This window comes from Artibeus jamaicensis, unplaced genomic scaffold (assembly GCF_021234435.1).
Source record: "Artibeus jamaicensis isolate MK-2021 breed Jamaican fruit bat unplaced genomic scaffold, CSHL_Jam_final contig_384, whole genome shotgun sequence".
Taxonomy (NCBI): domain Eukaryota; kingdom Metazoa; phylum Chordata; class Mammalia; order Chiroptera; family Phyllostomidae; genus Artibeus; species Artibeus jamaicensis.
The window spans coordinates 15,916,829-15,988,917 of NW_026521810.1; the positions used below are offsets into that span (position 1 = coordinate 15,916,829).

At 37.1% G+C, this 72,089-nt stretch overlaps 1 non-coding gene across 1 annotated transcript; it reads right to left on the minus strand.

Moving 5' to 3' along the window:
* Positions 1 to 15,850: 15,850 nt before the first annotated feature.
* On the minus strand, positions 15,851 to 15,973 carry LOC119043426 (small nucleolar RNA SNORA64/SNORA10 family). The gene has a single exon (XR_005081405.2). It is a non-coding gene; the product is annotated as a small nucleolar RNA SNORA64/SNORA10 family (small nucleolar RNA).
* Positions 15,974 to 72,089: the final 56,116 nt, after the last annotated feature.

Sequence of the window (72,089 nt, forward strand, 5' to 3'; positions counted from 1 at the left end):
TAGATGTAGAGTTGAAGAAGCCTTGAGCAAAAGGCTTCTGCCGTTCTACAGTCTCTGGAGCTGGGTGGAAGGCAAGGGGAAAGAGTTAGATACAGAAAAGTATTTAGCTCTAAAGATTTAGGGAAAGTGTCTTTGAGTTTCCCTCCCCATCTTTGCCTCATTAAGGAGCCTTAGCTGGGCACCTGAAGAAGGTATTTGCTTAATGCCTCAGATAAAGATTCTTCGGAGGGAGGCTCCCAGTCTAGGAGTGCAGGTGTGTTTAAGAGCATGGCCAGCCTTAGAGACTACAGTGCTTGGCTGTGCACCAAGTCTGGTGTGGGGAGGCCAGCTTTCTTCTGTGAAGCCTTCTATGTAAAATATTTGTAATTGCCTGTGGAGGGCCTGAAAAACCACATGTAGGTTTTCACTTTGGGCTGGACCCCTCGGTAAGCAAACCAATATGGAGAGGAGACCAACTACATACATACTCTTCCTAACCCCCTGGTGATTCTGATATGACCTTGTCTTCATTCTGTTTTGAAAATCTCTTCATAAGTGTGCAACTGTGATTGAGAGAATTATGTTCCCCAGTGTGCTGGGTTAGAAAGAAGATTAAATTACTAACTAGATTTCTGACTAAGCATAGAAAAGCACAGTAAATTTAAAGTTCATAAATTCACAAGTTTAAAAAGAATGAAAAGGAAGAATACTAATAAAAAGAAGACATCAACACAGTATTGCAAGGTGGAAAAAGATGGGGCTTAGGAAAAGACAGGGAACCAAGGCAGAGGACAAAATAAAAAGTGAGTTAATTGCATTCTGGGATCCAGTAAAGACTTAGAAATGGAAGGCTCCAAGTACCACAAAAGGTAACACTGATTGAAAAAGGAAAACAGAGGAGCTGCTTGACAGGTCAGCCCAAAGCACAGTTCAGTGACTATCCATCTCCCATGGGAGGCCAAGGGTATATTCTGTGGAGAAGTCAAACCCCCAAGGCTAAAATTCATGGCTTACCAGGCACAGCAGAAGCTGAGGATGAGATGTGGGAAGAAGAAGAAGAAGATGGGAAGTCACGTGCAAACCTGGATGCTGAGTGTTGAAGTCCAGCCACCTTTTTCATCTTGCTCTCACGATTCTGGTGGACAGGAGAAAATGCTCAAGGCAGGAGACTGGAAGGTTTTTCTGGAGAAACTGGTGATTATGGGTTCAATAACCAACTTTCAGTCCTTGTGTGATACCCCAACAGTGAAGCCCCCCAAATCATAAGGTTTTGCAAACCCACACAACTTCCAGGCAGCCTACTAAATATGACTGGAGAGTTAAGGATAACTGACATTTGAAGAAATATCCCAACATGAAAGACAGACACACAGAAACAAACATAAAGCAAAGAGAAAATTTAAATATTTTGTAGTCAATATCCTTAGAGAGATAAAAGAAAGTATTAGATCTATTTATATTTTTAAAAAAGGATGCTAGAGAACTGGAATCAGAAATAATTCATAGGTTTTCAAAAGGACCTCAATGTTAGCTAAAATTATATGTACACATATAAAAAAACATTCCATGATGATGAAAGACAGATCACCCAATGCCAGTTATTTAGCTGTATATTTTCAGGTAACTTACAGAAAACATTTGAAATATTTACTATTTAAAATTTTTTCTTGTAAAGAGATTAAAATTCAGAGGCTTTAAAAAACTTGTTCCTCATAATGAAGTATGCTGGTAACTAGAGGAAGAAGTAGAATAGAATACAGTTCAATTGGATCTGATCATCTGTATTTATTTCTATTACTAGAAGTGTGGCAGAATAATCTACTAAAATAATTTTTTGCTTTATTTTACTGTACTCAAAGGAATGTGAGATATTTTTCTCTCTTAACAGTACTTGTACCCACCTTTCGAAGAAAGTACACAACCTTAGACTCAGAAGAACTATGGTTTCTCTGCCTCAAGACCTTGGCCACAGCTCTTTGTTTGTGAAATCCCCTAAATCCTTCCAAGAACAAACCTTGATGTTCCAAGTGCTTCTAATCCAATTAGTGGGGTATATGGGAGCAGTCCAACCCTAAAGGGAGAGAGAGGCTCAACTTCCTAAAAGCTAGAAAAGTACCTTAAAAGAGTTTCTGGAGTGGTCTGACCATGGCCACACCGGCACTCAGAGTCCCAGGTAAGAGGAGAGCTGGATGGTATGATCACTGAGGGGGTATGTGGCAGATGTTACTCATGTTCTCTGACATCTTGTTTTTTTTTCCGGGTATGCTGTAGGATTATAATTGTTTAGCCCTTGATGTTACGTATGCCCATGTTACTTTTCCTGGGCAATGAAAAAGGAAGAGAGTAATTGTCACTTTCTGCCTGAAGCATTTAATGGTCTGTCTGGCTTTCTTGTCTTGATCAGGAGCTATGTAGATAAATTCATCAACAGCGTGAAGAAAGAGGAACTGTCTCTTCCTGTCTTCCATCTACTATTTTAAATGTAGTTCTTAAAAAAGATGGCAAGGGAGAATCATACCTCGGAGTCACACATGGAAGAGAGGAACAAGGCTTCCACCCTTTTCCCTATTGTCCATTGGTCATTCCATTAGGGACTAACTCCCCCTCATATTTACTTTGACTTAGAATAAATATAGGTTTTATTGCTCTAAATTATAATTCACCAAACTATTACTGATAAATGTGTCTTCTCTAGTAAGAAAAACAAAAAAAATTGTGATGGGTACTACTTTTTTGCCTGGGCATGTTTATTAATCTAATTGCTAATTGTGTTGCACATGGTATTTTTAATCCAGTATAATAGAACAGGTGCATAAAAGTGACTTTAAAAAGTAAAGTTGCTACACTGCCATTCATCCCCCTTCTTGCTTACAGAAATAAGTGTCTACCCTCAGACTCTTTAGATGATTTCCACAGTAACAGCTTGGAAGCATGACCTCTGGAAGTAATTTATTTAAATCAAATCCTCTTTTCTGCTTTCTACTCAGCCACACGGCATCTGGAGGACAGGCGTTATTCCATGGCAAGTCCGCATGGAGGTACTAATTTCTCTGACTGTGACCACTTGTAAGCTTTCAGTCTTTCCAAGTTCCTTCCAACTCTGCTATGCAATCTGCCCATGAATCTTGCATGCTTCTTCAGATCATTAATCAGGTGAGATTTTTCAACAGTAGGAATGGGCTTTAGTTTTCAATCCCAGACCAGGTCAAAGCTTCCGATAATTTTAGTACTTCCTTTAAATTTCTGGATGTACCCAATGGCACAAAAGTACTAAGAATGATCAGAATGACCTATTTATAAACATTTTACCACCGAGTCAAGTGATACGCTTTCTTTACTATTTTGAAAACAGCATGTTTATGATATTTATTCACAAATGAACACATAATTTTAATTTCAACTTGAATTCACATGGAAATACAAATGATTCACACCCAGCAAAAATGCAACTATTGTGTATCATTACCAGCCTGAGAAACTTTGCCAAAATAACTTTTACTCTTGATTTCTTTCATCGTGGGATGTGTAAAAATGGACTGACAGTGCTTCTCATATTGAAAATACCTCTCTTATTCAAGTTGCATGCCATACTTTGTTGCTGAGAATGAAATATCCAAATAGATATTAAGAAAAGGAGTGAGCTTCAGAGAGTGAGTGTATGAGAGAGAGCAAATGGGATTCCAAAGTGGACCATTGTCATTAAGAAGTAGGGAGGTGAAGTTGAAACTATGGTAGTAATGTTAACTAAACTTACTGTGGCAATCATTCCATAATATACATCAAATCAAATCATTGTGTTATACACCCAAAACTAATACAATGTTATGTATCAATTATATCTCAATAAAACTAAGTAACAAGTAAAAACTGCAGTAGTAAGCTCAGGATCCTGGAGCCCCCACATCTCTATTCTCTGCATTCAGTTACTCAGTGCTTCAAGCAGTTAGTCTGCGCAAAATCATATAGAAGTGAATATTTTATGTCATAATGTCATTCAAAATAGAAAATGTAGCAGTCATGTATGGCTAGAGAAACTACCTTGGGGCTTAGTTTTCATGCAGAAATATTATTTTGTGTGCTTAGTCAAAGTTGAGAGTTGACTCACATTAACCAACCTCATAAATTAATGTGTTTATAACTGAAGTGCTTATTTATTAACTTCACATGGAAAGTAAAGGATTTTAAAGACTGGAATTCTTAGGCCAACTTATATTCTGTATAATCTATCCAATATCTATTCTGCATCTATCTGTTTATCCATCTATCCATCTATCTATCATCTGTATCTATATCAATATGGATGCAAAATTATGCAGGATGATCATGAAATTAAAGAGACTGATTTATTATGCATTGGCTAAAATTGAAGGTGGTATAAATCTTGTCAAAAGAGATAGTTTCAAAATCATGACTAGAGTACTCAAAAAGTCTGTCTAGCATACTAAATCTTCTGAGTAATAATGAGGTGACCCTGCTATTTTGCATCTCTGCAATTCCTCCCCCACCTCGCAAGGCTTCCAAAGCCCAGAGTTTGCTCACCTTCACATTCACATACTCTTCTGATGTTGCTGATTCTGGAAGCTATTTATACTCCTTTAAGCCACCTCTTTGTTATTTATACTCCTTTAAAGCACCTCTTTGTGTGTGAATGTCAATATTATTTGCCTTATTATAAATTTACAGAGTTGCTTCTGTATTTTTCCATTAATTATAGTGGTCTTTTTGTTATTATCGATAACCAAAACCTGATAGCTCCTTACCTGTCAGGAGACGTTAATTATTTCACATTCCTGGCATCTCTCTGTTTCATTATCCATTTCATTTCAGGTGAGTGGCTTACCTGTTAGGTAAACCTGAGATAAATACATTGAGCATACTCAACTCACACGAGCTTCCTTCTAACGCTGCTATACTCTGCTCCTCTGTGTCATATTCAAACCTAGACAGAGTCCCCAAGCACTGCTTGTAACAGCATTGGTAATTATCCATAATTATGGTTTTATTTAGCTAAAACATTTTGCTATTATGCTATATGCTGTAATTTAGATTTTATAAGTAATGAAGTGATTTTTGTTTACTATCTGCATTGCTTTGTAAAATTTTTTTAAAAATTCATTTTACCAACTAGCTCAGAACTTGAGTTAGAAAGAGAAGTAATATTTACTGGTCTGCCTAAAGAGCTCAAACATTTGCACTATGAGATTATTTAGAAAATACTGTTTGAATTTGCTGGTATTGAAAAAAAAGTGGACTGAGTTTTAGGTCTACATTTTTTATAACTTTAAGGTGTGATCCTGGGAAACACTTTATTTCTCTGGGAATCAAATTTTCATTGCAATATGAAGTAGACAATAATAGATGGTTTCTAAGAATTAATAAGCCATGAATAATTTGCGTTTTTTCATAAATTGATTAATTCAAGTAACTGTGGTATGGAGGTAAATCAATACCTCTATAAGTACCTTTAAGTCTACTTAAGGGACTATTTTTTTCTAGGTCAAGTTAAATGGCCATTCCATGTCTTTTTCCATAGATTTATTGAATTTAAATAAATACCAGTTGCAATTTATCTCTTCCATTTCTTACCTACTGTGAAAATCTTGTAAACCCAGGTGTCCTTCTTGTGTGATTTTCTGTACCCTTTGGCCTTCCAACTATCCGACCTTCTCATGTCAATGATATTTCTTCTATTTCTCTCTCAGTAACATTTTTGAGTATGTCATCACCTGGAAATACACAATTTCTTTTGTTAAAACTTTAATTTTTTATTGTTCTTCAGTTACAATTGTCTCACCTTTTCCCCCATTGCTCTCCCCTACCCTGACCCCACCCCTGACTCCCACAGTTGATCCCCACTCATTGTCGATGCCAATGAGTCCTCTATTCCTGTTCCTTTGTGGAAATCATAATTTCCAAGACTATTATTATCTCCCATTCTTATAGCATATTACTGCATATAGTTCACTTTAACAATGTGTTGACCTCACAGAGAACCACAGGGTTTACTAATTATTTTTTTCTATAACTCTCCTTATATCCTCACTACTTTCTTTACCTAATTCAGGTTCCATTATTCACCATAATTACCACCTTATTGCAAACACCTTTTGAAAAAGATCTCCAGACAAATTCCAATTCTGGGTAAGCCCATAGGGATAGGTCTTACTTTGTCCTCAGTAATTCTTCATTGAGTGAGCAAATGAGTGAATTAATATAATGAGAAAAAGAGATAGAATATTTAATTTACAGAATATCTATCATGTGTCTTGCACTTTAGTTGATATATTTTCTAGACTAGTGAGTTTCAATAACTATGCCAAGGCACACTCGTGTGGCACAAGAATTTTTAAAACATGCAATGCCTATTTAGTCAGGGACACTGATGTCTTTTTCATTATATTGTCAAATAAAAGAATGACATCAACCAATGCAACAATAGCTGTCTAGCTAGTGTGAATGAATCAAAATTATATCTACTTTTTGGTCAGGTCAGCAAAAAATATATATTTTTAGTGTTAAAGAATTTTAGTAACTAATTTATGTGGGCAATGAGATGAAAAATCTCTGCTCTGAATAAAGAAACTAGATTCAGCACACAACCTAAACTTGCTTAAGATTACACAATACACAGGAGAAAAGGAAAGACTTGAACTCAGTTCTGGCTGCAAATGCAATCTTCAAGGCTGGCAGAATCCTCAATTCTTTCTAGAAACTATGCTTTGGACCGTCTCCTATTATGGGTAACCAAGGGGCAATTTCTGCCAAAACCGTTCTTTATTTCTCTGCCTTAGGTTTTATGGTGTCTAAAATTTTTTGTTTTCTGAACTTGGCTACTCAGGAGAAAGCGGTCATTTCCAGATCTGTCCCTAGACATGGACTCCAGCTCACCTTTCGCTGACCTCTCCATTCATTTATAAACTCAGTAAATGCTAGCTTGTGTTTTTCTCTCAACAAATAACCATTGTGTGAATCATTATTTTATAAAGACATTCTCATTTTCTTCTGATATCAAAGTCTCTGGTAGGAAAGGATAACATAAGAAAGCATTACTTGATCTTTTTATGATCAGTCTATTTCTTTCCCTGTACAACCTCACAGAGTATGTGAGAGTTAAAGCCACAATAGGCCAGAGTAGAAAATGGCCCAGACAATAAAAGAGCCTGCAGAAATAGCTTGCTGTCCTGCTGCTTCTGCTGCAGGGCCTTTAGGAATATTACAAACTATGACTATATATACATTTATGTGCCATTGTAAATATGTCACATGCAAATATTTTTCTGGAAGCCTGGGAAGGCTGAATCAATGTATGACCATTTTTCCTCCAGTCAGAAGCAATAGAATTTTTATTAGCATAATTTCCATTACTCAGCACTGACTATGATATCTTTGATCTAACTAATTACAAATAGTTACACTTTGCATCATAAGATACATCAAGTTTATTAGTAAAATTATGTATGTGCACACAAAGAAAATAAATAGGGATATTAAATATAAAAACATGACATTTATGCCAATGGTTGAAGTGAGGAGGCATTCTAGTAGATAGTGAATATTCTTAAAGTTTGGATTCTTCTGTGTGGATTGCTGTATTTGGCTAAAGCTACAATTGCCAATAGAACTTGAAGATTTAGAGTAAGGCAAAGATTTTTTGGTGTGTGTGTGAGTAATCAAATCGGCCTACATTTTTCTGTCCACCGTTATGTGTGTCTTTGCTAGATGCTATGATGGGGAAAATGGAGTCATGTGTTGAGAAGTTTTAAAATATAACTTGGGACAAAGATTACTCTAATTAGCTAGCATACAAAAACAGAATATTATAATATCTTTAAACATATGTTAAAAGAAAAAACTGATGGAATTGTTTGAAGAAGACTTAACTTTTTGATTAGAAAACCTGTCTATGGAATTGGTGAGACTTCAGTGGTTTTAAGAAGTGGGTTAGGGAAAGAAGACAGAAGTAGGGAGTACATGTCATAGAGAGAATGGATAAGAACCAGAGCTTACTTCCTGCACCCAGGGACTTAAATCACCAGTGATGGAAAGACTAAGACCCCAGGCATGAATACACAGTGTGTTCAATGAATGTTTTTGAAATTGTTTTGGAAGACACTATAATGGGAATTGAGTGGAATAAATCAACCAGAAGGGCTAGGTGCTGCTGTGGCAGTTGCTCTTGTTGTTGCTCTTAGGATTTTAAGCATCCTTACTCAGTAACTTCACAGTTCATAGGAGAAGAGGCTTTCCTAAGTGTTTGGCAGTTGTGGAAAGTATTTATGTGGTTTGGTAACCTGCATGCCCCAGCTCTTACCAGCCTGTGATACACATGAGGCCATATTATAGTGATAACCCACCATTCCTGTCCTATGAGCACTAAGGCGCATGTCTACCAACATGGCGGACCTCAGCACTCTCATGCTGACAGAACCTGTGGGAGCCCATCCCTGGGGCTGTGGCACCTCATGCCCTCTAATGATGGAGATCCTGACTCTGAATTCTGGCAAAGCTCCACTCACAAGCAATATCCATATCTTGAACATTTGTACTTGCTGAGACATTTGCTAAGCTTACACTGAACTAAAATAATGCCTGTACTTCTCTGGAGAGTCAGAAAAAGTAATGATATTATTACTGGGTCTTCAGTTTGGACCCAGTGACCCAGTTTGGTCCTCCTGCGTCACTCCATGAGCATTCAAATATGGGATAGCAACTGTCATTCCTCTTGAAGTGGGGAGAAAGTGTCTCTCCTCCTTATAGGAACTTTCTTGCATTTGCTTCTTTTTTTAAAAAAGATTTTATTTATTTATTTTTAGAGAGAGGGCAAGGGAGGGAGAAGAAAGGGAGAGAAATATCGATGTGGTAGAGAAACAACCATCAGTTGCCTCTCCTATGCACCCCAACTGGGAACCAAACCTGGAACCCAGACAAGTGCCCTAACCTGGAATGGAACTGGTGACCTTTCGGTTTGCGGGACATTGTTCAACTGTCACACTGGTCAGGGCTTGCACTTTCTTTTATATGACCAAAGTTTTTCTTTCTTTGCCAGTTCTGAGCTTTTCAGTTAATTTTACTAAAGTTATCAGAATGATGGGCAAAATCAATATATTTTCAGTCATCTGAAACTCACAGTTCTGTCCTGGGACTATTCTTGAAAAGCAGTGTTTTTTTTTTTTTTTTTCTGCCCTTGATTCGTTTTTGTAATTTTTTGTTCAAAAGCACATTACTGAAAGCAATATTTCTTTTTGAGAAAAATTAATCTTCATTGGCAAGAATCAATAAAGATGAAAATATTTGTTGTTTGAATTGCTAGGAATTAAGCAACCACATACACAGTCACATAAAAAAGGCAAAGTTACAACTTTTAATCAGTGAGAAGAAATCAGGTGGGAAGCAAAAGTATAACACCTCTTACTATATTCTCTTTTCCTCTCATTTCACTTTGTTTTTACTAAACTAAAATGTATTTAGATTACTGATTACCTAAAGTGCTAAGTGCTGAAAAGAAGAATAGTAGTGGTGCACAAGTATAGTATATGTGTCTCTGTATATACACAAACCCACACACAGGTCTGTATTTCTATACAACTTTCACTTCATGTAAATTTCTTAGAGGAGCTAGATCTCAAAACTTTTTTTAAAAAAGATACATTTTTTAAAAAAGAGACATTTTTTAAAAAATGTACATTTTTAGATTAACTCTCTAGTATTGGTTGTTGGCAAACACAGTGACATCTATGTACAGTCCACAGTAAAATAGCCCTGTGGACTATACATTTAAAACTATATTACAGTAAATAATTGAGTAATACATTATTGATTAAAAATGGCATCAGGAAAGTATTTTGGCTCTGCAAAGCTTATGTCTATTGGATGTAATTATATATCATCACAAGGATTAAAACCATCTTAAAAGAAAAATCTTTGATGTGAAATAAAAGTTTTCTTGGAGGTGTTATTTGATCTGGGATATTTAGTCATCTGTCACACTAGACCAAGAAATAGGAGTCTACCTTGTGGCTCAATATAGAAGCAGGTCCTGTCCAGCACGGGTCTTGCCTGGCGCCCTGAGCTGCTGGAGAAACTCCAGCCACCTGTCAGCCTGAACTGGAATAAGTGGGTTGGAAAAGAATAATTTTACTTAAAAAATTTTTCTTAAATGTATGCATAGCTTACTTTATTTCAGTGTTTAATATTAGAAATGTTTTGAGCCTTTATTTAGGAGCGTGGTGATGTTTTTGTGACCAGAAATATGCAAAGGAATTGAAGTCTCAATTATATAAATTAGGTTTATGGTGAAATTTATTTTTTTACACATTGTTTCACTTTATGTCATGGTTTCCAAGAACCTATTGATAATGGTGAGGACCTACTGTGTATCTATGTGTACACACACACACACACACACACACTCATTCACACATACAAACATGTCATTTGAGACTTTCTTCTCTCACTGTAATTGCTCAGATTATTCATATTGTTATGTGTCATTACTTTAGACGGTTTGATCACAGTATTATATTCTACTATGTAAATATAATGCAATTGGTCCATCTCCTCTGCATTGATAGATATTTGGACTGCTTCTATATTTACCATTGTGAAGAGAGCTTCTGTGAACACTTGTTTATATGAATGTTCTTAATGGAGAATGAATACAAGAGTGGGAGTAGAATTAGTGACCTAAAAGAGATGTGAGTGGTGAACATTCAGCTTTAGGAGATAGGTGTCAAACTAGTTCCTAAAATGCTTGCTACAGTTTACCCCGCACTAGCAATGGAGAAGAGATTCCTGTCATGCACATCCTCTCCAACATTTGTTAGGGCACACTTTTAAATGTTTGTCAATCAAATGAATGAAAAATTGTAGCATATTATGGTCTTAATTAAAATTTACCAGCTTGGTAACCAGAGTAAACAGTTCTGAGCAATTCGCTTAGTCCTATATACTTGCTCTTTCATAAAATCCTTACCTGAGTTTTCTTTTTTCTTTTGCTCTATTTTTCTATTGGGCTTTTTTCTGTTTACTTATTGTTCTTCAAAAGTTTTTTTTTAAATACGCTCTCATTACTTCAATCAGTTATATGAATTGCATGAATCTTTTCCCACTTTGTAATTGCCTTTTTTCATCTGCTTATGGTGTTTCTGATGAACAAGAATTTTAACTTTCAAATAAAAGGCATCCAAATCAGAAAGAAGGAAACAAAACTGTCACTGTTTGCAGATGACATGATAGTGTACATGGAAAATCTTATAGACTCCACCCAAAAACTGCTCGACCTAATAAATGAATTTGGCAAAACAGCAGGATACAAAGTCAATATCCAGAAATCAAAGGTGTTTTTGTATACCAACAATGAAACAGCAGAAGCAGAAATCAAGAAAGTAATCCTATTTGATATAGCAAAAAGAAAAATAAAATACCTGGGAATAAATCTAACCAAGGAGGTAAAAGACCTGTATACAGAAAACTACACAACACTGAAGAAAGAAATCAAGGAAGACACAAACAAATGGAAGCATATACCGTGTTCATGGATTGGAAGAATTACCATCATCAAAATGTCCATACTACCCAAAGCAATTTATAGATTCAATGCAATACCTATTAAAGTACCAATAGCATATTTTATAGATATAGAACAAACACTTCAAAAATTTATATGGAACCATAAACAACCCCGAATAGCAGCTGCACTTTTGAGAAAGAAGAACAAAGTAGGAGGGATCACAATACCTGATACCAAACTGTATTACAAGGCCACTGTAATCCAAATAGCCTGGTGCTGGCATGAAAACAGGCACATAGACCAATGGAATAGAACAGAGAGTCCAGAAATCAACCCAAGTCTCTATGGTCAGTTAATATTCGACAAAGGGGGCAGCAACATAAAATGGAGTAAAAACAACCTCTTCAACAAATGGTGTTGGGAGAACACCATTTGTTGGACAGTTACATGCAAAAAAATGAAACTTGAGCACAGACTTACACCATATACCAAAATAAATTCAAGGTGTATAAAAGACTTAAATATAAGCTGCGACACCATTAAAGTCCTAGAGGAAAACCTAGGCAGGAAAACCTCAGATATTTCACACAGCAATATTTTTACTGATATGTCACCTAGAGCAAAGGGCATAAAGGAAAGAATAAACAAATGGGATCTCATCAAAATAATAAGCTTTTGCATGGCTAAAGAAAACAGTATTAAAATAAAAAGAAAATCAACCATATGGGAAAACATATTTGCCAATGATATCTCAGACGAGGGTTTAATCTCCAAAATATACAAAGAACTTACACAACTTCACTCTAAGAAGACAAGCAACTTAATTAAAAAGTGGGCAAAGGACTTGAACAGACAGTTCTCTAAGGAGGACAATACAGAAGATCCAGAGACACATGAAAAGATGCTCAATATCGCTAGCTATCAGAGAGATGCAAACCACTTCACACCTGTCAGAATGGCCACCATAAACAAAGCAACAAACAACAAGTGTTGAAGAGGTTGTGGAGAAAATGGGACCCTGGTTCATTGTTGGTGGGATTGCAGACTTGTACAACCACTATGGAAAAACAGTATGGAATTTTCTCAGAAAACTAAAAATGGATCTGCCTTTTGACCCAGCAATTCTACTGCTAGGAGTATATCCTAAGGACCCTGAAACACCAATTCAAAAGAACTTATGCACCCCTATGTTCATAGCAGCACACTTTACAATAGCCAAGTGTTGGAAGCAACGCAGGTGCCTATCAGTAAATAAATGTATCTAAAAACTATGGTATGTTTACACAATGGAATTCTATGCAGCAGAAAGAAAGAAGGAGCTCCTACCCTTTGCAACAGCATGGATGGGTCTCAAAAGCATTATGCTGAGTGAAATAAGCCAGGCAGTGAAAGACTAATAATATATGCTCTCAACTTTAACAGGAAGCTAAACAACAAAACAAACAAACAAGCAAAATATAACCAAAGACACTGAAATAGAGAAGAGGCTGACAGTGACTGGAGGGGAGAGGGGAGGGAATTTAAGGGGGAAAAAGGGGAAGGGTTTACAGGAACAAGTATAAAGAACACATGGACAAAAATTAAGAGGTGTGGAAATGGGAGAGAGGTGGGGAGCACTGGGAGGGGTGGGCTGGGATGGGAGTAAAAGACAGAAAACTGTACTTGAACAACAATTAAAATAAATAAATGAAAAAAAGGAATGATACAAATAGAAAAAATAAACCAAATGTTGGTAGGAAAACAATGTTAACTTTCATATAGTCAAAGGTACCGATATTTTTAATTACTACTTTTTGAGGTTTATTTAATAATTGTTTTTATTCCCCAATGTCTATATTATTAGTTTATATTTTCTTAGAATACTCAGATTTTATTTTTAACATGGGGTGGACAGGATACTGCCCTCCTCTAAAGAGGTCATGAGTGCATGAGATGGATGCAGCACCCTGTTTCTGGTTCCGAGATACAAGGGGAGACTCCAAGACAGGAATATACTTATAAAAAACTGTGCGCTTATTCTTACATGTTTAAACTTCAGTCACCTTTGAAGCACTCTCCATTTCATGCAATATACCTATTGAGATGTTTTTCCACTGCCCCGAACAGTTTTTGAACTCGGCAATTTTGACGCTTTTTAGTGCTTCTGCCGTTTTTTGTTTCACCTCTTCCACATTTGCAAAACATTTCCCTTTGAGGAATTTTTTAATCCAGGGAAACAAAAAAAGTTGCTGAGTTTGCAGTCAAGTGAATTGAGAGGATGGTGCACAGGTGTCATGCCATTTGTGGTCAAAAACTGCTCAGTGCCGTGTGGACAGGTGTGTTCATAAATCAGCCATCATGAAGTGGGCAGACATGTTGGAAGAGTCTTAAAAGATACTCACTAAAGCTGAATGCAGCCTCTCACAATAATGCCAGCTGGTACGATGATACAGATGGCTTCCTAGAACACTCATCTATAGCAGGGGAAATCTTTTCACCACACGAATAGCTCCAGCAATTTTGAGAAAGAAGAACAAAGCACGAAGAATCACAATATCTGATATCAAACTGTATTACAAGGTCATGGTAATCAAGACAGCCTGGTACTGACATAAGAACAGACATGCAGATCAATGGAACAGAATAGAGAGCCCAGAAATAAACCCAAGTCTCTATGGTCAATTAATATTCAACAAAGGGAGAGAAGCAAAAAATGGAGTAAAAACAGCTTGTTCAGCGAATGATGTTAAGAGATCTGGACAGCTACATGAAAAAAATGAGACTCGACCACCAACTTACACCACATACAAAAATAAACTCAAGATGGATAAAAGACTTAAACATAAATTGTGATACCATAAGTCCTAGAAGAGAATTTAGGGAGGAAAATCTCAGATATTACACACAGCAATATTTTCACTCATATGTCCCCTAGAGCAAGGGACATAAAGGAAAGAATAAGCAAATGGGACCTCATCAAAACAAAAAGCTTCTGCATGGCTAAAGAAAATATCAGCAAAATAAGAAGGGAACTGACTGTATGGGAAAACATATTTGCAAATGATACCTTGGACAAAAATTTCATCTCCAAAATATATAAAGAACTCACACAACTCCACTCCAGGAAGACAACAATCCAATTACAAAAATAGGCTAAGGACCTGAACAGACATTTCTCTAAGGAGGACATACAGAGGGCTCATAGGAATATGAAAGGATGCTTAACATCACAAACCATCAGAGAGATGCAAATTAAAACCACAATGAGATAGCACTTTACACTGGTCATAATGGCCATCATAACCAATTCAACAAACAAAAAGTGCTGGCTAGGTTGTGGAGAAAAGGGAACCCTAGTGCACTGTTGGTAGGAATGCAGACTGGTGCAGGCACTGTGGAAAACAGTATGGAATTTTCTCAGAAAACTAAAAGTGGAACTGCCTTTTGACTAGGCAATTCCACTGCTTCGAACTATACCCTAAGATCCTGAAACACTAATTCAAAAGAATCTAAGCACCCCAATGTTCATAGCAGCACAATTTATAATAGCCAAGTGCTGGGAGTAACATAAGTGTCCACCAGAAAATTAGTGGATCAAAACTGTAGACATTTACACAATGGAATATTATGCAGCAGAAAGAAAGAAGCAGCTTCTACCCTTTGCAACAGCATGGATGGATCAGGAGAGCATTATGCTGAGTGAAATAAGGTGGGCAGGCAAAGACAAATACCATATAATCTCACCTATAAGTGGAATATAATCAACAAAACAAATAAGCAAACAAAATATAACCAGAGACAAGGAAATTAGGAACAAAGCGACAGTAACCAGAGGGGAGGTGGGAAGGGATAATGGAGGGAATAGGGAGAAGTGTTCTCAGGAATGTGTGTAAAGGACACACGGACAAAGCCAAATGGCGATAGGCTGGAGGGTGGGAAGTGGGTATGGTTGGGGTGGGGATAGTGGTGGTGGGGAAATGGAGACAAGTGTACTTGAACAACAACAACAAATGATGAAAAAGAAATAAATATAACATGCAACCCCCACAAAACAAATAATGCCACTATGGAAATTCATGTACATGTTTTTATATGGGCACACAATTCCATTTTGTGGGAGTAAATACCTAAGAGTAGAACTTCTGGGTCATATGATAATTCCAAGTTTGAGTAACAAACTGTTTTTTACAATGTATGAACCATGTTACATATAATCGAGATGTTATTTCCTTTTAAAAATTATTATTTTTAAATAATAGCCTCCTTGTGGGTGTGCAGTGGTATCTCTTTGTGGTTTTAATTTACATATCCCTAATGACTAATGGATGGTTAGGATCATTTTTTTACTGTTTATGCTATTATAGTCGTCCCATTTTTTTTTAAACCTGTTTCGCCCCTTCAGGAAAGAATGGCCACTCTTAGGTCCCAGGGAGATCCTTTCTCTCTCTCCCCATTACGAAAGTCGCACATGTGCAAAAAGGTGTAACTGTGCAGAGCTGAGAGAGTAGTTGTCCCATTTTTAATCCCTTTGCTCACCTCCACCCATCCCGATGCCCTCCCCTCCCTGAGCCAATCCCCTTATCTTTGCCCCTGTCCAGCATGAACGTTCTTTGGTCAATCTCTTCACCACCTTTCATCTAGTCCTTGCCTCTTCCCCTTCAGCAGTTGTGAGAATCTTTGTATGTACTTGCTGGTCATCATCTTTTTTGGAAAAATGCCTACTTAAGACATTTGCCTGTTTCTTAACTGAGTTTGTTTGTTTATTTTGGTTATTGGTTTGTGAGGGTCTCTATATATTCTAGAAAGTAGACCCCGATCAGACATGCTGTTTACTCCCATCGTGAGGGCTCTCTATTCACTTTTTTCATACTTTAAAAAATTTTTTTTTCTAAAAAATTTTTTTTAGTTATTTTTCAAGTACAGTTTTTTTGTCTATTTCTCCCATCCCAGCCCCCTCATCATTTTTTAATATAACAATATTGTAATTTTGATTGAGTACGTACTACCATTTTTTCTTTTGTTGGCTTATAATTTTGGTGTGATAGTCATGCATCCATTGTTATATCCAAAGTCATAAAGATTTAGCCCTATGTTTTCTAAAAGTGTTGTAATTCTAGCTCTTACATTTAGGCCATTGATCTATTTTTAGTTAATTTTGATGTATATTATGAGGTAGGAATCTAGGATTTCTTTTCGTTTGCCTGTGGCTGTTCAGTTTTCCCAACACAGATAGATAAAGATACTACTTTCTTGCAATTGAGTGATCTTGAAAGCCTTGTCAAAAATCAATTTGCGATAGATGTATGTGTTAACTTCTGAACTGTCAATTATGTTCTATTGGCATTTGTGTGTATACATATGTCAGCACCATGGTTTCTTGATTAACATAGCTTTTAGAAGTTTTAAAATAAATGTGAGTGTGTGAGTGTGTGTGTGTGTGTGTACTGGAAGTGCTGTCTGGGGTTTCAGTTTGAAGAATCTTCAAAACGTATCAAAGACCTAAATGTAAAAGCAAACTATAATACTCTTAAGATTAAGGAAAACATAAGAGTAAATTTTCATGTGTTTGTGTTTGGTAGTGATTTCATATACATGACACCAAAATCTCCCAAAATAAATTAAATCTTCACATTGATAAGAGACGTATTCCCACCCTATATTCTTCTTCAAAAGTATCTTAGCCTTGAACTTTTGGTCTCCCAAGAAAATTTTAGAATCACCTTTTCAAGTTCAATAAAAAATCCTGCCCTAGATTTATTAAAATGACAAGTATTTAAAAGAATGAGATATCTACATGATGAAGTATAAAGATTTATTAAAATGCCAAAATATTTATAATAGAAATAGATGATCCACAGGATTGAATAGGAAGTCCCCCAAAACTGATAGTGTCCTCTGAAGAATAGTTTTAAATTTTGATACAGTACAATTTGTCTGTTCTTGTGTTTGATCCACTTTGCATCAATTGTTGCATGTGATGTGAGTTAAAGGTCCAGCTTCACTACTTTGCATGTGGCTGTCCCATGTCCAGGTGTCCCAGCACCACCTTTGGAAGACTGTTCTTTTTGCACTGAGTGGTCTTGGTTTATTATAAGAAATCAGTTCACCATAAACACACAGTTTTATTGCTGGACTAAGAGACAAATAAAAGCATTTAGTTATCAGCCCAGATAGTTTGAAATAGATATAGTTTTGGGAGTTCCTTGGAAAGTTATATATCTTCTAATTACATAGCTATGAAAGCTTTTAATTTCTGAGATTCTGGTACTGCCCGTATTATGGGTACATTATTCTATTGAATCATCAGTGTAATAACAAAATATGAGTATTTTAATGTGATTACTACTGATTAAAAACAGAGAATGTGATGAGTCCTAGTGAACTTTAAAGTCAGACCACATGGGCAGAATCCTGAGTGTGCCAACCCCACGCTAAAGGTTCTTAACATCTTTGTGTTTCAGTTTTCTTATTGTAAAACAGCACCTAGCTCATAGGACTGAGGTGAGGATTAAATAATTTAATACACCTAAAACACTTAAATTAGTGTCTAACTCAGAGAGCTCTATAAATGTTATAATTATTTCAAGAATAAGAAGATTTGGATGCATAAAATTAGACCATTTGTTCCAGGTAATTAAACTAGAAATTAATGTGGTTGATAGAGCAAATGACTTCTGTGCCTATGCTCTGGACTGCTCTGTTTTCTGCTTCCCATGACGTTTATTTAGATTATTATTTTTTATTGTTTTATGGGTGACTAGTGCTGCCTGTTTTGAAAATTTCCCGGGTGGAAAGCATTGAAGTTTAAAGGGCAGAAAATTTTGGAAAAGCAATCTTCATCCATTTCTGTGTTAGACTGGTCTCCAAATTCTCTTCTGAGCAATCTTTTGGTGCTGCTCAACGGTACTTCATTATCTAACTTGTATTGAGGTGAGATGGCCATCTATTAAATTATATGTCATGGTCAGACTGTGATTTTATAGCTCTACTTACTATATGGGTGACTCTTATTGTGTTAACCTGCCCTTAACTGATCACATATAATATCTGCATGCCAGGCTTTATAGAGATAATGTAAACTCAAATCATAGATCTTTACTCTTTATTAAAAACTGTGTTAACACAGGTTTCCTGAGAAATTCTCAGTCCATTCATTCTTTTTTGTGTTTTAATCTATCTGCCCAATTATACAATACATTATCTATACAGTATTTTGTGTGGTCACCACCCCAAGGCAACTCTCTGTCCATCACCATTTATCCCCTTATATTCTCCTTCACTTTCCCCCACAAGCCCTCCCCCTGGCAATCACCACTCATTTTGGTAGATGTTTAAGATGTATTATTAAATTAAGTCCCATAATCAGAGCACTGAGCATTTAGTTTGCATTAGTATGTCCCCTTACAAGATCATTTAAAATAAATTCCATCATGGAATTATGCAAATGACTGAAGTTGAGGCATATATTAATAATAGTTCTATAAACCCAGTCTTGTATCTGTTTTGAGGATTTGACACAACACATGTATTAAATTCTTGACATATGCCGGGCACTATCAATTTGTCAATATACAAAAATAGTCAAAGATCACAGATTTGCAAGGACAGAGTAAACACATAAGTGCAAAAAACCTGTTGTACCTGGCAGAGTATCATTACATACCAGCAACAGCAAAGTAAGTGGATCAAAGTTTGATCCACTTTTCAAAGGTTGATTCACATTTCACTTGAACAGTCAGGAAGGTGTTCCTGGCAGAGAAGACAGAGATAGTAAAGGAAAGTAGTCTGTCTTCATGGAGGGCTTGGACACAGAATGGAAGAGATGATAAGGTGGTGCTACGATGAAGGAAGGGTCCAGTTTTCTTTCACTTACTTGTTTTGATTTGTTTGTAGTGGGGAAGATTTGAACAGGTTTTTAGAGTGTTGGAAGGAAGCTTTGGAAAAGTGAAATGCCTGTTGCTTATCATTTCTCCTTGAGCAGATTGAGAGTGGCCATAAATACAGCAGCTCACACTTCTAGTCCAGGTTGCTAGTATCAGAGGGAGCAGCATGGTTCTTATTCTTTAGTAATTATGGTAATGGTTTCAATCTGCCTGCTGGTTTCCTGAAAGACTGGCAAAAAGGCTTGACTTTATTTTGAATAATGTGGAGCATTCCAAGGACTGAGATGGCTCCTTGGGTGGCATTTGCTGAGATTTTAAAGGTAATAGAGAGGAGTTTAGACATGCAATAGGCAGCCAGGAAAGTGTGGGAAGGGAGAAGCTGGAAAAATAGATGAATGGGAGAAAAAAGCTTATAAAAATTCTTATATTTACTAGAGGGTCAAGAAAGACATATACATGCAGAATTGGATGCCTGCTTAGAAGGTATGTGAGGCAACCCTAAGCTTATAATTCTGGATGACTTTCATGCTCTACATAAGCAAAAAGTGAAGGTTAAAGCAGATTGTGAATAGCTTGGATAAATGGTGAAGGAGTGCCCTCACACAGAGCCAATCTGCAAATATTAGAAGAGCATTTTTTTCTTTTGGCCCCAAGAGTTTAAGAAAATCTTTATCAAAACATTTGTTGACCAATAGAACAGAGACTTCAATGGTCACACACACAAAGAATAAAGACACGAGAGTAGTTTGGTAAAGTTAATAAATTAAACGAACCATAAAGACCCACAACAAGCAGTGACAGAAAATCTGGGGTGGGGGGAGAATCTGATTTTTAGAGTTGCCACATTATAATATTTAAAAATCCCCCTTTTAACAACAACAATTATGAGCCATATAAGTAAAAAGAAAGTCTAGTTCACTCACAGGAAAGAAAAGAAGTTAACATAAATATTACCAGGCTAAAGGGTTGCATTTGCCAGCATGGGCCTAAACCCAGTAAGACAGGACCTTGCAGCAAAGAAAATGAGGTTTCATAACTTGAGGAAGTGGCCCACACCCAGAATCACAGGTGAGCTAATGCTCACAGACCTGGCTCCCTGTTGTCTCTCGGGAATGGCATCTAGGGAAAAATCACTAATCATGGTGACTAAAGGAGTTAGGGTCCTGGTCAGGGTCGTGGTCTCTACTGATTGGTTGCACTAAGGTAGGGGGCACTTGATCATTGAATCTGATCCTGACGTCAGCCATGGTGTCCTCCATTTGGTTTCCCCTATTTTCTGGGTGCTGAAATGCAACCAGGCCTAGATATATTATGTTTACTTTGACTGAAACTCTGTCTCTGGTGTCGATAGGCCACAGTAATTGCTCCTAAGATAATCTGATGCCAATCAGGGCCTCCTTGTCTGAGGCCTTATTAATTAAGAGAGTAGATGTGGAAAAGGAGGCAGGTGAATAAGGGTGCTGGGGGAGTCCAGTCTGAATCAAAAGGAAAAAAGGGAGAAAATGTCATGTTAAAGAAATGATGTTTCTGCCTGGTTACAGAAACAGTCTGAGAAAGTGCAGGCATTGGCTTTACTAAACACAGATTTTATTTATTAAAATAAAATACAGCAGCAGAATATGCATATATTTCAAGTGCACGTGGAATGTTTTCTAGGATAGACTACATGCTAGGACACAAGTCACAATAAATTTAGGAAGATTGAAATCATATCAAGCATCTTCTCTGACCATAGTACTATGAATCACACACACACACACACACACACACACACACACACACCCCTGTAAAACACCCAAAGACATGAAAGTCTTTTTAAGATAACATATTATTAAACAATAAGCGGGTAACAACTAGATAGAGGAAGAAATCAAAAGATATCTTGAAACAAATGAAAATGAAAAATAACAATCCAAATTCTGAGGGACACTGAAAAGAAATTCTAAGAGAGAAATTCACAGCATTATAGGCCTATCTCAAAAAAACAAGAAAAAAGTCAAATAAGCAGTCTAACTTTACACTTAAAGAAACTTGAAAAAGAACAAAAAACAAATCCCAGAATGAGTAGAGGAAGGAAATAATAAAGATCAAAGGAGAAATAAATAAAATAGAATCTAAAAAATGATACAAAAGATCAATGAATCCAAGAGCTGGTTCTTTGAAAAGTAAACAAAATCAACAAAATATAATCATACTCATCAAGAAAAAAAGAGGATTCAAATAAAATCATAACTGAAAGTGGAGAAATAACAACCGAGACCAAGGAAATACCAACAATTGTAACAAAATATTACAAACAACCATATGCAAAAAAACTGGACACCTTTGATGAAATGGATAAACTCCTAGAAACATATAATCTTCCAAAACTAAATCAGGAAGAATTATAGAAGCTGAATGGACTGATTATACCTAGTGAAATTGAAGCAGTAATAAAATAAATCCCAACATACAAAAGACCAGGATTGGATGGCTTCACAGGTGAATTTAACCAAACGTTCTGAGAAGAACTAACACCTCTCTTTCTCAAACCGTTTCAAAAAAGTCCGAGAGGAAGGAAGACTTCCAAACTCATTTTATGAGGCCAGCATTGTTCTAATTTCAAAACCAGATAAAGATGCTGCAAAGAAAGAAAATTATAGGCCAATATCCCTGACAAACATAAAAAATACTAAAATCCTCAACAACATATTAACAAACTGAGTAGAGCAATGCATCAAAAAGACTATACACCATGATCAAGTGGGGTTTATTCCAGGAATGTTGTACCATCCTCCGTGAAGGATGGCACAACATTTACAAATTAATAAATGTGATTCACTGCATAAACAAAATGAAGGATAAAAACCACATGATCATACCAATAGATACAGAGAAAGCGTTTGATAAAATCCAGGGCCCATTATGATCAAAACTCTTAGTAAAGTGGCATTAGAGGGAACATCCCTAAACATAATAAAGACCATATATGACAACCCACTGCCAGCATCATACTCAATGGACAAAAAACTATAAACTTTTCCCTTAAGATGAAAAACAAGACAGGGATGTCTGCTTTTACCACTCTTATTCAACATTGTACTAGAAGTCCTAGAAATAGAGAATAAGGGGACAGCGACCAGAGGGGAGAGGGGAGGGAATGTAACGAGAAACAAGGGGAGGGATTTAGAGGAACTAGTTTAAAAGACACAGGGACAATAACCTAGGGGGGTGGAAATGGGAGGGAGGTGGGGAGCACGGGGAAGGGTGGGCTGGGATGGGAGAAATAGACAGAAAACTGTACTTGAAAAATAATTAAATAAAAAATAATTAAAAAAGAAAAGAAGTCCTAGCTATATCAATCAGACAAATGGAAGAAGTAAAAGGCATCCAAATTGGAAAAGAAGAAGGAAAACCATCAGTATCTGCAGAGGATGTGATACTGTACATAGAGAACCCTAGAGATTCTACCAGGAAACTGCTGGAACTGATAAATGGATTCAGTAAAGTAGTAGGACTCAAAGTTGATAACCAGAAATCAATGGTATTTTTATACAACATTAATGAACTGTCAGAAACAGAAATTAAGAAAACAAACCCCCTCATTCAAAACTTCTTAAAAAAATACCTAGGTATAACCTTAACCAAGAATATAAAGGACCTGTACTTGGAAAATTAAAACACACAAGAGAAAGAGACTGAAGAAGATACAAATAAGTGGAAACATGTGTTCTTGGGTAGGAAAGAATTAATATCATTAAAATACCCATGGAATTCTAATCAAGATACAAATAACCTATATCACAGAACTAGAAGAAATATTTCAAAAATTTCTATGGATCCACAAAAAACCCCAATCACAATAGCAATCTTGAGAAAAAAGAACAAACTTAGGGAAATCACACTATCTAATATCAAACTGTACTGTAAGGCCATAGCAATCAAAACAGCAGGTTACTGGTATAAGAACAGAAACATAGATCAATGGAACAGAATAGAGAGCCCAGAAATAAACTCACTCCCTTATAGTCAATTAATATTTGACAGAGGAGGCAAGCACATGCAATGGGCTGGAGATAGTTTATTCAATAAATGGTATTAGAAAAATTGGACAGATACATGTAGAAAAATGAAACCTGACCACCTTCTTATACCACACACAAGAATAAATTCAAAATGGATCAAAGACTTAATATTAGACTTGAAATCATAGAAATCATAGAAGAAAACATAGGAAGTTCAATCTTGGACATTTCTCCTGCGATATTTTATTGGACTATCTCCTCAGGAAAGGGATGAAGTAAAAAACAAACAAATGGGACTTCATTTAACTAAAAGGTTTTTGCACAGCAAAAGAAACCACTAAGATAATAGAAAGAGAACCCATAGAATGGGAGAACATATTTGCTGATACATCTGATAAGGGTTTAATATCTAAAATTTAAAAGAACTTACAAAACTCAGCACCATAAAAACAAACAATCCAATTAAAAAATGGGCAAAGGACCTGAACAGACACTTCTCCAAAGATGACATACAGATGGTCAATCAACATATGAAAAGATACTCATGAGAGAAAGGCGGGTCAAAACCACAAAGATATATTATCTCACAACTGTCAGAATGGCTACCATCAATAAAGCAACAAACAACAAACAACTGCTTGTGAGGATGTGGAGAAAGGGGAACACTTATGCACTCTTAGTGGAAATGCTGATTGGTGCAGCCACTGTGGAAAGCCATACAGAGTTACAACAAAAAAATAAAAAATGGAACCATCTTATGACTTAGTGATTCCACTTCTTGCAATTTATATGAAGAAACCTGAAACACTAATTTGAAAGAATCCATGCACCCTTATGTTCATTGCAGGGTTATTTACAATAGCTAAGATCTGGAAGCAGCCTAAGTGTCCATCAGTAGATGAGTGGATAAAACAACTATGGTACATTGACTAAATGGAATACTACTTGTCCTTAAAAAAGAAGAAAATTTTACCCTTTGCAACAGCATGGGTGGACCCAGAGAACATTATGCTAAGTGAAATAAATGGGCCAGAGAAAGACAAATACCATATGATTTCACTCATGTGCAGAATCTAATGAACTGAACTAACAAGCCAAATAAGAGAGACTCAGAGAGAGAGAGCAGTCTGACAGCTCTGGGTGGGGGGCGGGGCATTGGGTGTGGAGGGATTAAGCAAAAACTAAAAGAACTCATGGACAAGGACAAGTGTGGTGATTGGGAGGGGGAGCAGTGGTGGGGAGGTGGACAAAGGTATATGGGGGCTAAATTATAATGGAAAAATGTAATTAAAACAATTTTTTAAAAAAGTTTTGAGGTGGTTTGTTATGTAGTGCATGATAGCTGAAACATGTTTATCTTGCTCTTTCAGGTCAGCTGCTTCCTGCTCACATTCCAGCACCTTAATCCCCAAATTCCAAGAATGGAAAGAGGCTCTGGGTTTGAGGAAGACAGACCAGAGGACCAAGAGAAGGGAGAGGACAAGGCTGTATGGTTTCTACATGGGGTTCAGTGGGGTGAAAAGACCCCTTTGTTAAGGGAGTCAAGGGACTTTTATATGCGAGTATTGAAAGTCAAATTTGAAGGTTTTTTGTGTCAGTGCTATAAATGCCCCTTGTTCGTCTTAATAAAAATCAAGTCTAAAATTAATTTTGGCTTTTTTGGGCAAAGCTTACAGAAATTTCATATTTTCTAGGTTTTAAAATATACCTGTGATAGGTAGAGGTCAAAACCAATGACTCACTTCCAGAATCTGTCAAATAAAAACATTCCAAAACACTGAAAATTTGGAGGTCAACTCATATGTAGCATTTCCATAATTAAATCTTTCACCTATGTTTATGGCTGTATCCATTCATTTGTTCAGCTCGAATTTGTTGCAGTCCTAATATGTGTTAGGCATTGTGCTGAGCCCAATAGCAAGAAGTGTGCCACCCTCACTTCCATCAGCCTTGCCCAGAGCTCTGACCTCTCTTTTTCTCACATGGTTCTGGGTGGTGTTTTTGAACCAACCTGAAGGACTCATGAAAGTTATGCTTCAGGTCACAAGTCACTAAAAGATACCCTGAATCATTTCTTCTCATGAAATAAAGAGAGAGAAAAATCAAACAAAAAAAATGGAGGGAGCGATAGATCTCTGTGAAGCAGGTCACTTCTTTACCCTGCTCTAGATACACAGTATTATGCTGATTGTTATCTATAAACTGTTATTTGTAGCTCAACATCTAGTAACTTCACAAATAAGATACTTTGACAACATTCAGGGGAAAAACTGGACTTGGGTGAGCAACCAAAGGTTTTCTTTGTTTTCATGATCCTCTCGGGTTCTTTTCATACTTTTTAAAACTAAAGCACATAAACATTATTGATTTTCATGTACGTTTTGCATCCAATTGTTTTCCCAAATTATAAGTGGCATAAATTCCATAGGGAACTTGTGAGGAAGGTTAATTGTTTTCCATTTAAAAAACATTGCTCCCTCATTTTATACCAATGGTATATATTTGTGTGGGGTGAACTTTTAATATTTACTTGTTTTTGCTCAGCCAGTTTTAAATATTTCTAATTATTCACTCGCCTTATCAAGCACACCTTCATTGCACTTAAATTTCTTCTTGAGTGTTTTCAAACAGTAAAATATGAGAATAAAATAATATATCAACTAAGCCAGATACACAAAGAACTAATCTAGAAAGATTCTACCTATTACTATGAAATGTCTTATGTTATTAAGGTTAGAATTCTCAGCCCTATCCTCACCAAGCTGCAATCTTTCTTTGATAGAAATGTAAGTCCCTGAGGGAAGGATAAGCAAGTAATAAACATATTGTTTTTTTCATTGCTGCAATTTCAAACCTATGAAAAAGCCAAATGTTAGAAAGTAATTCAGAAAATCATCTAATGCAAGAAAATTCAGAGGGAAACTTGAATTGTTAATGGTAGATGGGAGGTTTCGATGTTAGCTATTAATAGTGCAATATATAGGCCGGCCCTATGTGATGAGCAGTACAGGAGGAGGAATACAACTTCTGTTCCCTTGGTCTATGGTTTCCTGGTGTCCCGGTCTGTTCATAACTCCAGTCCCGTCTCTCTGCAGTCCCAGGCAGGGGCTTTGGCCCTGGCCTCTCCAACTTGCCTTTTCCATCCTGAGTCCCGTAGCAAAATATACAAGTCCAGATGTCATTCTGTCAGTGTTATTTTATCGTTATACTAAACTGATTTATGTAAATACCCAAACTGGTTGACATTTTGTTGCTAATATTCTACCTCTTGTGGTCAGTACATAAGAATCTATAGCCAAAAAAGTCGGCAAGGCCAATAAAAACTTTTCCCAGTGAGAATAGGGAACAGACAAATGACAACAAAGCAGAACAATAAGCAACAAGCCAGAAAAGAATATTGATGACAAGAATAATACTTTCATCTTCAGAAAGGATGATGAGGTAATTTGTTAATATCAAACCAAAGATGATTCTAATAGCTGATATTTTAGGCAACGCTTATAGTCAAATGTGAAATATTTATCAGAAGGAGCAGCGTGTTGACATGTTTTTGGTACCTGCTTACTCATTTTTTTTTTTTTTGCTAAGACTACACATTTCACTTAAAAGCTTCTATTCTCTCAGTACTTCCTAGACAAGGGCTATCCTATTCAAGCTAGTACCTACTTTTGCTGAAGCAAGTCAAACCCCCCACACTCAACTCATTTATATATTGTGTGGATTCTTTTTAACTGCTCCAGTATAAATGAGACCAGAACCACGAAAGCTGACTTTTCTGGGCAAGCCACAGGCCTGACACGGCTTATGGAGACATGGCCCTGGGTCACCACGTCTCGCTATCACGTCTGCTAGTAAGATGGAACAGAAGGTCTGGGGACACAGGGTGCCAAGCTGGGGCTTGCGATCCACGCTCTCAGTAGCACGATGAAAAGAAAATAATGGGGCTGACCCCCAACCCTTCCATCTATCTCATACAAGAACTGGCAGTCCTGAGGCATCCTTGGCCGCCATCCAGCATGGCAGATGTGACTCTCCACGCTGCGGATTGATGCTGGCAATGAAATTCTCAACAAGATATTTTTCTGCCATATGTTGTGAGAGTGCCCAGGGCATCAGGCTTCCAATGACAATGTAATTTAATGGCTTAAAATATCTCAACCATATTTCCTTCCAGAATCTTCAGACTAGGAGATAAGCACTGCAGGGAATCTGCTTGTGGACTCTGGCCATTTACTTACTTGAACTACAAATTGCCTAGTTTGGTCTCATGGACACCATCCTTTCGGGACTATGGTATTTCTAAGTTTTTTCATTTCCTTGGACTCTGTGGCTCAGAGTATTTATTGACTATCTTTGGAAAAAATTGTGATAGCGATGGTGAAAGAGAAAACTCTTTTTGGAGTTTAATCTGCCTCTGTTCATCCTAAGGCAATGTTATTCCCCTCCCCATCCCTGGTTTGTTCCTGATTGGAATACATCTATAATATCAGTAATGTAATTATGATGCAATGGCCTTTTTGGTATTAACTGTTTTTACTTCATATCTTTTCCATGTTCCTTTACATCGAGGCTGAGGCAAAGTGAACAGGGGCAGAAGAGATACTTTTTCCCTTCATGTATCCACAAATGTGAATTTTAAATTTGTTCTGTATCCCTCAAACCTTCTCTGTGGTCTATGTTCTTAGGCCACTTACAAAATTTGCATAGCCAGAAATACTGACATCACCCTCCATACCTGCCTCATCTGTGACAGCAAATTTGATATCAAGTTTCAGCGGTCCTATTTGAAATATAGCTATCAAATCTGACCTCTTCTTCTTTTCTGTTGTACTGTCACTACTTTAGCTCAGTTGCTCAGCGTAGCTTCCCTAGCCATGTTGGGTAGCTTTTATGGCAATGCCCTTTGCTTGATACCTCCTGAGATATATTTTCCAAACTGTCAACACAGTTATTTTTCCCAAAGCTAACTATGGTCATATCACTTTCCCCTTTAAGTACCTCCAATGGCTACCTCTAGTGCTGGCAGAATAACCTCTTACCTGGCCATATAAGGCACTACTATATGGCTGAAACATATTTCTATGACAGGCTATTCTCCAGTCATATAAAATCTAATCATTGTTTTCTTTATAAACCTTGTATTCCCACAGCTTTGTACATTTTAATAAGTTCTTCATTCATTAGAATGTCTTTGCCTATTTGCCTAATGAGTGAATTTTTTTAAACAAATTCAAGGCAGAGCTCCAACATCACCTGTAACTTTCCCCCACTCACTCTGCCCACACACTGTGCATCCGTGTTAATAATTCACTCCTGTGCTGTAGCACACATTTCACTGGATTGTAATCACTGGAGAGAGTCTTTAGGTTTGCTTGATAGAAACATTGCCTCCAGTGGACTCTGATTTTGAAAAGCTTATGTACTTCCTGGGGAGATAAGATGTTAATTTACATGAAATATTGTAGCAATGATACAAAACAATGGCACATCAATAATGTAACAGACAATAATGCTTCATGCTATAGGAGTTAAAAGAGTAAAGCATGAAGTAGAAATTTTGGGAAAACTCTTATTGGTGAGTTGAGAATAAGTGAGTAGAATTATAGTACACTCTCTATGACCCACAGATTTTAGGTATGTATTGAATCCAAAACAGAAAAAAAGGCTTGAGTATCAATGATAAGTTCCTATTAGAATAGCTATGAAATATCATGCTTTTATATCTCTATTTTCTCTAGATACATACAAGGAATATATAAAACAAGGGATACATTTAATAAAATAGATCTAAGCTCAAAATTTAGGTGCACAGCTTTCTGCACCAGAAATCCAAGGGATATTCGAATTGGCAGTGTGAAGAGCAGAAATGGCCAGCCTGCTGTGCTCCGGGTCCAGAGAGAGACCAATGCAGCACGTGTAACATGAACGGAACTTATTCACACACATGATACTTTTAATAATGATAATAAAAGCCACTGATTGCAATGTTATGAAAATCTGTGCACTAAATAACACAGTGAACCCTTCACATGCAAAAGCTACAGGCAATGTGAGAACATGTGAGTAGAAACACAGTTTTAAAAAGAAACTAATGTATTACCTGATGTACAACACACATCTTGTGGGCAAGAAATTTTAAGTTAGACTATAGAAGACCCCCAAAACATAATGAAAAAAGCATTACTCATTATATACAATCATATTCTTATATATCAAAATTTTCCCACAGATAATAAAAACGTCAGCTTCTTAAGCATACATAGAATATTCACAAAAATTGATCATATATAAAAAAGGTATCATTAGTAGGTTCGATAAAGTAGAAATATAAGCAATACTTTATCACAATGTAATGAAACTAGAAATAAGTAATACATAAAAAAAAGACCCTTCCACCTGGAAATTTACAAAACCCTATCAATAACTTTAGGGTGGAAGAGGAATTACAAATAGAATTTGTACGATTTCTAAAAGTAATGATTTATCATTTGGAAACTCTCAGTTAAATTTATGGTCACTTTCTTAGAGTTTCAGAATTGTTAATTTCATACTTTGGAGAATGATATGGACTGAGGAATAGTGTTTTCTCTGACTCTGTCATAATGTGATCTGTACTTAGCATGATTGAATTTTTGGATTCCACTTATCACATTATGTTGGGATTTCCTCTGCTTCGTTATGTGATTAAACTGGTTCTCTGTCATTCTACTAAAGGAGCTTTAGTAGACAAAGCTCTTGTTAGCATTCTCATCCAGATCTTCCTGTGTTTATGCAAAACACTTGAAGTGCTCTTCTAGCGTATTTACCTCCTCAGATTCACTACATGCTGCCTGACTGCAATCCAAATTGGCTTCATCCAAATATCACTTTGACCAATGAAACATAGGGCTTTCTGTTTCACCACAATTTCACCAACACTTGGTGGTAAACTTGCTTTAGTTTTGAACAAACCAGAGTATGAAATAACGATCTCATCAGGGTGAACACTAGAAGTGTGGTTAATGTAAGCGACCCTACAGGCAGACTGCCTTCATTCAGTGCCAGCTCTGCCTCTTTTTTTCACTGTTCTGTCTGGGTAGGTTACTTAGCTTCCCAGCGCCTCTGTTTCAGAAGGCTGCAGCTCTGGGCAACTGGTGATGGGTAGCAGCATCATATTAATGCATCCACTCATGCATCATGTCTCCTGCAGAAATTTTGCTGAAACATGAAATCACCCAGGTGACTTAGCCCCACTACAGCCCAGATTTGGCACCTTGTTATTTTGGCTTTTCACAAAAGTGAACTCACCTTTGAAAGGGGAGAAGTTTAAGAACTTTGATGAGATTCAGGAAAATATGGCAGGGCAGCTGATGGTGGTTGGGAAAACTGTGTGAGGTCCCAAGGTGCCTACTTTGAAGGGGACTGAGGTGTATTGTCCTATGTACAATGTTTCTTAGACTTTGTATCTTCTTCAGTAAATGTCTCTATTTTTCAAAGTACATGGCTGGATACTAAGAATAATGCTAGAGCTATAGTAAGTACTCTGTAAGGTTTATCAGTTAAAAATTATCCCAATAATTTCCTTATAGCACAAAAAAATCCCTGATCATATGCTGCAATTGATTGTTGTCTCTATAGTCTCCTTTAATCTGGAATTCTTCATTAGATATGTCTTTTAAGATATTCTAAAGAATATCTTACCTCTCACCAATTTGAGAAAGTCTGCGTTTCCTCACAGTGTAACTCACGTTGAACACAGTCCTCAAAAGAGGCCTCATCTGACGCTCCGTGTGGCAATCCGGCATACGGATGGCCCTTTAAAACCTTTGCATTCTTTACACTCCCCATTGAGCAGCCTGCCGTGGGAAAGAGTGTGGCCTCGGGGAAGACAGTTTTCTTCAGCGGAGGGTAACTCCAGAGAGGTATGAAGCTGAAGCTCTTAGTCCTGTTGCTCTGGCAGCTGAGCAGAACGTGCTTCAGTCTTAAAGGGGGAGCTGGGAGGTATGTTACAACTTTACTGCATCACTGCAGGTGGACAAGTAATTTGAACGATATCATGTCTTTATGTAAAGTTTAAGGGAAGTAAAGCAATATTATATGTCATATCAGGGATCTGTATGCACAATGATAATGAGATGAGCATTGAATTCACATTATTAGTTATGACTGGGGATGGTGGTTAGTGGGATAAGGAAGGGTTCCCTGGGAGTCTACCTATAATAAATCTTTAAACCAAGAAAAAACTAAGATTTCTGAAGTCTGAATGAAGACATGCGCTTTTAGTATTATTCTGTTTACATTTTAACATAACTAAATGTTTCACAATAAAACTGTTACTGACATCCTGAAATCATGTTAGCATTTCCTGGCCACAACGAATGGTTCATGCTGATTTTTAAATAACTTTATTTTAATTAGCAAAGTAATTTCTGCTAATGGTAAAACATAAACTGTGCAGAAGTGCATTCTATGAAAAACAACAGTGCCTTTACCAGACACACGTGCTTTCAACGTCCCTCCCACATTTTGCCCTTTTTAAAAATGACAGTTTCTTTCCAGGAATATTCTACTTCTGTCTTTGGCAATATACATTTGATTAGTTCATACACATACCTTGAAAATCACTTTTTTCTTCTTACTTAACAAAGAATCTTGAACATGTTTCTTTATCAGTACGTGTATGTCTAATTAATTCTTTCCAATGTTAGCATTAACTCTTCATTGAATGGCTATACTGTTCTTTTTTACGTGTTTTCCAAGCTTAGATGAGAGCATTCCCATCCAAACTTTTTTATTTTTTATTTACATATAGTAATATGTTCATTTGTGTGCTACCTAACCACAAACAGATGGTGGTCATTTCTTGCCTGTGAGAGTGAGTGGCGGGATGAGAAAAGCTCACGGTTCTCAGTATCTTTATCATCTCACGGCGCTGCCATTTCTTTCCCAAAGGTCTCCTGCTGCTTCCCTCATCTATTTAATCTCCCAGTGATACTGATGTTTCTCAGCCTTTAGAGAATATATTCACATCTACCAAGAATCCCCAAAAATGCTCGTGTATCGGTTTTTAAAAGGACGCAGTTGAAGATGGTGCATTCCAGGCAGATGGGGGTGGGATGGTTAAGAGACAACAATCATACTGTCATCACAGATCCACATGTGTCACCCGAAGTGCATGACAAGCATCTTCATAGAGGGGCCTGCATATTGTTAGATCCCGTGGGTCTAGCCGTATGTATACACATACACACACATTTACACATACACATATGTATATACAAATGTATATGTAAATGTATACATGCACATATGTATATGTGTGTATATACATATATACACACATATACATACGACTATATATAAATATTTACACAAACAGAATATCTGCTGTTAGATTCTCCCTTCTTTGAGGCCACTCGGATGCTTCTCAGCTCACATTGGTGATAAACACACGGGGCTGTTACTGCGCTCCGTATCTTACACTTGTGTTGGCCTCTAATCGTGGTCAGAAATCTGTAGAGCAGCTTCTCAAAAATAAAATAGAATAGCTGTTAGGTGAAATGAATAGGGTTGTCTGTATATCTGAGACCACTTAGTCCGAAACTACAATATCCCAGATTGATTTGACTAGGTTGGTTTATGCAAGTCCCAATAAAATATCAGAGTGGGGGGAACATTATCAATCATTTAGCTTCTCAGTACTCACTCCCTGGTAGAAGCAGGCAGTGGCTGTTCCCCTGGAAGAACTTTTATCTAACCCGACAATTCTATTTTATAGGAGATGCCCCGAGAGGCTGAACAAAATGCTTGAGGTTTCACAGCTGGTTAATGGCAGACCCCAGAGCAGAACAAAGATAACCTGTCTCCCAAGTCACCGCCCCATTGTTTCCAGTTTATTTATATTTTTGGCATCAGTAAGCCAGAAAACTTATGTGACAGATATAGGCAAAACTGATATTGTCATTAAAATGCAGGACTTATTAACAAATCTCCTGTTATTTTGGTCATTTTAGACACAAGATCATACTGCCAAAGTATCTGATTGATTTCCTGCGAGAAAAGGTCACATAGCCATTTGGGGAAGAAACTCCCCAGGAATCATCCATTCACTACCCAGCTTTCATCAGCAATTTTCAAACTCTCATGCTGCATTTTAATAATGGTATGAAAAGTCATATACTAGTCCCAGTTTTAATGAAAGCGCTAGGGTATGATCTATCAATTACCACTTGATTGAAATATGTGTGGTCTGTGTTTTAGAAAGACACCACTGAGGGCAGAAAATGAAATGAATTTGTCTTGCTAATAGAAAAACCCATGGTAGTAGAGAATTGCAAATCCAATCATGCCTCCTTCTTGTGAATGAAACACACAGATTGAAAGCTGGGAATGGATTCAGCCGCAGCACCTGAATCGCACAGAACTACAGGCTTGGTTGGCAAATTGCTGCCGAGGGTGACATTTGCATAATGACAGTGATGGGCTGTGCCGAGGACAAGGAAGCATGTGCTGTTCCTGCACCTTGATGAGCGGAATGTCCCTGGGAACCTCCTGGTACCTGTTGGAAATAACTTAGAACCAATCCCAATAACTCCACATGAAGCCAAAATTTGGGTTTTGGACCTCTCAGCTGGGTTTATTTTCATGATGCTATATTGGCCTCTTTGGGGATTAATCATCTGACACATTTGATACTTGTATTGTTTCCTGTCTCTCTTGAGGAAAATAAGCCTCTAACACTTTGCTGATTGATGCTGTGAAGTCTTTGCAATACCTAAACTTCTAATTATATTATTGTTTCCTCTCAAGATGCCTGACACAGAATTTCCTTTTAATTACTCCCTATTTCGGCTGCGGGAGTCTTAGCAACTGTGTTGTCTGCTGGCTAACTTGTGAAGTAACTGACCTTAGGGTGGTGTGAGTGGTGAATAGCATGGTGATTGCAGGGCAGAGGGGGTATAAGGGGAATGAATGGTAATGGAAAAATGCAATAAAAAAGAAGGAAAGAGTGGTGTGTGTAGAGTAGTGGATTCTATCCATCAACACAGAGACAGTATTTGTGGACTCATGAACACCTGGCTCTGGCCTTAGAAGCTGACATTTACCAATGAGAAGGCTGGGCTATTGCAGCTGAGGCAATGTCTGCTGGTTTCCTCAACCTTCCCAATTATTTCCCTTCTAATCAGGAGATTTCAGAAATTCTCTGCAAGCTATCAGCTTGATTTCCAGTCTTGGGAATGGACTAGCTTAAGCTCTTTCTCTCCCTTCTCTCCAGCAGAGTGAAAGTTAATTTAAATCCCAGAGAAGTCTTAGCCAAATAGAACATAAGCAGTAGTATGAATTTCTGCTTGCACGGTTGCATAAAAATTAATTTTCTGACTCCACTCACTTGCTCTACTCATGTTGCCAGAACCAGTTGACTCCAAGTTTCTTTTAAGAGAATGTTTAATGCTGGGACATCACAGGGGATAATTTCCATTCACACTGAGAATCAGTCCTCTTACTTAAAGTGGGTAGAAATATTTGTTTTCTCTTTCTCACTGTGTGGGGAGATCTCCCATAATTGTATCATTGAAAAAATGAAAACTGTACATCTGATGCCACCAAAGTTACTATGTGCCCCTGTTTAGACCTATCAATATCATTTCTGCAGCTGAAGTTTCTCTTTCATTCCAAAAAAATGTAATAATAAAGGTCAAGGGCACTGTACATGAAATTGCCTATTGTCCAATATACAGGGCACACTGGGTGGTGTCAACACTGTTTCCACGCCCAGCCACACAAAGACTTGGATTGTCACCACTGTCATCAAAATTACAGTTGGTAAATATCTTAGGCTTTCAGGCATTTCCAATTTATTGGAGAACACTCCTTTAATTTACCCATTTCTTATGGGCCTCTTTCAAACATGCCAAATTATTTCCCATTGTTCTTAGGATCAAAACAATTAGGGTAGGAAGCTTGTTGTCAGTTTTTCTCCTCAGTGCCTCTCCAGTACCCAGCAGAGGGCCTGACCCATGGTCAGTGATCAGTAAATGTTTTCTGGGTTTGTGAATGAAATCACCTTGCTGTAGGACTCTGGTGTGTATCTGGGGGACTTGTGACACTCTGACAGACACAACCCTGTAGAACAGCCCTTCTCGTCAGAGTTTAATCTGTTGTTTTCTTGTCAAACTTCAACATGAATTCTTCTCCAAATAGTAGATGCCCTGGTAGTTTTCCAAACATGGCCACATCTTAATTTGGAAGGAGCTCAGGCTTATGTGTGACCTGTGGTACATCATTGGTCTGTATGTTTGCCTCCCTCACAAAACCCCAATCTTTCTTTCTTTCTTTCTTTCTTTCTTTCTTTCTTTCTTTCTTTCTTTCTTTCTTTCTTTCTTTCTTTCTTTCTTTCTTTCTTTCTTTCTTTCTTTCTTTCTTTCTTTCTTTCTTTCTAGTTTTTGAGATTTGAAACTTTCTCTCACCCCTATGCTTTCCTGGGGCCAGAAAACATAAAGTGATTAAGTAAATAAAATGTATGTGTGTGTGTGTGCAGTCTCTCCCCCCAGACAGGCCATGTCTTTCAAGCTATATTTACTTAATGCTGAATTAAGTGGGGAAATAGACTGTAATAATTAAAAATCTTCCAGATTGTTCTGTCTCATGTACTACATTAAAAATATCGCTCTATATACTTACTATGTTAAAAATATCACTCTGGATTTGGTTACAAATACATATTCAATGACTTTGTTTAACTGCTTAAAGGTAGAGGGAGGGACACAAAACTGAACATTCCAAACTCAAATTCCATTTTTGCACGAGTGTATATCTCCATGGGGTTCCACCTAGCAGGGTACAATGTGAACAAGTTTTATTGTAAGAGATTCAGGCAACATGACTTTTCGGTGATGACAGGGACTGCATGTCACGGACCTCAGCCTCATTCAACTCATGGAAGGACTTGGGATGGAATAGACACTGACCTTTAGATTTAAGTAAGTTCTTTTGTTCTTTTAATTCTTCCTCTACTTTTCCACTTTTAGATTTTTCTTTATCCTCATAAGCAACAGTCTATAACTGCTATATACGCTCTATGCAAATCCTGATATAAGACTTAAAAATATAAGTGGATGAGCCCTTAACAACAACAAATACCTTATAATAATCATGTGTATACATGTGTGTATATGTGTGTTCGTTGCTGTTGGGCAGGGGCTGGGGAAAGCAGGAAACCGTTTGAATATAGAAAAATAATTGTAGACGTTCTCACTGGTCTCCCAGTCTCCTAGCTCATTATTGTACAGGCTCTTCATTTTCAGAACATTATTTCTAAGATGTGTACTTTACTCTCTTCCTTGATCAATGGCAAATTTGTGTCCACTCTATTTCTAATCCCTGTCTTCAAATGTAACTGTAGCCATTCAATTATAATCCCTAACTCCCCCTTAACACTTTAATAGTTTTAAGATTTGTATATGCTGTTTTCCTGCCTGGAATGCTCTCTTTTATTCTACCATTTTTTAAATCATATTTTAAAACTAAAAATAAACTTTGCTAGTTCACTGTTGGTGGGATTGCAGACTGGTACAACCACTAAGAAAAAAAGTACAGAATTTCCTCAGAAAACTAAAAATGAATCTGCCTTTTTGACCTGGCAATTCCACTTCTAGGATTATATCCTAAGATCCCTGAAACACCAATCCAAAAGAACCTATACACCCCAATGTTCATAGCAGCACAACTTACAATAGCCAAGTGCTGGAAGCAACCTAGGTGCCCATCAGTAAATGAATGGATCCAAAAACCATGGGACATTTACACAATGGAATTCTATGCAGCAGAGAGAAAGAAGGAGCTCCTACCCTTTCGGAAGCATGGATGGAACTGGAAAGCATTATGCTGAGTGAAATAAGCCAGGCAGTGAAAGACAAATACCACATGATCTCACCTTTAACAGGAAGCTAAACAACAAAACAAACAAGCAAGCAAAATATAACCAAAGATACTGAAATACAGAACAGGTTGACAGTGTCCAGAGGGGAGAGGGGAGGGAATTTCAGAGGGGAAGAAGGGTTTATAGAAACAAGTAGGACACATGGACAAAAACTAAGGGGGGTGGAAATGGGAGGGAGGTGGGGAGCACTAGGGGGAGTGGACTGATATGGGAGTCGAAGACAGAAAACTGTACTTGAACAACAATTAAAATAAATAAATTTAAAAAATAAATAAACTTTGCTCATTCTGCTTCACTAAAACACTGATTTTTAAACACTTTCCAGTTTTTCTGTGGCTCAACATGTTCATTTGTGCACTGACTACTAAGGATTTGTGTAGATGGAACCACACAGGGTTGTTGATTTTTGAAAATTTTCACATAAAAAACAGCAAATTGCTCTTTCATATTTAAACTAAGTATTATTATTCACATTACTGTTGCTTTGGTTTTAAAGACTCCACAGCATTACTGAGCTCCTGCTATACGTAAGGGGCTAAAGTACAGTAGTCTCCCCCATAACATATAGTTACAAGGGCTGAGAATTTCCACACTTGGATTTTGAAATGATGCCATTATCAAGATATTTTTGGTTTCTCTTCAGTTATTCTTTAATTAGCTAGGGTGTCCTATTTGCATTTAAAACTAACCCACTGAAGCTGGGGAAAGGAAGAGAGGGAGAGCTAAAGGTGTAAACATAGAGAAGTACCGAATACAGGGTCAGTGTCCAGAAAAGGATCTTAAAGTTTTGTCCACATCTCCTCACTCCCCATTAAGAAGGCCTCGGGAGAGGCCCCTGAGGTCTCAGCAGTGGGAAGGTCCCAGATGAAAAGACTGGGAATCTAGGTACCTGGGCTAAGAATGCAAATATGCATAAAACCATGGCCAGGTAGGGGAGCCTGAGGCCAGGGCTGCAACTCCCTTTAGAATCAGTAATCCACCAACTGCACTAAATCTGGTGTGGGGAGACCAGCTTTCCTCCATGACAGGTAAAGCGTTTCAGGCCTATGGTTGGGCCAGAGAAATCAAATATAGTTTTGTTTTTGTTTTTGTTTTTAACCAAGAGTGTTACTTTTCAACTCTATTGGGTTCATTCAAGGCAATCTTTTGGGCAACATACTTAGGTTAGCTTCAGGAGAAACTAAGAAATATTTGGCTCAGAACTTTTAAAAATCTTTCCCCACTAAACTCTGGAAATATGGTCATTTCCGGATGCAGCCTCCTTCTCTTACGCTGCCATGGGAGTGTATGCAGCCAGCAATGGTCTCATATTTAGCCTCCTTCAGTCATGGGGCCTCAAGTTCTTTTGTGGTCCCACTGAAGCCTTTCACCTTGACTTGATGAAAGAAGGAAGCACCCGTCCCATTCCTTGTAGGAGGGGATATTGTGCCAAGCACTGGCAATTTTCCTAAAGAAATTCTTGGTCCAAATCCATCAACTTCAACAATTCTAGAACTATGAAATGAGTATAGATCTAAAGGTTATAAAAAATACTGACTTTATATATTTTCTTCGCAAGTCCTGTGTAATATGTTAAGTCAATGTTATGATATTTTCCACATTGTTTTTTGCTCACCTTTTTGGGAAACTGGCCAAAACTAAGATAAGGTATAAGCATGCAGTTGTACTTAAAGCACTGCTGAGAAGGAAATAATGTTATTATTCAAGCATGACTTTATGGTTGTGAAAAATAAAGCCCCAAAGGTTACACAAATGTTTTAAATAATATTCTGCATTGTATCAGGGTGTTGTTATTAGTATTTAAATTCTAATGGTCATCCTGATGCCAATTTTACTAACAGTATAATTTGGGAGATAATATATAGACTTTGAGCATTATTTTCCTTATTTTAACACAATTTTCTGTTAATATTACATGAAATAACGTAAGTAAAGTGGCTAACAGAGGAATAATCCATTGTGAACCCAGGAAGTATAAGCACCATTCTTCCTCACCACTTTTCTTCATGTTCCTTCTCTAAATCTGCATATAGTTCTAAAAATTCCTCTATTTTAAAATTAAATGTAAATTCACTTATTTTTCCATTTAATATCAGTATACATTCTGAGACCTCTTGTTTTTATGCAGGTTCTAGGGAAAGACAATGGTACCTGGAGGGAGGGATTGTTCATCCAAATGTGAAAAGAGGAGAAAATACCATATAACAAATCTTCCGAGTGTCAGACTCTAAAAGGGTAAATGAATGTCTGAGTTGGAGATCCCAAGAGCAGTTAGGGAAAGATCTTAGCATAATGCTGAAAACTGTAAATTGTGCATAATTTAAACTGTAAATTCAGCATAACACTGAAAACTGTAAATTGTGAAACTGTAAAATGGTCTCTACAGCTAAGGATTAACCTATGAACAGGAATTATTTTGTAAATAAATAAACTAGAACAACAGTAACGTGATCAGTTTGAGCTCTAAAACAGAACAGAGGCAATGTTAGCCAAGAGAGCTGGAGAGTGACTGTGTGGGAGATATCAAGTCCATCACTTGGTGAGTAGGCGACTTATCTTCACAATAAGCAAATGCCATAACTCAGTAAATGGGAGCAAATTGAATTTCTTGTTTTTTCATTGATATATAAAATAGACATAAATATAAAGAAAGAAATATGTCATCTTATTAGAATGGTAAGATTTTTTTTGGTTCTATAATTCTTGCAGGTGACCTATGGAGAAGAATTTTGTAAGATTTGTAGCCCACTGGGAAATTTCAGGCTTGTAAAATATCTGGGTATCATCTCAGAAGAAACATGAAGTTCTAGTGTGAAATTAATTCTGAGCTTGTATCATTCATTGTCCTAAGGTTCTCCCCAGGCATAATTAGGCACATCAGAGATAGCAGGTCATACCTTCCTGAAATGCCAATTTTTCTGTGAAGCCTAGATCAAATACTTACTCTTAGTCACCATAACAGTAAACCATACCTGACTTGTCTCTTGATTCCCTCCATAAAATGGCTTGCTAGTTCTGATGGAGGTATCCTTTCCAACATTTTTCTTCTTCTGTTCATCTCAGAGATGCTATTTTATCAATGGTGCGAGACTCAAGTATTGATTTAAAAACCAATTATTGGTATAATTTGGTGCCAGTCATATCTGTCCATATGGAAGGAGTAGAGGGAGAGAGACATTTGTATTTGATTTGGAAAGGTTTTGTATGGATGTTGGACAGTGTTACCAATAATTTGTCTTCTAACTGAATTCAAGATACAGTATGCCCATGATAAGCTCAGAGCTCAATATTTTGGACCAGAAGTTCTGCTGTGAGAGACCAGGCTCCGAAACTCTGATATGGATATATGAAATGAAAATGACCCTCTATGGGTCATCTGAACAGAGGAATGGAGAAAGTGCATAAAAAAAAGGGAGAAAAAACTAAGTTTGAAAAAGAGAGAAGAAATAGACTGCAAAAAAAAAACAGAGAAGAAACTTGTGTGAGTGTAACTTGTGGGACTGTAACAAACAAGCTAGAATCTGTGTCACTGAAGCCTCAAAAAGAAGAGAAGAGAACAGACAAGGTTGGGAAACTAGTAAAAGAATTAACGGCTGAAAATCCCAAATTTTGGCAAGTCATAAATGCACACATTCAAAAAGCTAAATGAACCCCAAAGAGGAGAAACCCAAAGAAATTCATTGGAAGGCATCTTAGAGTGAAACTTCTGAAAACTGAAAACAAAGAAAAAAAAGATTTTGTGAAAGAAAATCACTTGTCCTATAAAGTATAAACAATCTGAATGTCAGTGGATTGAAAATTAGAAACCATGAAGTTCAGAAGAAAGTGAAAAAAACATTTTTAAGCATTAAAATGAAATTTCTGTTAACCTAGGTTCCTATATCCAGCAAAAGTAACATTGAGGAAGAGGCAGAAAGCAAGACAGCCTCAGATGGAGGAGAAGTAAGGGAATTAGTTGCTAACAGGCCTGCCCCGAAAGAACGGCTACAGGAAGTCGTCTAAACTGAATGGAAGCAACATAAAAGGAATCTTGGAACATCATCAAAGAATTAGAAACATGATAAACAAAAATATGGATAAATACAATAGATTTTCTTCCATGTGACATTTACAATTAATATTTGATGATGGATGAAAATGTAACACTGTTTGATATGGCTCTAAATATACAAAAAGAAAATATTTGACACAAATTATAGCTAGAAGAGGATAGAGAAATGTACAGGAAGGTAAGTTTTCTGTATTTCACTTAAGCTGTTAAGATAATGACATAAGCAGGCTTAGATAAGTTACGTATATGTAATATAGACCTAAGCAGCAATTAGAACAACTATACAAAATAGTGTATATACACAAAAATGGAATTCTAAAACATGCTCAAGAAACTCACATGAAGCAACTAAAAATAAAAAGCTTAAATACAAAAAATAGAAAAGAGAAAACGAAAAAAGAGAACAGTAGATTTAAGCCCAATCTGTTATTACATCGCTGGCGGAGCTGTTGGGCACACACACAGGGTTCCTGTCCAGCCACCCATAAGCTCCCCTTTTAAAAACTCTCTGGGTGGCACCCAAGCTGCAGTGCTGAGTCACTGACCAGTTCCTGGCGCACTCCACTTCCCCAAGAAGGAAAAAGTCTTTCTTGGTCAGGGCTGGCCGCAGCCTGCCAGTGTCTCTGACAGTTTTAGGAGATAGAGTTTCCAACTGGAACTCTCCTGGTTGGTGCTTCAGCTGTGGAACATGAGTCTGGCTCTGTGTTTGCAGTCTGAGTGTCACAGACTCTGTGTATCCTCCCAAATCTCTCTCAGTCATGGTTGGGGGCTCCATGTGTAGGACCAGGGCCTGAGCTCCAGGGGGGAAGGGAACCACTAAGCTGCCTTTTTGTTGTCTGGTCTCTCCTCTGCTGCAGGCACCGCCCCCCACCCCAGGACATTTCCTCCTTGAGTTATAAAAACTCTTACTGTACAGTGCAAAACATTCTCTGTCCTCTTTGGTTTCAAAAATTCATATCAGCTGGAGTTCCATTGATTATTCGGGTCACTTGTTGGAAGATCAGCTGAAAATCTATGTTGTGGGCAGGGGAAGGGAGCTCAGCTGCCACCTACTCGCCACCATCTTCCCCTTAACATCACATGTAAGTGATATAAAAAGGCAATTAAAAAACAGAGACTGGAAGTGAGCATAAAAATAAATGGCCCACTGTATGGGGTCTTGATGTCTATAAAAACTCCCAAGTATAATTCTATAAGCAGTTGAAAGTAAGAAAACATTAGTTTTATTAGTTTCTTAGGGTGCTCCAGCTGTGAGCACACGGCTGGCTTGGTGTTTGCAGCCTCAGGGTCCCAGACTCCATGTATTATCATAAACGGAGTGACCTAAAACAGCAGAAATTTAGTGATTTACCATTTTGGAGACCAGGAATCTGAACTCATGATATTGTCAGGATTGTTCTCCCTTCAAAGTCTCCAGTGGAGGAGATTTTCTGGCTTTTTTTCATCTTCTAGGTGGCTCCAGGTATTCCATGGTTTGAGGCCACATACCTACATTCTCTGCCTTCTTCTTTTCTGTCTTTTATAATGACACTTTTCATTCAATTTAGGGTATATCCAAGTAATCCAAGATAATCTCAGCTGAAAATTTCTCACTTCATTTCATTAACAAAGACTCTTTACAAAGAAGGTCACATTCAATAACCAGGACATAAACATATCTTATTTTGATAACATCATTGAACCCAGGACAGGAGGGAAGATATATATGGTCTGTCTAGAAGGTATCCAGCCATGTAATAGGAAAAATAGAGACATTCATTGAAGAAGATACATGATACAAGAAACATTGTAACTACGACAATGATGCCTCAGTCCCCTTCAGTGTGGACACCTTGGGCCCTCATACAGTTCTCCTGGTCTCATTCAGCTGTCCAATCATGTTTCTCATCTCATCAGCAGTCTGAAATCTCTTCCCTTTCAAAAGGGATTTTAGTTTGGGAAAAGCCAAAAGTCACAGGGAGCCAAATCTGGGATGTAGGGGGGCCGAGTCACCTGGGTGATTTGATGTTTTGCAAAAAACTCTGCACCAGATGTGATGCATGAGCAGGTACATTGTTGTGATGAAGCTGCCAATCACCAGTTGCTCATAGCTTTGGTATTCTGAATCATCCAAATAGTTTCCATGGAGGAATGTTCAAGCTGAATGCAAAATTTGATGCAGATTCATTGCTTTGTATGCTAATTTTGAATGTGATTAGCCACACAGTACACATGCTCACTCAATGGCATCTACTGCTCCCACTGACTGGTACAGTGAAGTCATTATTTTTCACACATGTACATTTCAGTTCACTCTCTTTGGCTGCCAAATTACATTGATGTCATGCAAATCATTCTCATTATATTAACAATGCTGAACTTTTTCAGACAGAGCTTGTATGTTGTGCAAACATTAATATTAGAAAGCAGGAATGGCTATATAATATCAGTTAAATTACTTCAGAGCAACAAAAATTACCAGAGAAGAGAGGACTGTCATATAATGATGCAAGAAGTCATTCTCCAAGGAGTCTTATCAACTCTAAATGAGTATATACTGAACAACATTGCTAGAAAATACATGAAACAAAAACTAACAAAACTGAGACAAAAAATAGACAACTCCATGTTTATATTTGAACACTTCAACAACCCTGTATCAATAACTGATGGAAAGCTACAGCAAATCATCAAGGATATTGAATAACTCAACAGCATCATCAACCAAAAGCATGTAATCAATATAAAATGCTTTACCCCAAAGCAACAGGATGCTCATTCTTTTAAATTATCCACAGAACATAAACCAAAAGGGATTACAACCTAGGCCATAAAACAAAACCAACAAATTTAAAAGAATTAAACCATAGAATTAACTTCTGGTTACAGTAGTATTAAACTAGAAATTAAGAAAAGATAACAAGAAAATCTACAAACAATTGAAAACTAAAAACACATTCCTAAAAATTAATGAATTGAAGAAGAAATTTTAATGGAAATGAATAAATGCTTTGAAGTATATTAAAATGAAAATACAATATATCAGAATTTTCAGAACACATCTAAAGCAGTGATAAGAGGGAAATATATAATACCAAGTGCATACATTGGATAATGAAAACTATTTTATTAATAAACAATATAAATTTTTATCTTGATAATCTATAAAACAAATACTAAATAAACCCAAGGCAAGCAGAAGGAAAGAAATACAAAAGCAGAGATTATTAAAATCAAAACTAAAATAAAAAGGAATTAAAAAGCACAATGGAGAAATTAGTAACAAAATAACTGGTTATTTTTAAAGATACATAAAACATACAAAGTTCTAGAAAGACATAGAGGAAAAAAGAGAGGACAAATGGCCGTATCTGGGTGGCTCAGTTGGTTGGGTGTCATCGCACACACCAAAATGCTGCAGGTTCAATGCCCACTCACGCACACTCCTAGGCTGTGGATTTGATCCCTGGTCCAGGCACATATAGGAGGCATCTGATCGACGTTTCTCTCTCACACTAATGTTTCTCTTTCTCCCTTCCTTTCTCTCTAAAATCAATAAACATATCCTTGGGTGGGGATTAAAAAAAGAAAAGAGAGGACACCATTTACCAATATCAGGAATGAAACAGGATATTACAGCAGATACGGCAGGTATGGGAAAGGTAACACAGAGCCCTATGGACACACATAACTTTGATAATCATAGATCCTAGATTAACCAACCAACCCATTGAAAAACACACACTAGCAAGACTGACTCACTATAAAATAGACTATTTAAATAGCTCTAAACTATTAAAAATATAATTTAAATTAAATACTCACCTCCCTCCAAATCTCTTGTCTGAAATGATTTCAGTTAAGAATTCTTCCAAATGTTTAAAGAATTCACAGTGATACACATCATTTTTTTTTTTTAGAAAATTGAAGAGCAGTGGACACCTTCTCAATTAAGCAATTAAGTTAATGAAAAAATATTATCCTGATGACAAAATGAAACTAAGACAATATGGAAAATAAAAAAAGAAAATGGAAGACTACTAATATCCTCATGGATATAGGGTTACATATTTTTAAAAACTATTGTTGTATATAATCAATTAATAAATAAAAATAACTACACACCAACCAAGAGGAGTTTATTTCAGGGGTATGAGGCTACTTCAATATCATAAAATCAATCATTGTAATCATATTAACTATGGGTAACATGTTAAACCAAAGAAACCATATAACAAATGATAAAGAAAAATCACGGTATTATCAATCAATGAAGAAATCACATTTGATAAAATTTAACACCTCTATATGATTTTTTAAAAAAAACTCAGAGAATAGAAGTAAAGAATAATCTTTCTACCTAATAAAGAGCATAATACAAAACAAAAACAAAGCAAAATTTTAAAAAACTACCAATAACTACTGGTAGTAGTATATGTAATGGTGAAATACTGAATGATTTCTTCCTAAATGAGGGAAAAAGGCTATGCCCTCTCACTCCTCTTAATCAACATGGTGCTAGAAGTTCACTTATATGTGGAAATTAAAAAACAAAACAAATGAAACCCAGCATAAATATGTTTATTGGAAAGAAAAAAATAAACTGTTCTTATTTATGAATATCATAAATGTCTATGTAGAAAATCCAAAACACTCCAATATAAACAAGCAAACAAAAATGCAAACATCTTCTAGAATTAAGAAGTAAGCTATGTTCAGAATGCAATATTAATGTGCAAAAATTTAAATCAATTTTATTTCTATATACTACCCAAGAATACATAAAAACCAGAATTAAAAACACAATATCATTCTATCGGTCTCTTGAAAAATGGCTTCTGTAGGTGTATACAGGATCTGGCAGAAGTGAGGCTTGCTTGAGTGTGGTTAGTAGGGTAATAATGTGGGTGTAATAATTTAGCTTTAATTTGAACATTTCACCTAAAATGTCATATGGTGTGCTTGAGCGTGATATTGTTATGTTACAGAATTACATGCTTATAATTTTGTAATAAAAGATTTTGTAATAAAAACAAGCATTATTACTGCTCTACCCTATAAACCTAACAAAACATGAACAGAGCATTCAAGCTCAAAACTGCAAAATGCTAATGAAATAAATCAAAGATAGTCAATATCTTTGAGTAATATTGTCTAATTAAAAAGACATACCCTCAAGTGCTCATGGATTTAATTGTTTGGAAGATTTAATATAATAAAAATGTGAATTCTCCCAAATTGATACACAGGTTTACTATGATTCATATCAAATGCTCAGCAAGAATATTTTGTAGATACATTGAAGATTATTCTCAAAAATTTATATGAAAAGTCAAATGAATGTCAAAACAAATATTTAAGAAAAGAATAAAGTGGGAGAAACACACAATCTATTTTAAGACTTATGCAGTTGTAATCCAGACTGTGGTAATGACACAGGGACAGACACACAGATCGATGGAATGAAATAGACACCCAGAATTATGCCCAGTCAAATTTTTAAGTTTTAAATTGGTTTATTTTTAATTACACTTAACATTTATTATTATTTTAGTTTCAGGTGTACAGCATAGTGGTTAGACATTTATATATCTTATGAAGCAATCCTTTTACATAAATCTAGTATGTACTTAACACCATACATAGTTATAATTTTATGGACTATATTTTCTATGCTGTGTTTTATATCCCTGTAATTATTCTGGAACTGCCAATCTGTACTTCTTAAATCCTTTCTTTTTTAGTCAGTTCCTGGACAGACACAGGCAAGAAAAATTGAAAGTAGATTATTTTCTTATACTATATACAAGAACAAATTCAAAATGGATTAAAGACTTAAACCATAAAACTCCTAGAAGAAAACATAGATAAAAAAATTTTTGACATTGCTCTTTGTAATATTTTTTTCTGTATATCTCCTCAGAAAAGGGAAACAAAAGAAAAAATAAACAAACAGAATATTCAAACTAAAAAGTTTCTGCCAGAATGGTCATCCTAAACAAATCAACAAATAACAAGTGCTGGTGAGGTTGTGGCAAAAAATGAACCCAAGCACGCTGTTGGTTGGATTGCAGATTGGTGCAGCCACTATGGAAATCAGTATGGAATTTCCTCAAAAAAACTAAAAATAGAACTGCCTTTTGACGTATCAGTTTCACTGCTGGGATTATACCCTAAGAATCCTGAAACACCAATTTCAATTCAAAAGAACCTATGCACCTCAATGTTCATGTACCCCAAAGCAGCACAATTTACAATAGCCAAGTGCTTGAAGCAACCTGAGAGCCCATCAGTAAATGAGTGGATCAAAAACTGTGGTGCATTTACACAGTAGAATACAGTGCAGCAGAAATAAAGAAGGAACTCCTACCCTTCACAGTGGCATGGATGGAACTGGAAAACATTATGCTAAGTGAAGTAAGCCAGGCAGTGAAAAGCAAATACCATATGATCTCAGCTTTAAGTGGAACCTAATCTACAAAACAAACAAGCAAGCAAAATAGAACCAGGGACATTAAAATTAAGAACAAACTGACAGTGACCTGAGGGGAGGTGGAAGAGGATAAAGGGGGAAAAAAAGGAAGGGTTAAGACAAGGAATGTGTATAAAGGATGCATGGACCAAGATAACAGGAGAGAGGATTGAATGTGGGAGGTGAGGAATGGGCAGGGCAGGGGAGAGTAATGGGGGAAATGGGGACAATTATAATTGCACAACAACAAAAAAACCTCTACATTCCTTCATCACCTGGAGGAAGGTGACCTTCAGAGGAAGAGATGCGGAAACATGGATTATGTGTGCATGTATGTGTGTGCACATCTATATTTCAATGCAACAGTGTTAACTGGTTCCTCTCTGATGATATTGTGTAGGCACGTTCTTAGTGGCTGATGATAGAGGGTTGAATGAGAGAATAAGAAGTGGCCCCTTGTGTTCATGTGCACCTGAATGTGACTTTACAATTCACTTTTACATACATGATCTCATCTGCTTTATATGACATTATCTCATTTTATAATGGTGAGTCCAAGGTCCCAGTAATAGAGACAGTTATTAGCCAGGGGAAAGAAATAGGACTGCAATCTGCTTATCCAAATTCATTGTTCTAACTTCATCTTCAGCATTAAATAAATCTAATCAGGTTATCACTGTGTTTACTCTAAAAGAGTTGCCTGTTGTCATTAGAATGAATTACAACGTATACAAGAAAGATTAGCACGGCCTGGTACATGGCAAATGCTCCAAGCTCATGTCTGCCCACTCCCCCACACCTCTTTTCCGAGGTGCACTGGCCTTCATGGGGACCCTCAAACTTACGGTCCCTTGGCATCTTGGACTCCTTCCTGGAACCTGGCATACTTAGTTTTATTATTAGTTACTGGCACTGATTTAATATCTGACTCCTGAGTTAGACTGTCAGTCCTGTGTTGGAAACCCCACATATGTACTGTTTACTCAGTCCATGCCCAGTGCGTTACACATTTTTGGTACATAGGAAGAGCTCACTACATGTTTCTTAATTTATGCACTAACTTAAAACTACTAAGAAAAGTATCTTCCCATCACCTTGGGTAGCCACTGCTCCTATGCCATCTTTCTGATACTGAACAGACTATACCCATCTTCCTAGTTAGCCTGGGTAACTTCTGCTTGTTCTTCCAAGTCCAGTTTAAGGCTCTCTGGGACCATTATTTCTCCCTCTTCTCACCTTCTCTCACATTTGCTATCAGAATCTCACAATCAACAGCTGCATTCATAATCTTCCTAAGAATATGTATATTTCATGCACATGTTTTCTTTTACTTCAACAAGATTTAAGACAGTTTTGAAGGAAATTCTGAAAGTCTTTTTCTTTCCCTTTCTTTACACAGCCTAATGCCTGTGGGCATCTTACGGGGGATGTGTAACAGCCTGCTGACTCTGATCTGGAAGACACTGAAGGACAGACAGCACTTAGGAGGCAAGTGTTTGACAGAGCGTATCGTCTGAGCTGATCAAAGGGAGGGCTGAGGAAGGCAGTCCTTACCTTTTCTTTTCTTTTTTTCTTTTCTCTTTTCTTTCCAGAGGCTGCATGTCTAGAGATTGTGGTAAACATTTCAAAACGTATGCGAGTAACTAACAGAGTAGATGTTTGTCTCTCAGGATATATCCATGAGCAATGTACTGGCAGAATCAATCTGAAAACTAATAAGAAAGTCAAAGTTAATAGGAGACATATTGTTTGAGAACTGCAAACACAATATTCACAGAAGTTCTAATTTAATTGCATATGAAAAAGTAACATAGAAAATGAAGCAAAACCCATTGGAATTTAAATCACTCACAATCATCCGTGTATTTGCATTCTTTTATTCAAGTATTTTTGGAGTTTTCAAACATTGAATTTAATCAAACCAACAGTATAAAAATTGGCAATTTGACAGAAAGAGAGCAACTGAATAGACTTTCTTCTTTCAACATGAATAGGACTAGCAGGCTGAGGAAAATCATTTGTTTCCTATTCACTCCATGTCATAAATCTGTAGAACTGAATAACCTTGTTCTGAAAGTTTTTTTTCAGACATTGAACATGAAGCTCTTAATCTTGGAATCCTGTGGCCTAACCTGTATTCGGCTGAAAGGTCTGTTTTTTTTTTTCTTACTAAATTGTGAATTCGGGGCCCCAGACAATTTTTTTTGCATGCCTATCAGTTATGTACTGTCTGGCCTTTATAAGGCATATTTTAAAAGTGGAAGGATAAAAGAAGAAATACAGGATGCTATTGTGAACAACAATGTTTTCAAAATGATCTTTGGCAGAACATGAAAATCCCTCAGCTATAGTCCAAAAAAATGCATTTTTAAGCAGAGTGACCTAAATAAAAACAAAAATGAACTCCCCGCTGCAACATATTTCCAGAACCAACCTTCTTGTTCTTGTTTGTTTTAGCTGTGGGTTAGGGCATTGCTGGCTCCTATGAAATCATTAAAGTGGTATCTGAGATATGAGCAATGCAACCAATATCAGGGCCATGAAGTAGTGTATCAGACGGACCAACACAAAATTAGTTGGAGAATGGAAACATAGGTCAGGTAAGTTTTAAAAGAGACAAGGGGATTATGGCTCAGGGCTTATCCTCTTTGAGGAAAAGTTTTATGATCACTGCAAGGCAAGAAAATAGTTGTGGAAAGAAATAGAGATAGAAAAGTCCAAACTACACAGGGCTCCCTTTTGAAGTAGACCCACCACAGATGGTTTATTTCAATGGTGTAACTAGGTTTTGGGTTCCCATTGGTTTAGGATACTTTGATGTTATATGGGAAGGAATTACAGTAATGAGAAAAGTGGTTTAGAAGTGTCCCTGCGGTGGCATAGAAATATAGTTTTTCTCTCCAAGGCTTGAGATAAGCTACTTTCACAATTGGCTACTCACACAGTTATCTGCCATGTCTAAGCCTGTTTGGGAGCTAGACCCAAGTTCATACGCATAAAGTGTTTCAAGTCAGCGTTGGGGCTGGGCAGGAGCATGGGTGATGTGGTCGTGCTTGCTTCCTTTATAAAACAGTGATCAGTCTTTCCCTTGGTTTTGTTTTTTTCTCAACTCCATTCTCTTTCACATCCCAATCAAATTTATGCTACCTTATTACTGTTACTTTTTAATGTAGACAAACATGTGGGTGTTCATTAGTTATTCTATGGTTCCAGCTATTACCAAATATATTTTCTCAGGAATGTTGGATGCACATCGGGTGGGGGTGGAGTGGGGTGTAGGGCACAGGTTTCCTTGAGCCCTTCCTCACTGATTCTGACTCCCGTGATAGTAAGAATTTCTAAAGTGACCACCCCAAAAATGGCTTACTCTCATCCCACAGCCCATGGATTCGATGACATGTCATACCTGTGAATACGTTACCTTAATAGCAAAGGGACTTTCTAGATGTAATAAGGTTACTAATCAGTTGATCTTAAGATCAAAAGATGACGCTGGGTTTTCAGATGGGTCCTGTGTAGCACAAGAACCTTTAAAAGCAGAGATATTTCTCCAGCTGGTCAGCAGAACGGGAAGGAAAAAGTGGAGGTCAGAGGGATTTGGGGCATGACGGGTGTCATTGTTGATTTGAACCCTGGATAGATCAGAAACTTTCTTAAGCCTGGGGGACGCGGGCAGTCATGGGGCAGGTGAGCAGGATAGAACCTAATGTTCACAGACTTCTGGACCTGCTCCAGGTGGGGAGAAAGGAGAGGGCTTAACACCAAAACAAGTTAGGTGAGTAATTACCACACAGGACTGGACTTTCAAATGATCAGAAGGAGACTATCTTTGCACCTTACAGTAACAGTAATATTGTCACTATAGAAGATGACCGTAAATCTATCTGTAGACAGTCCTACTCATTTTTCTTACCAATCTATTACTTTCCAGAGTAACTCCGAGGTTCCCTGCCAGAGCGCTCTTAGTAATGCATTAATTTTTCATGGCCAGTAGGTCGAAATAAATGCCAAACAGTTTTGTTAGTTAAGTACTCATAGGGCCAAACAACTTGTGGTTATGTCCTAACCACTTAGTAGATGTTCAAAAAAACATACATAAATTGAAAGAAAAATAATACATTCACCTTAGTTTCTTAAGTAATGACAATGAGTTATTAAATAGGATGTGTGCTTCTGTTCGAGATTTCTCGATTTTTTCAGATCTTGAAATCAGATTGAACACACAACTCTCATGTTCTGCATTGATCACCACATGGTCCTTGCTTTTTAAATGACAGCATATAGACCGAGAGCACGGCTTCAGCAGAGAGAGGTCACAGGATCTAATGTACTGTGATCTAATAATACTGGAACTACAAATTGCCTTATGCTCGTAAGTGCCTGGGTTTTGACAGATGTCCAGTATTTCTCTCTGAAAATAAAAATAACCTGTGGAACCCCTCTGAGTTCCCTGCGAAGCACCAACACAGTTGGAACCTCGGAGCAAAGGAACTTGCCCACATCAGCAGATGGGGAGCGCTGGGCGGAACCCCGTTCTCCGTGAACAGAAATCGGAGCTTTGGGCTGCTCTCATGAAGCCGCTGCGGGTAGGAGAAGCTAAAGGTCATTGTGTTTCTCTTATAAAAACAGTTTCTAATTTTCAGTTGTAATTTATTTGCAAGAGAATACTGTTTATGCCCACAACAAAATATCTTTTTAATTAAAAACACTGAGCTTTAAACAAGTACTTTTACAATGCCATGCATTTTATTCATTTTAATGTAATTTTCCTTTTAAAATATTTTTTAAAAGACAAAACAACCTAAAAGAGAGAACTTCTATTTCAGAATATAATTGCTTTAGTCGATTTGCTCGGCCAAAAGTAGCCATTAATGTTGAGAAATTTTAGGAGATCCAGAAAACTGTTGCTCCACTGCCAGTTTGCTGCATAATTTACTCATAATCAAACCATTTATTAAATGATCAATACAGAGTCAGTAATCCAGCATATTTTCTAAGCATTTTCTTGTGTCATTCAATGAAAAGGTTTGATAAATTGTCTTTTACAATGTAATGGATAGCAGTACTTTCCGAGCTACCTTTCTAACACATTAGTGTTTTTATTGTTGTTCAGTTACAGTTGTCCCACCTTTTCCCCCGTGGCTCACCCCTGCCCCGCATCCCCACTCCCACGGTCAATCCCTCCCCCTTTGTTGGCGTCCATGAGTCCTCTATTCATGTTCCTTTGCTTGCTTCTCCCCATCTTTTCCCTGTTATTCCCCTCCCCCATCCTCCCTGGTCGCTGTCAGTTTGTTCTTTATTTCTAAGTCCCTGGTTCTATTTTGCTCACTTGTTTGTTTTGTTGATTAGGTGCCACTTACAGGTGAGATCATATAGTGTTTGTCTTTTACTGCTTGGCTTATTTCACTTAGCATAATGCTCTCCAGTTCCATCCATGCTGTCTTTCTAACATATTAATTTTGAATGGAATTAGTTCATCTAAGTGAAAGAGACTACTTCATAAACTTATTTTTCATAATATCTAAGTGTGAATTCTCAGCACCGTGCACACAGAAGATTTGAGAGGGAGGAGCTTGAACAACAAACACAGAACTTTCAGGATCACTTTTTTATTTCAAATGCTAACTGAGAATTACATTTGCAATATTTATCAATTTGAAAGGCAGATCTCACAAGAGGACCAACTGCAGTGCTTTTAAGAATCGAAAGTAAGTTGCATAGTTTATACGAGGACTTAAACTGCTATTTGTAACTGCATCAATGGGTTTAAAGGAAAACATTTGTGACTTTTATCTTGGACCTGGGTCTTTACTCCAGGGTCCAATATAATAAAATATATATTTTTTCTGTACCCCATAATTTTTTTGTAGTAGCCATTAGTAATCTGTAGTATTTATATACATTAAAGTATCAAAATAAATTACTTTTATGTGAAAAAATGCCTTTGAGTCAGTGAATTAGTCAATAAGGGAGCAGTTTGTGGGGACAGAAGCCATTATTTTGAAATGTTTGGCTGTATTTAAGCTGAATGATAGTTTAATCCAGAAAAAGCTGTAAGAAGGCTTAAATTCAAACAGAAAGGTATGGAAGGCCTATAAATGGACTGTCTGCAGAGGTACCCTCAGGGAGTTAGACAATTAGACAATGACCACAAATATAGAAGCACAAGTTGGCTCAAGTTTCATCACTGTAATTTAGTAAGAAAACCATTGAAGAGTAGATTCATGACTCTGTTTGACTAACTAGGGTTGCCTATCTCAAAAGTCATGACTGACTATTTTAATTTATGAGGTTTTGTTTTATTTCTCACTTCTCACGTTCCTGCTGGACAGACAGAATTTTCCCCTTCCCTCCCCTCCCCTTCCCTCCCCTCCCCTCCCCTCCCCTTTCCTCCCCTCCCCTCCCCTCCCCTCCCCTCCCCTCCCCTCCCCTCCCCTCCCCTCCCCTCCCCTTTCCCTGTTTACTTTTCTTCTCTATTCTTTTTTGTTCTTATTTTTGTTTTGTTTTATTTTGTCTTCTCTTTACTTTTCTTCCTTCTTCCTCTTTTTTATGCATTACTTTTTATGCATTCATGACACAATTTATTTATTCTATTTTAAGATGGCTAATATGATGAGGCACAGTGTAAGGCACAGGCCACCGTGGCACATAGGAGAGGTAAAGTATTGCAGGGTAGTAAGGAGCAAAGTGGTTCTGTACTGTCACCAGCATTATAAGTAGCATCATCTCCCTTTGAGCTTAGGGGCCTTACCACTACCTCTGATAGCTAACATCAGGTCTATACTTTCACTATGTTTATTTGTATATTATTTGTGAACTTCTCTCTTTACTTATATTAATAATGTGTTAACTTTTGCAAGGTTCATTCTACGTTTGGAATCCAATATTACTCAAATAGTCCAGAATTCAAATGACACTTTCATGTATTGCTAGGTGAGTTCTACGACCTAAGTTAACCATGAAATTTACAGTTATTTATTGATGTCTATGCTGGCTAAACTAGTATCTGACGGGATGCCATCCTCAACTAATTATTTCTTCATTGTGTGCTAATTATTTTCTCTTTATTTTGCATTTAAATAATTATTAATGATTTAATTAGTGAATCTTTTAAAAGATGCAACCAGAAAGCCATATAATGTGACACAGGGTACACAGTAAGGATTGGAGATACCTGAGATTTAGTCTACATCTGCTTTAAATTAGTAAATAGTTTGCTAAAGCTGCCATCACAAAGCACCACATACAAAGTAGTTTAGACAATAGAAATGTATTTGCTCACAATTTTGGAGCCTCACAGTTTGATTAAGGTGTTAATGGGGTTAGATTCTTCTAAAGATTCTCTCATCAGCTTGTAGACTGGCGTCTTCTCCCAGTGTCTTCACATGGTCTTCTGTGTGCATGTGTGTGTCTGCGTTCATCCTTCCTCTTCAGTAAGGACACCAGTTACATTGCATTATGGCCCACTCAAGTGACCTCATTTCTTTGTTATTGAATTTATTGGAGTGACGTTAATTAATACAATTATACAAGTTTCAGGTATGCAATTCAATAATACATCATCTGCACATTGTATGTTTAACGCCCTAAGTCAAGTCTCCTTCCATCACCACTTTCCCCTCTTCTTCTATGTCTCCCCACCTTCTTTCCTCTGGCAATCACTGTACTGTTCTCTGTGTCCAGGAGTCTTTCTTTCTTTTTTTTTTTCACTTAATCCCTTTACCCTTCTTACTCAGCCCCCAACCCCTCCCCTCGTCCCTCTCCCCTGACAGTTGTTTGTTCTCTGTATCTATGAGTCTGTTTCTTTACATTGTTCATTTATTTTGTTCATTAGACCACATATGAGTGAAATCATATAGTCCTTGTCTGTTTCTTTTTTTTTTAAAGATTTTATTTATTTATTTTTAGAGAGAGGGGAAGGGAGGGACAGAAACATCAATGTGTGGTTGCCTCTCATGCACCCCCTGCTGGGAACTGGCCTGCAACCCAGGCATGTGCCCTGACTGGGAATCGAACCGCAATGCTCTGGTTCACAGGCCAGCGCTCAATCCACTGAGCTACACCAGCCAGGGCTTGAGTTTTATTGAAATCTTACATGAACAAAAAGTTGAAAATACAGTCATATCAAAGAACAAATTGTCATAGTTTTGACGTTTATACCAAAAAAATTTTATAGGCAGATTTGAAAAAATTGTGAAGTTATTTTAAAACAATTTTAAAACACAGTTAACCTCCCCCTCGCCTGTCCACCGCACACACTGTCAGCAGATTTCTCAAAAGAGACCTTATAGGCAAGAAGGGGCTGGAAAGAAGTATTCCAAGTCATGAAATCCAAAGACCTACAACCAAGATTGTTCTATCCAGCAAAACTTTCATTTAGAATGGAAGGACAGATAAGGTGCTTCTCAGATAAGATCAAATTCAAGGAGTTCATCATCACCAAGCCCTTATTATATGAAATGTTAAAGGGACTTATCTAAGAAAAAGAAGTTAAAGAAACATGAACAGTGAAAGGACAACAAACTCACAGTTATTAACAACCACACCTAAAACAAAAGCAAACTAAAAGGACAGCTAGATCAGGAGTGGAAACATAGAAATAAAGATCTCAAGGAGGGTTAGCAACAGGGGAGTGGGAGGAGGAGAAGGGGGGAGAAGGTACAGAAAATAAGTAGCATAGACAGTAGATAGAAAATAGAAGGGGGGGCAGGAATAGCATGGGAAATATAGAATCTAAAGGACTTGAGACACATGGTCATAAACTAAAGGGGGGTAATGGTGGGGATGGGGGGGTAGGGTGGAGGGGAATGAAAGGGGGAATAGAACAACTGTAACAGCATAATCAATAAAAAAATTTAAAAAAAACACACACAGTTAACCTACTTGTAGGAGTACAAAAAATACAACCACAGATTATTTTCAATACAAGAAAACTTAAAATTTTCTTCATTTTATTTTTCTCTCCCTAAGAAAGTTAGAATAGTATGGTAGATAAACAGACTTTGAAGTCTTAGTCTTAGCTCTTCTGCTTAGTAAGTGTGAGATCTTAGATATTCTAATGTAAGTATATATTTTTTTACTTAACTGTAAAAATTAACAGATGCAAAGTTGGCCTTTCCAAGCTCACAATTTGTGACAAAAATTAAGATGTGAAAACCTATTACAAACTAACAAGCGAATTGCACAAGGGTTTGTACTCAATCAAATATCAGTTATAAATGTCTGATTTTCAAATAATGTTGATGACTACATACATAATTAATATTTATTGAATCAAAGGCATTTACAATTTGACTTCCATTACAGTTATTACATATTCAACATGTCAAATATGTCCAGGATCCAATTTATTTTTCAATGATAATAGATTTTTATCTATTATCTAATGATAATAGTATTTTTCCATGTAATAGATTATATGTTGATGTACCAGTAGTTTCAGATTGTCAGGACTGTCAGAGGTGTGAGACCATGTGGAGACTCAGTACTCAGTTTTTCAGGAGAGGAGAAACCTAAAGTCACTGAGGCCAACAAGTTCACCAAAGCTACTTGTTACAAACTGCTTTTTGTCCATTCCCTTCCCAAATTCTTATGTTCAAATCCTAACCCCCAGTACATTAGAATGTAGCCATAGTTGGTGATAGATTTTTTCAAAAATGAAGTTAAAATGAGAAGCCAGAAACACTAATTTGAAAGTATATATATGCACCTGTGTGTTCATTGCAGCATTATCTATACTAGCTAAGATTTGGAAGCAGCCCAAGTGACCACTGGTAGATGAGTGGTACATTCATCTACTCAAAAAAGCAGTGGTACATTTATACAGTGGATTACTACTCAGCCATAAAAAAGAAGGAAATCTCCTTTGCAACAGCATGGATGGAGAGTGTTATGGTAAGTGAAATTGGCCAATTGGAAAAAGATAAGTACTGCCCTGGCTGATGTGGCTCAGAGGGTTGAGCACTAGCCTACAAACCAAAGGGTCACTGGTTTGAGTCCCAGACAGGGCACATGCCTAGGTTGTGAGGTCAGATCCCCAGTAGGGGGTGCATGAGAGGCAACCACACATTTGCTTATTTCGCTTATTACACTAAGCGAAATAAGCCAGGTGGTAAAAGACAAATATGACATGATCTCACCTTTAACAGGAACCTAAACAATAAAACAATAAAAAACCCCAAAATATAACCAAAGACCCTGAAATAGAGAATAGGTAGACAGTGTCCAGAGGAGAGAGGGGAGGGAATTTTAGGGGAAAATGGGAAAGGTTTACAGGAACAAGTATAAAAGATGCTTGGACAGCTGGACATGGGAGGGAAGGGAGAGGGCCGGGTAGGTGGGCTGGAATGGGAGTGAAAGACAGAAAACTGTACTTGAAGAACAATTAAAAAATAAATTAAAAAATTTTTGAATAGCTACAATAAAAAGAAAACAAAATTGTTGAAGTTAAAAAAAAATAAAAATCGATATGAGGTGAATAAATTCAATCATAAAATTATAAACGAGAACGTCAATATTAACTTGAATTGCAGTATAAATGAAAAGACTAAATAGATATATCTAGTTAGCTAAGATTTGTCACAAGTAGATGGGGAAGTCAGACAAATCTACAAATCTCATGAATATTAGCTAGAGTTCAAACAAAATGATTCTAAATATCATTAAATCCTCTCCACCTATAAATCTGCTTATCACGTTTTTTATTCATGCTGTGAGAAAAATATTTCCTACAATAATGCCATAATTATTCCATTTCATATATCTGTCTACCTCTGATCCACTTAAATATACCAAACTTTAACATTAGAACTGAATAATAGCAATCGTGCGTGATCAAATTATGAACGGCTTTGCTGATTCATGGCTCATCCTCTCTGTGTCCACTCCTCTCTTCCCTGCCAATGGTGAATGCTCCAAATGGCTGCACCTCGTGTTGGTGCCAGTGTTTGTACCCATTCCAGCAAAAGATGACCTTACTTATTTTTGAAGTAAACCTTCATGTAGCACTTGATAAAGCTAGATGGTGATCTTAATTTTCATTAGTATTAACTCATTAGAAAGAATAACTCATTCTTCTTTCTCAGTTATTTGTAACAAAGATTTTAAGATCTTAGCCTATCAACACTATTGTAAAAGAAAAGCTGATTTGACTTTCCAGCTTTCTCCTTTGCCCGTTAGCTGTAAGGCACTGGACTGAGTGTTTCTTCATTTTGTCATTCCCCAGTAGGTATTAGAAGGTAGATACTATACTAATGTGAGCATTAGCTTTAAAGAACTCGAAAGCTTTGCTTTGTCATTTACAATGGCAATGACCTTCTATCTCTTTATCATAAATTGTCTAAGCAGGATGCAGATGCATACTGTCCTAATCCAACATGAATGACTGTTAGCTGTAGGGGAGAAAGTTGCCTGTTGTTGTAGGGTGAGAGATGAAGAATGAGCATGCTCAAAATACAGAAAAATAGCTTGCGCAATTTGAAATGAAATGTATTCCAGCAAGAAAAAACATTGAAGACAGTCAGCTAGGTCAGACAGACACCTTGTGATATCATAGGATGGGGGAGTCAAGAAGACTAACCAAGAGTCAAAATGAGAGAAAAGCTTATGCAAACAGGCTGCTTGACTCTCGTCCCCCATTGAGACCCAGCTCCATTCCTCTTTTCATGTCATGGTCACCTCCCATGAGCCACCTTTCTTCTTTGCTTCCTCCCACCCCCACATATTAGTCTGCTACTTGTTCTAAATCCTTAGCAATTCTCTACTTTGATACTTCTAATTAAATAAGTTAATTTAGTAAGTGACCTCAGCAGTGCCACGTTCCTCCCCTTCTGCATTGCATTTGTAGTAAGCACACCTGTGCATGCACTCACACACACAGGGATGCAGACTCCTTTAGGAAAAAGAGTTTGCTTGTCTTCAGAGAAGGCTCAGGCTGTGCTGATTGGTGTTGCGGGGTGAGCGCCTCATCCCGGTGACTGAGCAGTGACTGGGAAGGAGTGGGAGTGATAAAGGACAGAAAGGGGTGCCGCTGGGGGATGCAGCACATGTGTCTCAACCTTCTCCGGCCAAGAAGAGTTTCTGCAGGTTTACTGATTTTCTTTTTGAAATACAATTTGAAAGGCTTCTCTCAAGTTCGTGAGAGCATTTTAAGCAAGGCTGTGGCAAAAACATGTTTATAGTTGACACTGTGTCATTTCCCAGTTTACGGCACTTGTTTGGGGAATGTGTTTATATTCTTCTTAGTGCCGGCATTTACCAAGCAGAGATACCAATTGGAAAGGGTGATTTATTTTTGATGCTGTTGTGTTTTGAAAGACTTTCAGGTTATAAGAAGTCTTTGAAATTATAGCCCATGATTTTAAGATTAATAACAGTAATTACAGGGCTCTGTTATAGCAGAAAGAGCCTTAGCTTGCCTGAAAGATGGAATATGAAAAGTCTCTGGGCCAGGGGAATAATAAAAGCTCGTTCTTTCTGCAAGAGCAGCCAGTAACAGGAAGACACTGCCTTCCTGGAAAATACACAGCGGCGGTGAGAGTTACTTTTATTCCTGAAGCTATGCTGATTCTCTGCAACATGGCCCCAAAGACCAATTTAGGACATAATCACTTTTGTTTGATCCCTTTTTTCTGTGATACTAACACTCACCTGGGAAATTAGGGTGGTTTTGACCCTTTCTTCCCAGCCACATACCTCAAAATTTGTAGTGATTTAAAATGTTCCTTACAGTAGCTGCAGCTTTGCAGACCTGCAATCTGGCTAAGTAAAACTTTCAGGGACATTTCTCTGAAATGAAATGTCTCTTGATGATAAATGGCCATATTTGGGCAGAGACGGAATGGTCCATCATATTTGAGGGGACAAAAACTGTCTCTACTAAATCTTTTAACCATTTATAATATTGAAAAAAATGGAAAATTTAAAAGCAACTCTAATGACATTTTCCCAGTAGCTTAACGTTTTAGGGAGGCCCTTTAGGAAGGAAGGAGGTAAAAGGTAAGAAAAACTAAATAGTGTTGAAAAATTTCTGGGAAAGTGAGGAGCTAAAATGGAGTAGATGAGGAGTAGAATGGAGTACATGGAAAAGTTAGCAAAAGTGGTAGAGAATGACCTAGAAAAACAGAGAGATGGAAATGAGGAGCGAGAGATGAAGGGATAAGGGGAAAACGAGTGGACAGGGAAGTGAAGTAGGAAAGGCTGGCGGCAGTGATTGACAGGTTGTAAAGAGAGTAATGAAGAAGAAATACACAGGAGAAATAGAAAAAGAGTGTCCCCAAAATGTGATTCTTTTCTTCTTCTTCATCATCCTATTTCCTCAAAACAGGGACTTAGATTCAAGCTCAAATATACAATCTCAGGGTTGTATTAACTATGCTCTTTACTAAGGAAAGATACATTTAGAAATATGGAGATGGGAAGGTTCTGCTTAGAATTGTTCATCATTATTCCTAAGAAAGATAATAATGCCAAGTATTGCATATGGCAGGCACCAGGAAGCCTGGATTTGGAAGGTCATACAGGATACACTGTGACTGGGGAGTGTGGACCTTGTCTCCTCCTCAGGAGATGCTGTAATCCCTCTATGGTGCTTCTGTGTGAACATCATCTGATGAACTTTGGCATCTCACTATTTCTGCCCTCATCCTTGTCACCAATCACCAACTCTAACATCAATCTCTGTTCTTCCCCATTCTCTCTTTTTTATTTGTTAGATTGAATTAGGTCCCTGGTTCATACCCTTACCGCATCCAGATCCTTCGCCATATGATTTTTCAATTATTACTACAAGAGTCAGGGTGAACACTTTCTACCCTTTGATTTTGGGCTTGGCTGTGAAATGACTTGGGACTAATGAGATGTTGGTGTATAAGATGCAAACAGTAGTTTCAAGGATACCTACATGATTGAACCTTCTATCCTGTGCTTCTGCTATTGCCACTAGAAGAATGTGTCTGGGTGTACTTAAGGTTCTCAAAGAATGAAATACATATAGAGCAGACCTCAGGTAAACTGATGCCAAGAGGAGCTTAGGCAAAATTAGCAGAACTACTCTATAGCTAAACCATAGTTGCATGAGGAGGAGATAAATGCTCATTATTTCAACATGGTGATATTTTAGAGTTGGTTGTTACAATACATATACACACACATATATATACACACTATATCATTTTCTTCTTTCTTTCTTTCTTTCTTTCTTTCTTTCTTTCTTTCTTTCTTTCTTTCTTTCTTTCTTTCTTCCTTCCTTCCTTCCTTCCTTCCTTCCTTCCTTCCTTCCTTCCTTCCTTCCTTCCTTCCTTCCTTCCTTCCTTCTCCCTTCCTTCCTTCCTTCCTTCCTTCCTTCCTTCCTTCCTTCCTTCCTTCCTTCCTTCTATTTTTTCTTCCTTCATTTCTCCTTTAATGCTGTCTTGACCTAGTTTTGAGCAGCTGGCTGAAGGCAAGTCAGTTCCTCTTCTGGAGCTGGTGATTAAGTCCAAACTCTAACCACTACCCCTCAGCAGGCTCTCACACTCTTGGGTGCCTCTGTGATTCCACTCTAATAACTCGGGACCAGACACTGGACAACTAGGAACAGACTCATTCTCCAGAGCCTGTGAAAACTACTGAAATTAGCTAGTACACAGGGAGTCTGAGAAACCTAGCTAATTGTACCACATTTGCCATGTACATTGGTCCCTAGAGCTCCAGCCTCTGTTACCCTGACTTGGTGCAACCCCTTTTTTGGCTCTCCCTGGTGTTATTCTCTCATTCAGAGCTGCTTTTCATTTATCTTAGTGTCAGTGTGTTGTATCCTGCCATCAAAATAACATTTAAATTAAGAACAGTTCTGTTATGCAATATTATGTAAGCAATAGATGCATGATGTAGTGACTCACATTTGCATACATGACCAGAAATAAATTAATTTTTTTGACTTAGTCATTATCTTGGCTTTTGGGCAAAGCTACCACTTCAAATTATCTTATATTTTACAGTTTAGTCTATAAATTGGTCACTTTTGGGTCAAGGGCTATATATACCAAGGGCTCTTCTTTTATGGACAGAGAAGTCATATCAACAGGTAGGAAACATGGTCTTCTATGCTAAAAGAATAGCCTAGGGGCACATTTCTCAGAGTAGTTTGCTTGTATGACAAAATCACAGTCACTTTCTCTTCTCAGATCTCAAACACCATTTCTATCATATGTGACTTGAATTTTGAATAGTTGATATAAGATTCTAATAAGTCAAATATTAGAAATTATGAAATAATTATAGAATATTTTATTCATATTGAAAGAAACAATTTAATAATTTAATTTTTTCAACACTATAGTGGCATAAATCAAATGTCCTCTCCACATCTCTAACTCCAGTCCTTTCCAGAGTGTTAGTTATTGAAAGTCCATAGAGTTGGAAAACCTGACTGTACTTCAGCTATTCTGTCATTTCTTTTTCTGGCACTGTGGACATGCCACTGGCTCTGGGCTCCAGTTCTCTAATATGCGAACTGATTTTATAAATGGGTATAAAACACCTTTGTATAAGCAAAAGAAAAATAACTGATATTTATAATTAAGAGTTAACTGGCTCTTCAAAAGATTTAAGAATAAGTACTGTCAAAAGCTTTGGTAACTAAATTCTCATCATTTTATTAACTATTTACAATGATAATTTACATGCTATTCATAAGTTGTAAGAGTGAGTGTTTTAAAAAGTTTATAAACTAGAGACTACTTGCACAACAAGAAATTTGCAAGTAATTGAAAAGTTGATCTGGCGACAGATGCGATGCAGCTCCTGAAGTGTCTACCATTCATCCAGGAATATCTGGCAACCTATAGAAGAAAATTTGGCAGACAAATTTCTTCATTCATACAATTCCACATGATTTTACATGACCTTGAATCTAGTGTCTGGAGAAATGAAAAACAGACTAGGAAGTTGGATGGAATATCTTGGTAGCATCTTTGATTTTACCTATCACTATTTGATGATCCAGAATACCATTAGTTATACACATAAAGGCATCGGTCTTATATTTTACTAGGTACCCATGTTCCATGAAAAGAGTAATTACGTCCTTCAGAGTAAAGGTTGAGCAGGAAGTAGCATGAGACTTGGACTCAGTTATTTTGTAGTTTGTGTTCTGTTCATGTTACTTTTAATACCCTTGGAAATTCATTTAAGTTCTCTGAATCTAATTTTTCCATCCTTTAGGATGATAACCCCTATTTCATAGAATTATTGAGAGTACCTGGGTAGTAATGCACATACATTATAGAACGCATCTGCTGGCACATAGTGAGTACTCAAAAATTTGTTATATTCAACTGGTAATAAATAAGAAAGAATCAATGAGAACAAAAAGACAGTGAGAAAATAGCAAAAAAGTTAAGGTTTAGAAAGAGAAAAATTAATTTTATTCCCGTAAAAATTTTATAACAAGAAGAAAATTTAATGCCACAAGAAGATCTCAACAAAATGGAAAACACCTGTTGGTTGTTAATTTATTATTTTACCTGATTAGTCAAACATTTTTATAGGTACCATGTACTTGGCTGTGTGGAAGTCAGTGTGGCAGTTACAAAGATATATTAGACATGTACTGGCCCATTAAGAATTTCCTATTCCAGTAAGAGAGATGAGCATTGTTATAAATAACTATTTAGTCAACATATTCCAAAGAACCTGTCATGAGAAATCTAATCTCATGAAATGCAAAATTCTATGGTCAAATTAGATTAGAAACATACACAGCATACTTCTCCACCCCTGAAAATTAACAAATTGAAACTCCTCTGAGTCCTCTGAGAATGTTGTGTAACTCATACCCATTTATATGTAAAAATGAATGTTTATTGTTTTATGGATCTTTTTCCCCAGCTATAACCCCTACAAACAATTTGTGAAAATGTGTTGTTGCATTACACACATTTAAGAAAATATTGCTATAAATAGAGGTACCAAGTAATAAGCAGCGTAGGAGAAATATTTATAAAGTGAGGTGCTATGTTCACAGGGTAAAGATCTTGGGGGAAGGACTCTACAAAAGTATAAACTGGAGGATTATGGAAAGAACCACATGAGAAGGAGATCTGAAAATGTGGGTAATTTCTGCAGAAATGGAAATCAGCTGAATAAATGTCTGAATTAAAAGGAGAAATGAGGTTTAGAAGGTTTGAGTGGTCCAAAATGTATGAAAAAGGAATCTGGTTTATTTTGTGTGTCTCTTCAGCAACAGCAAGAGACAGACTTTGAATAAACATGAAGACAATCTAAAGAACAGGACAGAGTGTAAACAGAGTAGGTAGTAGGTTTTGTGACCCTCGTAGCATTTCAGTGAAGCCTAGACAATGGGGTAAACACACAGATAGACCCCTGTACTAGACAAATAGTTGGGAAAATAGACCCCTGAGGACAGTCAACTGTAAGTCAATCCCATGAGTTAAAAGTTTATTCAGCTCTGAAGAGCTGTTCAAGATATTGAGCAGAAACACTCATGATCTGCACTGTGTTTGGGAAGATTGGTTTTGCAGTTCTGTGTGGAATGTACTGAATGTTAGAAAAGATAGCAAAGTGTTAGGAGACCACTTACAAAGAATCGTGTACCACAGCCATGTCCTTTTTCAGAGGAGATGCTACTCAGATTTCTCTGCCCATCTTCTCATGAAGGAGGGGCCTTCGTTCTAGAACTGGGAAGAAGGATTGGCTTGAGTTCACCTGCATAGCCATCCATGGAATTCAATCCAGAATTTACCATGTGGTCTGGTATTAAAGTGGTGGGTATTAATTTAGACTTTGCAACAGATACAACTTTGTCTTCTCACAAAATATTGATATAATAGAAATTACTGATAAAGTTTATCAAGACACTTAAAGGGCATTTACATATATTTGTAATAAAACCACTTATGAAAAAGATAGAACATGTGTTGGAAGTGACAATACTGGTAACATGAAGTATAGCTCTTAATTTCTGTGAGATTTAATTTCCTTCTTTGACAAAATTCTTCTTGCATATTTCTTCACAATACTAGTTGTCATTTATTGAGTGCCTAGTAAGTGTTAGTCACTATGCATGATACCTAGTATTAATTGCTATATTCAAACACTATGGTAATAGCAACAATGAAGGTTTAATGTTTATATCAAGTAGGCGAAGATGGGGTGGTATTATGTGAGGCCCCCAGGACATGGCTGTGAGGAAATAGCAGAACAAGCGCGGAGTAGGACTCATGGCACCATCTCATTTACTGACTATCATAAAAGGAAAAAGAACTAATTCTGGGCTCCTTAGTAAAAAGAGGACTAGAACATTGTTTAGGTTCAAGGCTCAAGAATAGCTTCTTTCCCCTCCTCTAATGCTTTCTCAGTTCATATAGACAAGCCCAGCAAGAAGCACTTTACCCCCTGAATCAACATCTGTTACCAGCAAGAATGACATTTGTTTGCCAACTACAGGGTGCTGGTTCAGTAAACATAAGTTTCTTTATGCTTCAGAAATTTCTAGCTAAACTCTCCCACCCCTAGCTGCTCGAAGAACAGCTCTCTGAACTCTTAGTCAAACCATGTTAAACACAGGGTTAGCCAAACATATAACCTTATTTTATTAACTTTCAAATATAGAGAATAAATATAATTATTTGTCATATTCCTTACTGATAACCTTTATTCAAAACCTACTATGGGCCAGGAATGGCAGTCAGGGACAGCACTTTGAGAAATTAGGAACATCGTGGGCTGGCGCTCCTGAGGGATAGTCAGACAAGGAAAACTGTCGTGTAACTAATGGTTTGGCTGTCATCTAATGAAACATTTTCCTTTTAGAGATCTGAGAGCAAAGAAGGCCACCGACTTGTCAAAATCACATGGGATGTTAATGGTGCGACAGGGATTAAAACCCTGGTTGGCCAGCACCCGGACCAGGGCTCTTTGAACTCTAAATCTCAGGCACATGTTAGTTCACCTCTCTCATCCTTTGTCTTTGCTTTTATTTTAATTTTTGAAAGCTACTGATCTTTCTAGTGCACACTGATCTGATTCTCATCTACCCTCCTGCTTTCACTGCTTGGTCCCTGGCCAACCCCCGAGCTCCTTATTCTCCTTCTCATCTGAGCCCTTAGATTTTCCTGAGAGTCCATTTACTTGATCACTATTTCACCACTGCCTCCAGCTGATGAATTTCACTGGTGTCAAGCTGTCAATGTTCTGAGCCGATTGCAGATAATGCTGCCTTCTCTTTCTGTAGAAGTGGGAAGAACGCACTTTAAATAATAATTGGCTACATCACATTTGTCTCCCTTGACTATGCAGTCTTTGACACTTCCCAGTGCTCTGTGGTTACACACACGGGATTTCCACACCTATTACTGCTTCCTTTGGTAGTGCTTCTGCATTCAAAAAACCTCACCATTCCTGTTTCCATTTCTGATGGAGCTCTCTATTCTGGAATTGATGTAAATTTTTCTTGTCCCTGACAACGTGCATGTTCCTCACTTGCTGAGCCTATTCTTTAATATTATCCAATAATCAAAGATGTGATAGAGACTTGTATCAGATTTTAAATAATTTTTTCAGAATATTTTAGAATGATATGATTTTTCTCTTTACTTTCCACTAATTTTGAATAAGTCTCACTCATAAGACTGCAAATGCAACACAATTACTTAATTTCTTTCTTTTGCTTTTCATTCAAAACAGATCCATTATCAGGAACTCTAATATTTAGGATGGACACATAGAAGACATACAGTATTTCTTGCATTCAAGTCTTTTGGGGAAGATAGACAAGTTACTCTGCATTAACTTTACAACATAATACATAGTATGATGGAGTTAAGGACAGAGTGTTGTGATGGAACAGAGTCAGGATAGCAGGTCATTGAATCCTTTCCAGGGTGGGGAAATGAAAGCCTTCCAAACTAATAGATGCTTAGAATAGCGTTGGGTGTTGGAAAAAAAAGAAAAAAAATTACTGTTAAAGAGGGAATGCTGTGCTATTTTGCAGCTTGGAGAATTGAAGAGGAAATAAAACATTCTCATTCTCAAAAGCATAGGTTTAAGATTGTAAGAAATTTTAGAAAAAAAAACATGATACTCTCAAAGAAGCTGGATACATTCTGTGGAATTTTTAAGCACCCAAATTCCACTTGGGATTTCAGTGTGTACCAGTCCCTTCCTAAGACTATTGAAACAGGATAAAATTTGCAATATTTTAATAACTTATTTGATATAAAGACTAGAAAAGGGGGTGGGGAAGGTGGAAGAGGGAATGGAGGCACAAATGGCGATGGGAGGAGACCTGACTTGGGGTGGTGAACACAATAAAATATACAGATGATGTATTATAGAACTGTGCACCTGAAACCTACATAATTTTATTAACCAATGTCACCCCAATAAATTCAATAAAAAATAAAAAATAAAGTTGATCAGAACATTAAAAAACACAGGAAAGTTAGAAAATTTAATATAATATCTTTAACAGAATTTTTTTAGATAAGAGGGTATGACTGAAGACATATGAGAAAGGTCCTTGCTATATTTCATGAAGCTATTCTGGCAGAGATATTAGGATACAATTTTATAACAAAAACAATTTGAAGAAAGTAAATATTGTGGCTAAGACAAATTGAGATTAAAATCATTTTAATATTAAAAAGCAAATCCTAACAGAGAGACATTTGAATAAGAGATCAGGTTGGCCAACTGAATAAAAGAAATAGGTAATTCTGAATTGTTAAATATGAGTGAATTCAGAAGATGTTGGTGTTGTTCCCTAGTAGTCAGTTATTTTTTTTGTGTGACTAGGAACCTCTAACTATGATGTGAAAAGGAATACAAACTTAAATACACCCATCCAGTGCCTTCACTTACCAAATTATAATTTATAAATGGACAAGTGCTTTCTTAAAACTGTGTTAGGTATTACAGAAAGATGCTTTTCACATACGATATATTCGAAGCAATTTCTATTGAATATAATATTAGTGGGACACTGTTGAATAAAGACACCAAGAGTTGACATGGACATATGACATAGGATTGCCAGGAATTAAAAGGAAGTGGCACACTTTGGTGTGCTCTTTAAAACTCGAGGGATATATATATATATACAAGGATAGAAAATAGTAAGAGAAGAACCTTGTATTGAACATAAGTATATGGCAACAGCTTTGCAGCATTAGACAGCTATAGCACTGGGAGACCTGAGGTTCCTGGGGTGAGTGAAAAGAGTAGAGACCAGTCAATGTACCTGGACTTGGTCACTGACAAGTGAGAAGCAGCAGTGGGAATCTTTTGGCGTGGCTGAAATGTGTACCTAGCATGGAGCAGAGGTCATATTAAAGGTTGGGTACAAATATTTAGCCACCGGCACAGTTCTTTCATGAAAGACAGAGACAAAAACAGTGGGAAGATACTATGTCTGGCATTACCAAGGACTTGGCTCTCTCCTAACTTCCCTTAGGCTACTGGGTCACTGGATGGCTTATTTAGATTTTCATTATTCAGCCCACCTATCTGAGCTGTGAGGAGTGTTTTTATCAGAGCCAAATAGAGAGGGAGGGCATCCCATGAGAATACAGCCATTTCATTTGCACAGGAAAGGTTTACCCCTATTATGGAGGATTTTAAACATTGAGAGAGAATGGGAATGCAAGAAAAGAATGGAAGTAGCATCAAAAAATTCTGCATAATGAAAGGAGCAGAATAATAATTCTAAAAATGCAAGTACTACTAGAATAATCTTCTGTGTGTATTCAATTTATTGTAATCCACTGCAAAACACCTTAAGCCAAGTGTGGCTAGCCTTACTTCTAAGTGCAGAGAAGATTAATTACAGTCATATCTAGGTCTAGATGTTCAAATAATGCCTTAAGGATATGGGGCATTCTCAACACTTCTCTAAGTTTTGCTTTTATGTCTTTATTCTTATGTAGATTCTCTCTAATGGTATAATCACAGTTAAAGGCTATTTTCCTAATGATTCTGGTTAAACATTACTTCACTGGGATCCTGTATTTCCATTCGGGTCACATACTCGTAATATTCAGAGGAAAACCAGTCAAGTCTCTACCATACAGAACTCTGGGTATGAAAATAAGACCTGTTCCTCCATAACCTAAGAAACAAACGTGAGGCCAGGGCCATTCTGTAATGGAAAATCAAGACTCTGTTATCAGTAGAAGGTAGAGAGCATATCACGCAGAAGACAATGACAGTTCCATGCCTCAGTAACACAAAAATTACATGGCTTTTACCATGAGATACATTAAAAATGAACACATATGACATAATAAAACTACTTCATGTACCACTAAAAGTGTACCCACCTTATTTCCTCAGAGACAGTACCAGTTTATGTGCAGTTCCAAGTCCAGGATCTTTGGGTGATGTGCACTGTTTATTTTCCTGTATCTAGGCCAGATGGGAAATAAGAACCATAATTTAAAAAATTTAAATTAAACTCATTTAGAAAAGAAGTGAAGAGTTTAAGGTTTTAACAATCTGTAACATACCCCATATCCTTAGAGAACTGTAACAAGGATTCCCTGTTCAGAGAGTGATGCAAAACCCGTTGCAAGAATTCAAGTCTGCTCTCTGGGAGGATATTGTTCTTCATGATTGTGTGTGAGGTGGGCAATAGAATTACCATTAAAGAGACTGCAATATTTGGTAGTCATTTTTTGGTTTTAGTTTGGCACCTTGGGTACTAAGAAATCAGTAGCCTCTTTGACCACGTTTGGACTCCTCTCAAACAATGCAATTATCTTAATTGCCAGACATGTTGTAGTGATGACTAAGAGAGCCATGTGGCTTCTTTCCTCATGGAACCCTCTCATTTCCATTGCCATCAAGGAGCCCATTTCTGTAACTGCATCTCCTGATAGCAGCTCTGGCTACAGAGTTCTGGGTGTTAAATTTATATTGTAATATAATGTTACCATGTTAACAATCTCTTATCTAACTAACTTTATTCCACTCTTTTTGATTCATCACTCTTCGGACACAATTCTACACATACTCTCCTGGCTCCTACCAGTACTTATTGCCTAGTTCCTGCAGCTTCTTGAGAATGTCATCTCCTTCCTCCTCTGGCAGGCCCAGAACTTCTCCAGCTGGGTCTTTTTTTTTGTTTTTTTTTAATTAACCTAAGTTGCCAGTCTGGAAGCCAGAGGAGAGGCATGGTTTCACTTAAAGGGTGCATACACTCTTTATTTTCAAAGAATGAAGGAACATTCTTTTATTTTCTTTGACCCAGACAGATGAGGCACTATAAAAGTTTCCCAGAGGGTTCAGGTGAATTTCATGGATCTTGAGTGCATCGACCCATATGTTGCCATCTATCCCTAGTGTCTGGGTTCCACTTTTAATCAAGTGTAGTCTTGACCTTGATTTATCAGACTTTCCAGAGTAGATAATTGAATCTTCTCTAGTGTTCTATTGCCCTTATGATTCAGTTTAAGTTCTCAGTTTTGTGTGTTTTTCTTTTTTGTTTTGTTTTGTTTTTTGGCCCATGATTTCAGAATATCAGTTTCTTTTTTGTGCTGCCTAGGAGTCTCTTTGGCTTTCACATCTATTTCAAAACCTGTGGTTTATCACCCTTACCTCTGTGTGATGTTTTTCTGGTGCATCCACTGCATTCTGCAAGAAACGGCTTTCTCTGAACACCTAACCACCTATGAAATTCACCAATTCCCACTAACCATGAGACACTTTTAGAGGACTTTTCATTCCTTGTCAACTGGAATGCTTTCAAGTCCTATTGTAGGGCTGTTTCCTTAGACTATTATTAACACAAATTGCTAGCACTCAGATTCCCTTCCATTTTGTTTAGCCCTTAACAAAACAACAACAATAAGTGTGCAGGGTGAGTATGTAACTTCACTCATCAGGATGGCAAATGTCCAGCTTCTACTATAACCCAGCAGCTGCAGATGCCAGCAAAACAGGGAAGGGGCACAGATAGGCTTACAGTTGTTTATATGGGAAATAATACCATAATTAATAAATAAAATGAAAGAATAATCTCTGTGTTTCACATACTCACAGCTGGAAACCTGCTTTTGCCCTCCACCATACACAGACTTACAAATTGCTGTTGATATTGTGGGTCCCCAGGTTAATGTGAGAGATATCATGCAAAAAGGTAATAATGACAGCATGTGAGAAAGAGAAATCTTATGGTTTTACACGAAAGAAGTTGGTTAGAATTGTTATAGGAATGGATAAGAGGGTCTGATATTGTTAAGATGGATAATAAAGAATACATGTATTTTGATTTTGGGCATACTTGGTAGATAAGAGTTTGCAAAGATAGGAAGCAATACA